The 72,089-nt window shown below is 30.6% G+C and overlaps 2 protein-coding genes across 2 annotated transcripts; both read left to right on the forward strand.

The window, feature by feature from the left end:
- Nucleotides 1-24,460: 24,460 nt before the first annotated feature.
- LOC148299101 (ELAV-like protein 1) lies at nt 24,461-27,893 on the forward strand. Its single transcript, XM_088276376.1, has one exon. It carries the CDS (start codon nt 24,841-24,843, stop codon nt 25,921-25,923), a length of 1,083 nt encoding a protein of 360 aa, XP_088132502.1. The 5' UTR covers nt 24,461-24,840; the 3' UTR covers nt 25,924-27,893.
- A 3,199-nt stretch (nt 27,894-31,092) lies between these two features.
- LOC148299102 (GRIP and coiled-coil domain-containing protein 1-like) lies at nt 31,093-47,592 on the forward strand. The gene is made up of 13 exons (XM_088276375.1): nt 31,093-31,204; nt 31,359-31,458; nt 32,549-32,644; nt 34,594-34,697; nt 36,115-36,260; nt 36,512-36,594; nt 37,103-37,275; nt 37,963-38,215; nt 39,141-39,541; nt 40,518-40,727; nt 41,276-41,385; nt 42,943-43,020; nt 43,951-47,592. Exons 2-13 carry the CDS (start codon nt 31,368-31,370, stop codon nt 44,123-44,125), a joined length of 1,920 nt encoding a protein of 639 aa, XP_088132501.1. The 5' UTR covers nt 31,093-31,204; nt 31,359-31,367; the 3' UTR covers nt 44,126-47,592.
- Nucleotides 47,593-72,089: the final 24,497 nt, after the last annotated feature.

The following is a 72,089-nucleotide window of genomic DNA, read 5'->3' on the forward strand; positions in this document are numbered from 1 at the left end:
TAGGCATTAGGCTGGCTTGAGTGATCACTTTATGCACTTGTATAACTATCTAATAACAATTTACCCACGAAAATATTCCGACAACAGTTCACATGTACATCTTTAAAACAAATGGATTATTTATAATGGGTAGAATAGTGAACGTTACGCAAGTTTATAAAGTGATCGCGTAAGCAAGTCAAATGCCAGGTCGTAAGCCGTGAAACGCTCAGACCTCCATATATTTTCCTTTAAAAATCAGTAAAAAACTTAAAAAAATAAATTATTAAAAAAATATATCATGTTTTACCATGTCTATATTCACATTTTCATGATTTCTCTCAGGATTGCTTTTTATTATTTTTAACAACAAGAAAAATATTTTATCATATGTGAATTGTCGGACACCACCCCTGTTCATGCACGTACAAAGTTACCTAATTTAATAGCACAACAATGGCAAAAATACAAATATATGTATGAGTATATTTCGCATACTATCTGAATCCACAGGGAGCGCGAAGCGTGAATAATTTTACAAAGAGATTTCCCCGTATATTTAATTACGGCACGATTGAAATCTTCAATGTTCGACGATTATACAAAATTACATTAAAAATACTTATTGAATCCCACAACATAGACATCAGATAAGATTTATTTCAATGATATTAAAAATTAACAACAGATTATATTATATATTTTTGATATTTAATTTATTTTATATGAATAAAATAGAATACAACATAAAATATAAATTATTATTACTATATACTAAGCTATTTAATCAATAGTACAATTTTATGTTCATAAAACTGTAAGATCCGAAACGCAGAAGCACGTTAAACAAAACCTAAAACATACATTTCCTGATCAAAATGACTTTGTTAATTATGCAATAAAATTAAACATGCTGTCATGTCATCCATAAAGTTTTGTTTTAAAGAAACTAAATGAAAAATAGCTATTCCTTAGTGGATAAAAGAAGTAATTATATCTGAAATAGATCCCATCATTCGGCCATGGCGTATTTGATTGCATGTCATTATCAATTTTCTTTTTATATAATTTTATAAATAAATATGGTAAAATGTGCTCTCGAAACGGAAAAACGCAGTGAGGGCACATTTTTGTATAATGAAATAAAAATAAATAAATAAATTGAATAATGTAGCACATATTATTATAATGAGTGATACAATACCCGCATATTATGAGGGCGTGCACCTATTACTCTACTATAGAGAATTCAGCCCTTACTAGGTCAATAATTAACATCAGACCAATTTTAAGAAATTATTCTCAAAAGCCGATAATATATGTTACGGATAAGAAATCATCTTTCACCAGTATGAGATAAATGCCAACTTATTGTGAATAATTGAAAATATTTATCGAAAAAAATGTTTTTTATTATTTTTTAATTTATTATTATTTCTTTATATAAATAAAGGGACAATAAATAAAAAATCTAATATAACGACTAAATCAGCTCGGCTACGATTAGTTGCGAGCTACATCTTTTTAAATAACTATGAATGTCAAAAAACACTTAAATATTCGTAATATTTTTTTGGTTTGTAATAGTCTTCACTATGATTATATTTTTTAACTATAAAAATATGTAATATACATTATACTTTGATGCCAATAAATGTATGTAAAGAGACTCGTAGGGTATTTAATATAAGCAATATCCTTATAAAGTAAACAAAGAATACAAATATAAAAAAAATACATAAAAACTGGATCTGTTTCATTTTAACATGATGTTTTTTTGTGTCAATTTTTTATTTGTTTATAGTTGATGCCAATAAATGCATGTAAAGAGATTCGCAGGGTATTTAATGTCAAGATAAGCAATATCCTTATAAATTAAACAAAACACAATTAAAAACATAATATTTAAAAACTGGATTTGTTTCATTTTTAAATTATGTATTATGTGTCAATTTTTTATTTGTTTATAGTTGATGCCAACAATTGTATGTAAAGAGACTCGTAGGATATTTAATGTCAAGATAAGCAATATCCTTATAAATTAAACAAAACACAAATAAAAACATAATACATAAAAACTGGATCTGTTTCATTTTTACATAAATGATGTATTATGTGTCAATTTTTTATTTGTTTACATTTATTTCATTTTCAAACACCAATAAAGCTGTTATTGCATTTTTCACAGGCACCTACCAAACTACATTACCATTTTACGATTGTATTAAAAGTATTTCTCACATTTTGAAATCTCAAATCTAATCAGCACAGTGTCTTCGCCTCGGCAGTTTGTGTTTCTACTGATTAAACTCGTTTAGACTGTGCCTGTCGTATAAAAAACTTTTGAAGGGATAAAAGTAATATGCTGGTAGACATAACTTTTGGTAAAAGTAATGACAAAATACGATAAAAGAACAATACGGATAGCCTTTGGAATATTTATTTGAAGTCAGAAATGAGAAGGGTTTGTTATTTCCCCCAAAATATTTTATTTTAAGAGTTAATGTTATTACATTGGACATGGGAAAATATGGTCCTTTTCACCCTAATCTCAATTTAAGTAATCTAATCTGTATTAATTTCCTCCAAAATTGTTGCAGTGTTAAGAAACCAATTTACGACTAAATGTTTTCCTTTGATATGAAGAGTTTTGTTTATTTGAACCATACATTTTTTTACGATTTTATGTACGATTATCAATATTTTGTAATTTTAAATCTGCAATTCATATAAAAAAAATAATCATATTGACTAGTAATACAATTAATTAGGTAATACAATCAATAAATCCAAATCAGCCAACCCAATCTTTTCTAAATTTTATTATTATACTTTATTTTATTATAACTTTACGATTATAATAAACTATATAGATTAACAAAATCTACATATTTATTATATTTATCCTAGAATTATTTTATATTGTTTGACAATTAATTTTAACGCATAGAAAAAACTATCCTCGCCTCGTGATATTTTCGTGGCGTATTTCTATTTTTATTTTTCATTTTAGTGAGGAATATACAAAAGGGTGATAATTAAAAGTGAATGAATAGTCAAACAATTACAAAAATTATCAATTTTACAAAAATAAACAATTTTTCAATACTTATTTCAAAAGCTGTTTTTGTAGGCACGTATGTAAAAAAACACTAGCGTATAATAATGGAACGATGTGTTAAAAAATAAGATTAGGAAATTTAAGGTTTTGAGTAAACGAATATTAACTTTTTTTTATTAACATAGGTAAGATTTATTTTCTTCTTTGGAAGATTGGGGAAGATGTTTTTTCAAATGTGTGGTTATCCGTTCTGATAAATTGTAAATCATAATAAAATTTCTGGATAATTTATACGACACCATTTTAGAAAAAAAAAACACTACCCGAGAATTGATCTTCCAATAATAATAAATTTCCGACTCTACCAATTCGTGATGACGCATTTACCGATGATGGATTTTTATCGGTTCATTTCAATTTTATCCTCAAATTCGTTCGGTTTCCTAAATTGAACATTTTATAACCGTCTATTTTCTTTGTCCATTAATCAATGCACACAAGTGATTCAATTGTCATTTAAACGACATGGTTAGGCATAACTTCCACCTTTCACCTTCCAGTACATATCTTCATTTGTGTTTATATTACGTAGGTATTGGCTTCTTTTTATATCACTTTGTACTATCCATTCACTATTCACAAATCCGATTTACATATTCATGGACTTAGAAACCAATCTTCCTTCTGTTGTCCCGTTTTTTTTTACACTCGTGTCCATAAAAGTAAAATAGTCTTCCGGTTCTTATAGACGATACGTGCCTATAAAAATAGCTTTTGAAATATTGTATATATATATATATATATATATATATATATATATATATATATATATATATATATATATATATATATATATATATATATATATACATATATATATATAAATATAAATATAAATATATGTATTTATATATGTACATAAAAATCGAATGACAATTTTGTTTTAAGAAGAATGCCTGAAAAATAAATATATTTTTCAAATAAAAGAAAAAACACATTCATAAATTTACATAAATTTACACATATATATATATATATATATATATATATATATATATATATATATATATATATATATATATATATATGTATATATATATATATATATATATATATATATACATATATATATATATATATACATATATATATATATATATATATATATATATATATATATATATATATATATATATATATATATATATATATATATATATATATATATATATATATATATATATATATATATATATATATATATATATATATATATATATATATATATATATATATATATATATATATATATATATATATATTTAAATATATATATATATATATATATTTTATATAGATATCTGTTGACATAATGGCAATGTACGCAACACTATATATTTCTCATGGCAGAAAGCGTGTTTCTTGACAGTTTCATTCACTTAGATATAATGATTCTTAATTGCAAAGTTTTTCATATTTTTTTAAAAAAAAATTTTTTTTTTATATTTTCATCGCTTCATAAGCATTGCGAAATTAAACTTTTAAGAAAATACGGTTTTCTCTTTTCTTTCTTTTTTCATTTAACTAGACTCTGCCGCAACCACGCGTAACTTGCTTTAAATTTATTATTTAAAAAAATACAGAAATCTAACATTATGAAGCTATTTCTATGTTTTATTCGATGAAATTCACTTCCACAAATATTTGAATACAATTATTACAATAATTTGTTGAAAGTAGTCAACAATATTATTTTGCTTTCGATAAGTTTGACCTGCGAATACTTGAAATAAGCTGAAGTGACGTCATGATTATATTATACATATAGTCGGATTCTGATGATCCTGCCGGACGATTAAAGATTAAAGCACAAGTTCCAGCTAAACAGGAATAGCGACTTCGGAGACCATGTGCGAGTAAGTAAAAATGTTTACTTTATTACCTCCTGTCGGTGAGTTGTACTCAAAAGGTGTTAGAAGGAGTATTAAACTATAATTAGACGCTAAACGCAGCAGTTCTCGCAACGGTTGTATGATCTGCGGACTGATGGGTTATTTGAACAGCAAGAACAGACATTTTTCGGATCAATTTGTTTTCCTTAACCGGCTGATGTTGTAAATAATGCGCTCCCTTAATTGACGGAAGATACATCGAGAGCAACATGTGCTCCAATTCTTGGAATTTATGAAAAATTACGAAATTCCGAGTAATTATCCTTCGCTGTTTCGCGCATCTAAAACGCACGCTTGAATCAGGTTAATTAATTTGACACATGTCATTTTATCTGCATTAGAATTCCGAGTATGAATAAAATACACTTTCTTTAAAAATCACATTTTTGTTAAAAAATAATAATAATAATAATTAAAAAATAAAACCAGCCGTACCCACCCACGAATTGCTGTAGCTTAGTCTAATTACATAGAAAAAAGTAAAACAAAAGAATACATTTTTAATATGTTAATTTTACAATATTTTTTCGTATGCAATAGCAGCTGTTAATAAATACGCTCTCCGCCGTGACCAATTTTGAGTATTTTGCTGTAACGTTCAACAGATGGTGCTGCCATTGGGGTTAAAATGTTTTTTAATTATGTTTTTACCTGTCGCAGATGTATAAAAACACACATGTACTAGAATACGACATTGAGTAAAATTTTCAAAGCAATCTTGATTTGTGTAAACAAACATTTAAATTTTTGTTTATACAAATTTCACTTACGGCTTTATTTATTTTGTTTATACAAATTTCACTTACGTCTTTATTTAAGTTGATATGGGAATAATATCCAATAAATGTTACTTGGAATTACGTAGGGAGTCTCCTCTTCTACTTCCTAAATATGTCGACTCGTAATATTATTGAGTTGTGTTTCCAATATAGATATAGAAACGCAGTGACCAATGCCACCCAAGAATATCCATTTCCTAGGTTGGTCTTACATTATTATACTGTGCATTCGTCGACATCCTTCCTGTACATGTTTACAAGTGTATTTATTTAACATTACATAGAGCAAACCTTTTATAAAAAAGTCCAGAAATATGATAAAATTAAACCTTATAAAAGTAGTAAATTAAACACTTACTTTGATTTCAACCACTTTTACTTGTTCAACAAGTTAAATTTTTCTAACAGGTTTCCACAAATACTTTTTCGAGAAGCTGTTTTTTTCTTCTTTTGTTCATCAAGCATTATTTTGGTGCCGCCTATGAAGATACAGCTTAAAAATGTTTATACTTATAAACAGTATAGATTTCACCCTTTTCCTTAAATTTTTAGGTTTTCAAATTCTTGTTGACTTTTCTCCTCTTTCTGGATAATATCGGGTTCATCTGGGGTTGAATCATAGTTTTCTCAATAGAGAAAATAACAAAATGGTCGATTTTTATTTTTTTAAATTTATTTCATAAATACATAGATACATTCATAGATACATATTCATTTCATTTATATATTTACTAAATGTATTACGGCTCTTTAGGCATGGCCTGTGTTGAGCCGAATACTAACATGTTAATACAATTTTTATTTTTTTTTAATTTTTTTTTTTAAAATATTTTTTGTTTTTATTTTTTTATTATTAGATTATATACATTACATACAGGAGATACAATAATAATTTACAGTTTAAAGGTTTAACAATAAAATAATTACACCTGGACTTTAATTAAATCACTTTCTACCTTGTCCCTTCCAATGAGAAGCAACCATCGACGGACACTGTTCTTAAAGACCTGATCTCTCTTGGAAATCTTAATGGTTTCGGGCAGCAAATTAAATATCATTGGCGCAAGGAATGATTTTTTTTTTTAAATGTAATATAATAAATATTTAACTCTTATTATTCAAAACTCTTAATGATTAATATTTATAACAATGAAGATTATATTTACCACTTCCAATATTTCAATGTCATTATCAAAATAAAATCATCACTTACCATCACGATCTATTCAGTGTCGCTTATAGAAAGATGGCGTACTTTTCAAACATAAATATTTAATAATATTCATATAATGTGATACAATGTGTACAGGTACCATTTAAATGTTTTTCTCGAGTCCCGAAGCTAAAAATAGCCCGCTTACGCAAAAAAATATCCGGTCACCTGTGTTCCTCAACGTTTGTTTAAAATATGCACGGATTAAAGTCCTTATACTGGGAAGAAAAATTAAATAATACGGAGAAAAATATGTAAGAACCATGCATATTTCTACGACAATTTGATACGCGAGTCAAAAGCTTGAGGATATGCGTTCAGCAACAATACTCCACCATAAGATATTTTTACTATGCTGTATGTATTAAATTCGCGTTAAAGCTCGCCTAATTTTAATACCGTCGTGAACACCCGAGTAAAAGTTTATGGCCTTCCTTTGGAATGTATATATTTTGGAGTTTGGTAGTCGATGTGTTCCAGTCGCTAAAGTAGACCGTGCCAAATCCTTCCTGGAAGCAAAATATCAATAGGTATCCGGTAAACCTTTGGTCGTAGTTTAATGCATTCGTCGCTTTAAATATATCTCAATTCCTAATATAAAACAATTTCTCCGTATTCCATATCACGCCTTATGTGATTGATCTTTTGTTTACTCGCTAGAGATAAGGAAAAATAACGAGTAAACAACAAAAGAAAGAATGTAAACACGATCTCAAGAGAGCCGATGATTAGTAAATAACTACTGAAGTAACTCCGACGCCCGTAAACTTTTATAAATAAATTTTAAAAGCATTCAAGTCATACGCAAAGGTATGTTTTGTTTTGTTTATGTGTTCCAAGGAATACGAAGAAGAAATTGTGTTGATTGTAAAATATATACAATAACCATGCATGGTAGAATGAAAATAAGTTTGCATTTTACAACGCGTTTAACTTTGTTGTTTACATTTTTAATTCAAGTTTTATTTGTTGAATTATAAAAAATAAAAATAAAAATATCATTTTGACATTTCAACATAGATGAAAATTCCTAGATGAAGAAAATATGGAAGTCTGGGCATTTACAGGGCTTACGACCGTCATAGGCTGGTTTAAGTGATTACTTTACATACGTGTAACATTCGCTAATTCTACCCATTTTCGAGAATAATCAATTTTTGAGATCTCAAAAATAATGTAAAAAATAACTCCTTACTGGAGATAATCCAGATTTGTGAACAAGTATTTGTACACACTCAAAATGCTTTAAATGAATATTTAAATACCTACTAGCTTAAACACCGTATGAGAAGCTATATATTTCATATATAGCTTCTCATACGGTGTTTGAAAATGATGCGAAATGCATCGAAACACGCGTCACAATAGATTTTAAGAAATAGTAGTATTTACCTAGTAAATCTTAATTAAAAATTGATGAATTTTACCACATAGTGAATGCCGAATCAGCCAATAAAATTTGTTAAATACAACTGACGAGTATGTATATGTTTTTTTTTAATCAAATAGGCATTGTCAATAGTAACAATCGTAGTACGGGTAATATTATCTATAAAAATTTAGATGAAAATCTACTCGCATGGAATGAAATAATCTCATCACGTCCGAAAATTCAAATGGATTCGTAGAAACCCGATGCAGTGTATCATCTAATTCGAATGCTGGACTCAGGTAAAAACTACTGTATGATAAAAATGGAGCCTTAACGTCAAACATTCCCAGACTGCAGACCATGGCCAAAATGCTCCCATTGTTTAAAAAATTGGAACGTTCCGCGTCAGTATACATTTTGGCCAGTTGGTATTTTGTTTGTTTTTATTTTTTTTATTTTGTTTCCACAATTTTGGGATGTATTGTGAAGGATATGTTGTGGTGGTTTTGGAATTCTAAATGAGGAAAGCTACCTCTTCTCGCAAAGTTGACAGAAATGTTGATAATGTAGGACAAAAACCGGTTCTGCATATCGCCAGGTCATGTTGTGGGTTTAATTGGTATTATCATTGTCTCTAACTTCATTGATTCAACGTTCGTAATTCTTATTAATAATTAAAATTATTCATAGAACTCAGCGCTCGCTTCAATCACGTTAATTAAATTAATTTGAATCTTCACGTGCATAAATTTGCATCCTTATAGTGACATATAGTTTGCAAAATCCTAGGGTCTAAACTCTTGAAGAGACTACCCTTAGCGTTCTGTCAACAATGGGAAGCTTTCTATATAGGGAGCAATTAGTCGCTCACTTGCACTTAAAATGCGGGCTGTTTGCATCCTTAATGAGGGAAATAAATAGATGGCTTAATTCTTGATACCGAATACGAAACATCGCAATATTACAGTGTAAAGTGATGTAATGTTAAAAAAAAAACAGTTCCAAGTAGTAAAACTTGTCAAATAAAGTTTAAAAAATTACTCAGTTTTTTTTTATTAATATGATTTTTATATCAATTAAAACTGAACATTAAACTTTAATAACGATATATCTGTAGAATTAAGTATCAATGCATTATAAATAAACAAGCTGTAAACGTTATACGTTTGCTCATCAAAGTGAAAGCACGTGATTTCATTTAAATTAGCTATGTATGTAATTACGTATGTACATTATCTTGATAATTCATGCACATCATCAAATTTATTAACGATTCCTTTTGTTCGCATTTGCCGCATCGTCTTGCATCCTTTGTGACTTTAATCCAAAACTAATCAACGGGCTTCTTAGACAAATATTCAATTATTCAAAATGTTCCCCCTCGTATCATAAAATGTACACCGCGTACCTAAATAATACTGACGAGGCAACCGAGTAGCACGCGCCGGGAATTAGGAAAAGAAACGATGGTTGTTAACATCATTTTTTGCTTATAGACAGATACACTAGGGTGGCTTATAAAAAACCTCCCTTTTCGTGCGTCGAGGGGAGTGCATGTAAAAGTAGTTCGCGCATAGCCGGTTGAAGTGTAAAATTTTGCATCGGGATCGTATAGAAAGTGGTGCTATTTTTGAGCCCATTTTCCGGCACTTTTGGGCTCGTGGTTCTAGTTTCTAGTACCTATCATCGACCATTATTTGGCTGGATTCACGCGACAGATGTCACGCGGATAATATGAACATGAGAATATTCAAAAAGGCAAGTCGCTTATGAAATGGATATTGAGCGAGTAAGCGATTCGGAATAAAAGAGAATCTTTCCGTCCTTTTGAAAATAACAATGTATGAAAAATATATTGCGGAATAATGTTTGTCAAATGAACGTCTCGAATTGAAATGAATATTTTATAAAGTACCGCGAATAATCGAATCGTTGTGAATGATATAAATTTAAAATACACATAATAAAGAATTCGTTTCCTTTAATTTCAGAAATACATGGTCAAAAATATCTTTATCTAGATATATTATACCAATAAAAGTAAAAATAATTAACACAAATGCAAAACAACTCGCTTGAATAATTTAGAGCACAACGATATTTAAGTATTTTATGAATACCTAAAAGTAATTTAACATTGTTAAATATCTATTTTAAATAGCCACCTCATAGTGAAAATAAAAATGGTTTTAAAAAATTACAGGTTTTTGGTACAATACATTTTTTTTATAAATAATTCCAGTGCAAATCTGTAGAAAGTAAATTTATTTAAGTATTGCGAATTTAATCGCAACACAAAGGTGTAAAGGTTCCCACTCGGGTTGTTACCGTGAAATCCGCGTATGAGAGGGAACAACCCTTTAAAATTGTTCAATTCAACTGAAATTTCAATTAAATTATTAATTTTCATTTATTTTAAATACACGTATAAATAACAAATATAAATTGTAGGCGTATATATTATGTAAATTCAAAATATACAATAAGAACTCATGTATTGTCGAAATCGTAGAAGAATCATACTTCTGAAAATACCCTTTAGGAAACATGTAGCAGTTTAAAATCCAAAGCGATATTGATCCACATAGCGATAGCTATTGCAATAGTAATAACTATCAGGAAGTTGGTCCCGTATATCGGAATGGGAAACAATGAATCCCGACGCTTTTTTGGGTAACTATCAGGAACATACAAACCAAAAGCTCCACGAAATTTCAGGATTATCAATCATATCACGCAACAATTGAAAAAAATGAGTAATCAAATATTATGTATGGATATTGATACATTTACTACTGAATAATTTTCGCGTTTGAATTATTTACCATGCTATCAATATGAAGATGAGGTAGTAATATTTTCGAGAAAATAATTGATAGGACCTACTCACTTTTTCTTTCCCTTATCCTCGTCTAATGGTGCATATCGCCATAGATGCTTTGTAAAGTATTTAGGTACATGAGAGTGAGGGTGTCTTACGCTTCAAATAACAGACAGAAAAGGGTAGAAAATTCAACTGTATGTAAACTGATCATTATCAGTGTTTAATAAAATGCATAGTAAAGAATGATTAAAGAAAACACTTGTTTCATACCACTTGAGTTTTATTAAAGACTACTAGTTTCGGAAGCTAAACTAGTAGTCTTTAATAAAACTCAAGTGGTATAAAACAAGTGTTTTCTTTAATCATTGTAACATGTCTTACCACAAAGTTAAAGCCGAAACAATAAATAAAACATAATAAAGAACATTCCTAAAATAAATAAAACATATCTTGAACTAAAAACTTTTCATTTTTCGATACAATCTGTATTCAAAATCTCCTTACTGAAAATAAGTTCGCTTAAACATTTTTACGAGTGTTTGCAAATAATATTTCACTAGGGAAAAAAAACTAGCATTCCAGGTGCCTTGTAGGCTCGTGATAGGTAGTTTATAAAATACTCACCTTTGGTACAAAGTAAATCCCCTTTATTGATAAGTTAACTCACCTTATTGTATATTCTTTATTACATCCGCTAGAAATGCTTTTATTTAAAATATTTTACATGCATTCTATGTAAGAGTCCCGTACATCCTCGGCTCATCAGTCAGCGCACACCTAAACCCGACCGCCCTGTTTGGCGACGCTTGTACGACGCGCGCTGTGTATTTTTCAGCACAATGGATCATTCAAACGATTCGACAATGGCAGGCACACGTCCATTCTGCAATTTCTATTATGATTTCTACCCCAGCCACGATAAAAATGTAATAGTGTGTACTGCACATTGGCGACGCGTGATTTCGCTAGATACTCATATAAATTTAGTATCAAATTAATTAATTAACTCCAAAACTTTGAATTAAAAGACATCACAAAAAGAAATCGGTTTGTCACAATCTTTTTCATATCAATATAATCCTCTTAACAACATTTTGAGTGTTTCCAAATACTTGTTCACAAATCCAATCTCCAATTATAGGAGTTTTTTTTGACATCTCAACATAGATGAAGAAGAATAAGGAAGTCTGGTGTAAATTGATCACTTAAACCAGCCTATGACGGACGTAAGCCCCGTAAATGTCCAGACTTCCATATTCATCTATGTTGAGTTGTCAAAAAAATAAAATAATTCTCTTTCATAAAGATACGAGCAGAATGTTTATTTTTTTATTCAAAGTTATGTACATTTAATTTCTGTTGGCATTATACCTAATACAAGTTTGTAAATTAGTTTTTCATTAATTGCCCAAGACACTTCGGTATAATTTTTTACAAAAAAAATGGAAAGTAATATAATTAAAAATTCACGTTTCTCCCAAAGTGTACCGTAGAACGGGGCTACTTGAATTTTGATGTGTTACTTGAGCCCAGTACAAAAAAAACTGTATTTGGTCTACAATAATGAACGTATCGACATGTTTCATTGTTCCCGAGACAGGTGACACTTATTGTCACGATACTTCGATCGATACCACGATCTAAATTTTTTGTTTGTACTGGGCTCAAGTAACACATCAAAGTTCAAGTAGCCCTGTTCTACGGTTCCCAAGAAAAATCATGCAAAAATTTTCATTCACATTAAATTACGAAATATCCGTCTCCTGGGCGAAATTCTTTTCATTTTTCATTCATGATATTTTATGTTATCCTTGTTATCTCACCCTGTCACCGAGTTTCACTCAAGTATTTAAAAAAATGGTTTCGAAATTATTCCAGAATAAAAAAAACACTTATGTTATGTTTTTGAATTCTTGATTTTTTAGCTGATGGCAAAGTAGGAGGCAAAATAATTTTTGCGTGATATCGGGTGGAAATGGTGATAAAATTGTCACGTCATATTCGAATTACTCCTTGTGTAATCTAAAGCGAAAGTCTATAAGTGCTTATTAAGCAGAAACATTATCTAAACTCTGTTAAAATATAAAAATAGCATGCATTTAGTAAGCCCACGCCACTTAATCACTTAACTATTCCTGTCGCATGTTGAACTGGAAAGCGAATTCACAATTCGATATGTTGATAATGTTTTGTTTATTAATATTTAAATGATTACTTTAACACAACAAATATTAAATCAAAATATGCTTTTGTTAAAATCTAGTTACATTTTTTCCTATATTAATACAGTACTAGGTGCAACCCGTATCTAAGAATTCATTTATATATAAAAGCACGCATACATGCATACTTAAATCTACACTTACGAGTACATACTGTGCAGGAATGATATAAGAGTTACTAAGTTAAGAAAAGTGTGTTGAGATAGTTTGGACATATGGAACGAATGAGTGAGAAAAACAAAAACAAATTTATGAGGCGAATGTAGTTAGAAATAGGAGCAGATGAAGACCGAAGAAAACTTGGCATAATCAAGTATCTCAAATTGATCTTGAAAGTATCGGAATAATCGGCGGGTATGTTTGAGGATATGGATGAATGTGGAAGAGGCGGAGATTGTTTTCAAACGGCAAATTGGTGTGACGTTCTAATCTTTTTGCCTACTCTTACGGGAAATTGGCTTGGTGGTATGTAAGTTTGATTTTCTTTATTGTTATTCTGGTAATAGGCAATCAATCCAAAAATTAACAACTCAATATCCGTTATCTTTAGTAGTTTATCTTAACTGATTTTGTTCCGTTATTTATGCATCGCTTTTACAACATAGTTATTAGCCAAAGTTATCACGATGTACAGAATAATCTAGATATTAGCAAGGAGGAGTCACACACTCGTAAATTAATAATACATTTAATATAATGTATCATTACACCTCAAAGATTTAAAATAAATCATTGTGATAAAACATAAATTATTACCGGTTGAGCCATTCATTCACTAAGAAATGCGCGTCTGACAGTTGACCCTCGATAACTCGCACGTACGTACGTAAGAAACTATAACGGATGAATGAAATAATAAATTAAAACTCACTTTATTTATTTATTGATGGAATCAAAAATATTATTTAAACTATAGAAAAATGTTAAAGTCAATCATAATATTTAGCTACCCGCGTATAAGCTACAAATTCACTGTAAAGAACGGAAGATACTATAAACTTTTATCACTTTGTTGGTAAAAATGTATCCATTTTTAATTTAAGATTTAATTAGTAAATACCACTATTTCTTAATTTTTTTAATACCGCACGGTGTTAGAAAATGATGCGGGATGCATCGAAACACGATAGAATTTAAGTAATAGTGGTATTTACTACGTAAAACTTAAATAAAAAAGAGGTAAATTTATCAGGATGATTTCAACGCCTGCCTAAGAAAGGTACGTATTAAGTATTACTCGTATATTTAAGTCTTTGGTAAGTAGCAAGGCGAACAATGAAAACTATGGAATTTTAAGTAATTACGATTTTTAGATGAATATGATCAAATTTATTTGAAAAAAAAAAACAAACAATATAATATTGATTAATAATTTGCAAATTTTGAAGATGATTATGCACTTGAATATATTTATTATTTATACCGCTATAGTTCGTGGTTAGAATTTCCTTTTCTATGCATTCGAAATGTTTTTTTTTGTGTTCTATCCCCAACTTAAGCAATATTTATTTTATAGATCAAACTGATTTGATATTATTAATCCCACTCCTAATCCAGCTAAAAATCTAAAAATCTTGAGTCGCTTGCTCGGTAATTACGTAAATCCAAAGTATGTAAATGACGAAAAAACATTACCATCGAATTCTATTAAATCTTTAAAGAAATGAAGACAAGTCTTTAAGTAGATTATTCCAGTTACTGGCCAGCTACCAACAGAACTAGAAAATATATTATAATCTCAGATCAATGTCGAGGAATCTCATAATTTACTGAGATCATAATTTCCTTTTGTAAATTTCGTGAACGGAATATTAGCATATTGTCTTTGTGCCAAAGTAGCTTAGGTAGGTACTTAAATCTTTCGTCGAGAAATTAGATTCTATTGGAATTCCATGAAAAACTTGAAACTATTTCAGTTGCAACTTTTATTAAATCTATAGATAACACTTGATGGTTTAAAAATCTTATCTCTATTTGTCAAATGTTCTTAACTCTCATTTTTTTCTTAAAGATATCATCTGGTGTTAGACGTTTTCATAAAGTAAACCGATATTATTTCATCTTATATCAATACTCATCAAAAAAAGAAAACTAACAAGACCGATTTAACAAAATTCAACTGTTAGATTGACCGTTCTTCAATGAACGAAGACATGAAGAAAATGATCGATTTTATTTTGACCCTTATCCACACCTAGTAATGCATAAGGCACTGCAATGTTAAGTAAATTGTAGTAATAATGCAATGTTAACAGCACTTCGCTTAAAGTGCCAGTTAAAGATGATATTAAATAGTTATTAGGGTAATAAATGTTTTTTCTGACCCCCCTAAGATTCGAATCTGAAATCTCCAGCGCTAACCACACTACTATCGAGATATCCAATTATCATGTATTTCAGTTTTAAAATATATAAATAAATGCAATTATAATGGTTACTTAGTTATTATTTATGTGACAAATTGTTCAAATAAAATAAATGTTACGTTTTAAAATGTGATCAGTATCAAGTGTTTGTTGTCAGTTTAAAAAAAGCTTTAAAAACTTCTTTACTTTTAAACATTTTATAAGAATTTAATGCAAGAGTGAAATGAATATCGAATTTGAAACTAAAACTATTATGATTTAAAAAAAAAACACGAATGTGTTGCTACTTGCAAAACTTGCTAATCCTTATCTGATAATATTCTATCACAAAAAATAGACAATACTTTCTGTATTATATTTCTTTAGGTACAAATAATAAATAATGCCCCTTGGCTATAAAAAAATATATCAAAACGATTTAATCTTAACTCAGGTTATAGAATACTTGTCCGATTGTGAGTAGCTGTAAGTTGTAATGTGCAAATAATATTATACATTAAAAAAAACCTTACAAGTATTCAATACCAGGTGCTATAACCTCAAATATTAAATAGACAACCAATGATAAAAAAAAACTGATCTAGAATTTTATAACCAGCAGTTTTATTTTAATTTCTTTCTTAACACTAACAAAATGACAATTATTTCACTGTAAATTTGTTGTACATGTTTGCTTTCTTGACCGTACTCGCTATAAACTTTATAAAATAAAACAATTTTGTTTTTAACCACTTTTTTATTGGTAAATTTTTTCTCCAACCAATTTTGACAAGAACCTTGTCATCATAAGGGTTGAACATGTACTTTTTAACCTGATGATGACAAGGTTCTTGTCGAAATCGGTAAGAAAAAAAGTGGTTAAAAATAACGTTGTTTTTTTTATAAAGTTTATAAAATATGCCACAAAATATCTGTGAAAAACATTAAAAAAAGACAATTCTTTGATTTAATTATAAGACAATCAATCTTTTGGTGTTAGAAATTCAAGAAAACCAAACGATTTTTTGTTCGGTAATATTATTTTAAATATGAAATTGTTTTATTTCACGAGCTGCCAATGCTGTGTGGTGTAGTGGCAAAAGTGGGACTGTAATACGCTCGTCGCCTAATGCATCCCTATTGAGTCAGAATGCAGGAAACCAATCTGTCAAATCTGGAAAAAACTGCAATACAAAGACAGATGCAACGCCATCCTCTTAAGCGGGTAATTGTATCATTTTGGGAGATACCAAGAAACTCGCACACATACAAATACATATATACATATTGATGCATATGTGTGGGTACCTACAATAAAGCTGTAAATCAATAATATGCAAGTATAATACTTTAACCAAACCCATACAGGCGTTGTACTGTAATTATACATATTTTAATTAGATACATAATTGCGCCAACATATAAATCAAAGTGTACATTTAGGGATTACACAATATAAATGCATTATTTTTTGTTAATCACTGTTGTTTTTTTTTAAATATTTAATTTCAGTAAAAATCTAGACAAGCATCTTCATAAATTTTCAAGGATTAAGAAAAATCAAGGACTTTTGAATTCTCGGTAAGAGGTATTGGGATGGTATTCGTTACTTAAATCGGTTTGTATTTTTTTCCAGCTTGTGTTTTTTATTCAATTTGTCAAATATATCACAAAGCTCAAAATAAGCAACACACAACCAAATTTGTGCCAGTGCAAAAAACATTTTTTTTTTATTTCGAACAATTTTGTCTACCTCGATGTTGCTAACATACATGCATACATAAATATACATGAGGTTGAAACATGTGTTTCAAATGTTATTTTGTTATTTTTTGACATCTCAACATATATGAAGAAAAATATGGAAGTCTGGGCACTTATAGGGCTTATGATCATCATGGGCTGATTTAGTGATCACTTTATACACACGTGTAACATTCATCAATTCTACCCATGATTGACACTACTTAAATTCTTTATACTTATATATATATATATATATATATATATATATATATATATATATATATATATATATATATATATATATATATATACTACTACTACTACTACTACCATCACGCCGTTTCCCCGCAGGGGTAGGCAGAGAGGATGGAACGCCACACTCTTCTGTCCTGACATACACTCCTAGCCTCCTTCACATCCATACATCTAGTCATACATGCCCTCCGATTACGCAGACTTTTGACACCGCCAGATTTTAGGTTCTGATTGATCTGATCGTGCCAAGTCTTTTTCGGTCGTCCACGTTCTGTTTTCCCTCTCACATTCGCCACATATATTTTCTTAGTCATTCTCTCGCTATCCATTCGCTCCACATGTCCATACCACCGCAAAGACGTATATATATATATATATATATATATATATATATATATATATATATATATATATATATATATATATATATATATACCACCGCAAAGAAGTATATATATATATATATATATATATATATATATATATATATATATATATATATATATATATATATATATATATATATATTGTTCAAATTCGAAACAAAGTGCTTGAGTGACTAAAATTTCACTAGAGACATCTTTGTTGAGATGTTAAATAATAAAAATAAAAAACTTATAATTGGAGATAATCCAGATTTATGAACACACTCAAAATGTTGTAATTTTGTTATTGAAACAATATTTTTTAAATACATACCTACGCATAGGTATCAAAACGTATGTTTTCTAAGACCTCCCCTCTTAAAGTTTGTACCATATTTTAAAACATTTGCCCCACCTACCCACATTTAAAATAATGCACTACACAAAGAATCTGACAGATTCTGATACCATTCCCACGAGACAGATTTTTTTATATAAACACAATTTATTTTAACACGCTGTTTACATAACGCATACCTAGTTATAAGTCAGTATTGTTTATCACTCGGTGACACCCGGGACAAGATCGTAAATATACCATAAATAAGCAAATTTCCTTCAATGGGTACCTAGTGATAGGTGAAAATATGTTGAAGGAACATTTAAGTAGGTAAATTATTTCAGCAGAATAGATAATTCGATAAAAGCCATTAAAATTTCAGAAAAATATAAAAATTTATTTTACAATGTAAGCAATATTATTTTGTATTTAATTCAAATCATGTTTTTTTTGCTGAAACTTATACATATATTTCATACATCGGTTAAATGAAATAATGTATTTCTTAATTAATTTTTTACTTGGTAAATTCCACTTTATGAAATAGTGGTATTTACCAAGAAAAACTTGAATTAAAAATGGATAGATACTATCACAATCCAACTGCTGAATCAATTAATGAAATTAAATAATATTATCACTGTTTTTAAGATTTTTAGACAGGGTTAGAGGCGAGGAAATACCTTTAAGAAAATAATATGTTCAAGTATTCTTATAACGATTTTAAAAAATTAAAAACCACACATGTATTAATTTAATCCTCATTACTTCATAATAATTTAAACAAATGTTGTTTCGAACCAGCATGTGTTTTATTATTTTTTGTGTTAATGCCAAGACTCCATTACTCCTTTCTCAAAAAAAGTTATTTCCTGACCCATTCTAGTCCGTCATAATTAAAATGTTACTTTGTTTTAAAATCACTATAAATTATTCATACAAAGTTACATTTAATTTATAAAATCGAAACTCACGAAGCTAGTGCTTCAAATATAAATTATATTCTAGTCCGGTTTATTTTTTTATAAATTGATTAAAATATTTCGACAACTTCGTTACGTCCCATAAAATGCTCAAAAATGAAGCTGACAAATTCTTTTTTTACCTCGCAAATAAATTATAGTGACTGACGTACATAATATATAATAATTGCAGTTTTTTTTTCAAAGTTATTCACCAAACACAACTAATTGTTTCACCTCTATACAAGTAAATTCAAAAGTAATTAATAGAATGAGTATCATATTTTTTTTAAATACTTTTTTCCCATTTGTCTCTCTCTGGCTACACACTTCTGGAATACCAGTACACTTATATATTTTGATCGCTTATCCAAGATTATAAACATTGACAAATTGTCTTTCTGTGCTGTGGGAGGAAAGTCAAATACAAAATTCGGGTAAATTTTATTTCCTTAAACTTTAACTAAAGTCAGCATCAAAAATATGTAAACACTTGGCGATTGCTTTGCAATATCACATAAAATTAAGTACTTAACGATTAAAATTAACACGTCCAATAAAAAAAAAACACGTACTCACCTGTAAAATAATTTGAACTTATAGCGATAAAAATAACCTATCTACCTCCCAAAGTCTATGTAAAATATATTTAATACAAACAATGTATTTTATAATATTATGTTCAAGAAAATTACATTTGCCTATTTTTTATGAGCTTCAGGGTTTAGTATAAAAATAATTACTATTCGTCGGGTACCAACTCACAAAATATTGTTTTCTTTATAAAAAATTTTTTTTTCTTCTATCTCGTTATTTTTCTGAAGTCGGAAGTTTCCATTTTTTAAAAGAATTTAAATTATTTATATTTTTCTAAATAATTTTTATGCATGTTTAAAATAATATGAAATAACTAATAATTTAAATTCTTACCAGTAATCACCTACTCGCGAGAGAAAACATAATCATATTCTCACTGATCACAAAAGAGGCATTATTAGAATTCGCAGATCGAAAACCTGAATAAATTTCGTAACTTTTCGGACGTAAGATTTCGTTGTTTTCGTTTTCCCGCCGAAATTTTAGCGGAAACGCGACGGAGACGCGGTTCACATGGCGGTCGCATGCAGACTGCAAAACTTTGAGCTTCCTGCAATCATCGAACCTTTCCCAACTGAACTCGGTGCCGTCACATCGGGAAGGTATAAACTTTGCTCGTAAATAAAAACATGAATTTTATTTTTGTAGTATGTATAATATAGGAAAGAAACATTCACAGTGAAAGCTGAAATGAATTTAACAAATAAAGTAATAATTTTTCATTTTATTTTCTTCTGATTAATTATAATGGATCTTTGTCAGACGGGAGGAATATCTAATTTAACATACTCAACCTACAAAGGATTGTATTAAACTCGTTTAGTGTTTATAACAGCCGATATAATTAATATTTTCATTCATCATTTTCTTTTGGAAAATTCGCCTTCGAAAAAACGTTATTTCCGTAAGTTGGCAATGAATGACGTCACAGGAAGGAGTTATTTAAATGTTGGTGTCATTGCTAAATTATTGGCGGCTCTATTTGTTGATATCTATGGTCCACTCTACCACCCCCCCTCCCTAATATTTGTATAACACAAATGGTAGTATAGTGGTAAGCAAACAATCCATACTACTACTATTTTAGCTCTATAAACCATAGACAATAAACCATATGACGTCATAAAACGTTCGAAGACAGAAATTTTATGACGTATGAGAACGCACATTTTTCGTTTAGTAAAAATATCTAAAGCTTAACCTTCATATATCCCTTATTTCTCTACATATTTCAATAAGAATGCTACCGATGGTCTTGTGATTTTTCAAATTAATTTATTAGCTAATAATCACAAATCGTGATATTTATCATTTCATAGGAAATATAAAACGCATTTACGTACAATATACATGTTCACATGTGCAATGGTTCTCAATCGGAGATCTCCTAACGAGGAATATACCTATTAAAAATTCAATTATATTTTTATTTATTTAAACTTCATGTACAGAAAAGAAATAAGTACATTGGGGGGCTTATTGTTAAAAAGCAATATCTTACAACCAACCAAAAGCAGACTAGTGATATTGATCAAAACGTTTGATACCATATATAGCTATTTGCAATCTGAGGGTAGATAGTACTTGAACCTTTAAAAAAACATAAATTACAAATTGATTTTTAAGGATATTTTGTATTTTAAAAGAAGTTTTAACTTTGTGGTATGGTAATATAACACTCTCCTTATCATTCATCGTTCACTTTGCGTAATACCACTTTAATTAACACTACTTCGTGACTACCGGTTTCGGAATAATCATTTCATCACCAGCTCATTTGTACTAAAATAAAATTATTAATGTCTGTCATTTGTGCAAAAAAAATTAAAGAGAGTACAAATAAATCACATTAGGCATATTTTTAAAAGTGGACTTGAAGTTAAATTTAGTTGGTTATTTATTATGAGCAAGTCTTTATTCATTGCTTTATTTATTTATAATTTTTCTAGATCGTCTAAACAATGACCAGTTTTATTAGCATGTAAAATTTCTATTTTTACGAAACTGGTAGTCACGAATCAGTGTCATTAAAGTGTAATGAGTGTAACATGCATTTTATTTTATTAGTATAATATGTAAATTAAACATTTATAGTCAAAGAAGGAGTGAAAAAAATATACTTATCATTTTTCATTTTATTTTATTTTTATCAATTATAATTCATAGGAAACATAAAACCCATTTATGTACTCCTCATTGGGAGATCACTTACTGTGAACTACATACGCACTTGTATATCGTTCGAGTACATAAATGGGTTTTATGTTTCCTATGAATTATAATTGATAAAAATAAAATAAAATGAAAAATGATAAGTATATTTTTTTCACTCCTTCTTTGACTATAAATGTTTGGAATATGTCATATTTAAAATTCAATTATATTTATTACGTAATGCAACAAATAATTTAAAAATATTTCCTAAATTATAGATTAATCACTTGTTTTTTTTACCACTTGAGTATATCTTGTTACGACTAGTTTTGGAAGCTACAGATGCTTCCATCTGTAACTCAAGCAAAATAACCATTATTCATTAATCAAAATAATCAAATTACATTACCTAGGTTGGGCCTTAATTCTCCCACCCTCATCAGTTGATTTATTAAAAAAATATATATAAAAATCGTAAATTGTGACAGTAATTAGTGCTAAGATTAGTGACAGTAATTGTGCTAATTGTGACAGTAATTAGTGCCTTAAGGATACTAAAAATATAAAAAACTAGTGGAAAAAAACCTCCCCCCCTTGCCATATTTTTAAAGCAATTGAAAGTACATAAGTTCTTGATTTTAATAAGTTTTATTAAACTCTTATCTGGATAACTTTAACCTTTTTTATACCTATTTGTTTTGAATATACATTCTGTTTTTGCTTACCTATAATTAAAAAAAATACGTACTGTGTTGAGGCTTTATTGTGAATTTTTCATTAAACACGTTAATTATAACTTTCCAATGAGAAATACTACAGTGAAATGGTATGAAGGATGAGTCAAAATTTCTAGGCTCAAGCTCGCTTTATCATTAAATTATTCCTATTTTAATAACAGTTAGATTAGGCCAACGATCATATAATATAAGTAAATGAAATATTCGTGTACGAAATATTATAAAAACGAAAATATTTTACTATATTGGCTAATAAAAATTATGTTATTAGGGTTACATTAAAGATCATTGTAAATCCTAATAAAATTACAGAAATCTGCGATGCGCTGTATAAGTAGCCCACATTTTTTTTTATCTAAAAAAGCAAGTGTTCCTAGAATTTTCACTCATGAATTATACGATATTATAGTAACTTTAAACATAAATATTAAATCCACTCACAAGTAGGTACAGGCTATAAAACTTATCAAGTTGAAGCCTAAGTACGGTCATGATAAGCGGTGTTGTATTAGCCGTAGCTACATTTCAGAGTCACATGGACGTTGGGAAATTAAAAAAATCCGATCAAAAACAAAATATATGCGACAACAAAACTATGTAAGTACATACAATACATACTAATTCGAAAATCAGATTAAATCTATTATTATTACCAGTGGTTTTGGTAAAGTGCGAGTCATCCAAAAATTGTTCTCATGACATAATGATTTATTTTTAAAATATGTACATGTTGTCTTATTTTTATGAATAACTGAGACTAATGTTATTATTTAATCAATTAAATAATAAATTAATGGAGAGACTACCGTGATCAAAAGTGCCATCTATTATAAAAAACCATAAACAGAATGCATGGATATTTTCTATCTCTAAATTAGTGGTGCTTGTTGTGACAACGCATTAAAATAAAAAATAAAACTTAAAAACATACTCTTAATTTTACAAAATTTAAGAAAAAATATTATTACCTTTTAAAAAACTTTTATTTTTTCAATTTTACACATAAGTACGTCATCAAAAAGGTAGGTATATAATACAATTCAAGTTTTCATAGCTTCGCATTTTAGTTCAGATTTTTTTCAATAGATGTCCCATAAAGAGGTTATAATATATTACTTTTGAATATAGAAAATTTGGCTACATCAAAATATAAAGAATCATGACAGAAAAAGTTAAAATATTTCATGTTTTTTGAGATATCTAGACTCTAATTATTTTCTAAAATACGTTTCCACTTTCACCCCATTCACTAAATTATTATTCTGGATAGGGAGAAAAGGTTCACCAAACAATGCCCCCGCTCCGCCGTACACACAAAATCCATAACTTCAAGGTCATTGACACCAAGCTATAATGTTGCCAATCTATTAAAACTTATATTTTGTTATATCCATTTCCTGGACTTAAAACCGAATTTTTAAGGGTTTAATAAAAGTCAATAATTATTTTAAATACTTTTCGTGGCTCAAAGTCATATATTAATGAAATCCAGACCAAAAATGTATTATTGTTGTATGAATGTAGGCAACTCAAATATAAAATCGATAACAGTTGGCAAGCCTTTTCTACAATGAACTTAGCGAGTGAGTAAGCGTGCCGTGTCTTAACGTTTCCTACATTTTTAGTTATATTTGGTTCAACTTTTGATTTTGTGTTGATAATCACATGAAATTCAACGTTAGTTTCTCATTTTCTAACAAAAAGTGATTTTGAATTTACTATTCTATCGAAAAGACGCTAGTTAATGGGTGTGGCTGCAAGGGAGGGGGATAAGTGCAGCATCTATTGATTTTCTTAGAGCACACGCTTGGCACATGAAATCAGTGATATTACTAAGAAACCTCCAAAGGCAATATTAATAGTGATTATTAGAAGTGAATTATAGTGCATTTATATATTTATTATTAGACCCGTAATTTATAACAAAATCGTGCAAGATGATGGCTAAACCTTTAGACACATTAAACGCCAACCAGCAAAACCAAAATGGTGGCACCATTCAAGCCAACAAACAGGAATCGAAGACGAATTTGATCGTCAATTATCTTCCTCAGACTATGACACAAGAGGAAATAAGATCACTGTTTTCCAGTGTCGGAGAGGTGGAGAGCTGCAAGCTTATCAGAGATAAGGTGACCGTGTTTCCCGATCATATTTTGAACGGTCAAAGTCTCGGATACGCTTTCGTCAACTACCATAGGCCGGAAGATGCGGAGAAGGCTGTGAATACTCTTAATGGACTCCGACTGCAAAACAAGATAATTAAAGTATCCTTCGCCCGTCCTAGTTCCGAAGCTATCAAAGGTGCGAACCTTTATGTGTCGGGCTTGCCCAAGCACATGAACCAACCAGACCTGGAGGGGCTCTTCAGTCCTTTCGGACGCATCATCAGCTCTCGTATCCTGCACGACAACATATCAGTAGGGCACTTGATACCCGGCGGGGGCGATGACAACATCCAGGGGCTGTCGAGGGGCGTTGCCTTCATCCGATTCGATCAGCGCGTGGAGGCCGAGCGAGCCATCCAAGAGCTCAACGGCACCGTGCCTCCCGGAGCTACGGGACCCATCACCGTGAAGTGCGCCAACAACCCGAGCAACAACAAGACGCTGGCTCCGCTCTCCGCGTACCTGGCTCCGGCCGCCGCCCGCAGGTTCGCCGGCCCGGCAGGTAAAGCATTGCTCGCTATAAACAAAGGTCTGCAGCGGTTCTCTCCCCTGGCTGGCGACCCCACTCTCATCCCGGGCAACGCTCTGGGCGGATCCGGCTGGTGCATCTTCGTGTACAACATCGCGGCCGACACGGAAGAGAGCGTCCTCTGGCAGCTGTTCGGGCCCTTCGGAGCTGTCCAGAGTGTGAAGGTGATCAGAGATCCGGCCACCAATAAATGTAAGGGTTACGGGTTTGTGACAATGACAAATTACGAGGAAGCCGTCGTGGCAATCCAATCGCTCAATGGTTATACTTTAGCTGGGCAAGTATTGCAAGTCAGCTTTAAAACAAATAAAAGTAAATCTTAAGCTTGTTGTAATCGACTAATTTTATTAGGTAAACAACAATTTTATAACTAATAAAACAATGCAGATGTTTTTATATACTTATTGGAAACTTTTCTAAGAGGTTAATATAAGAATCCTAATATTGTCATGATTTTTTTAAGTCTATGACGAGAGGATCACAACTGTATTAGAATTCATATTAGATAAAAATGGTGCAATGTAGTTCTCCATTACGATTCTCATCAGTCATACGGAAAGGCAACGAGGAGGAGTTTGTTTCCTGCTCTAGTGAATTCTGAAAGAGTGATTGTAATTTTATACATTTTGAATGTTTGGTTGTGTTTCCGTATGACACACTCCATGTTCTATCTTCCTACATAAGTACGTGACATACTACTCTCTTCGATAAGTACCTATAATATTGATATTACCAACCCTTCTGTTGGTGCCTCTGCATTTTTATATAAACATTGATGTATAAAATAAAGGGGCTTAATAGAAGTCATCAATTTGGTGTATTAAAAGTGGATATTTTTAATTTCACCTACAACAAAATCTCAATATTTTTACGCACATTGTGATAATAGCTAAAAGTAATAATTCCTTATTTGAATATAAGGCGGTACCATACTAATCTGATGAAAAGTCTCTCTAATTTATTTAAGTCAACTTAAATACTATTTATGTCTATCGTATCTACACTACTCATAATATGTTCGTCTATATTTGTTGTAATTTATGTCTCACTTGTGTAATAATATTATAGTAAGGTAAATTGCAAATTCTTTTCTCTATAAATCAATTTGAAGTTGATTCATAATTGATCGCTTGCGAGTATATTATATTAAATTATTTTACATGTATGTATTTTGCAATTGGCCATTTTCCTTATGCAAGTAGCGTAGCTTTGCCTGTATGTATATTTCAGAAGGTAATAGTGAATTATTTGTATAAGTCAACCAAATATATCTGGAATCAGATAACTCGACTCATATTCAGTCATAATAATCGCAATATTAGTATTTCTTGGCCAATGTTGTATTTAACATAATATATAAAGGAAATACTAAGCTTTCCCACTAAGTTTTCCTTTGGGAAGATCCCAGCTGTTGTGAATTTGTGTTTTCACTGTGGAATTATTAAGTTAGGAAATAAGGTTAAATTAAGTATGAGCCTAAGTTTTATGGGCAATCAATTATTGAAAGTACTTACATTTACAAATCGAACTAGTCAGCAATTATTACATTTGCGCAACTCTAGGAAATCTAAGTATATCTAGGATGTATGTAAGTTAAATTAATTTATTGCTTTACACATAATTCTTTCTAATTTCGTGACCATAGTTTAGGAAAACCATGTTTATTTAATGTGCTATTTAACTTTATGAACATCTGCAATTATTTCTAACCTAAGTTTTCATTATATGTATGTCCTAAACTAGTCACACGCCTCCATATATGGGGAACAGATGATTTAGACCTTATAAGTTATCATTGAATATTTTGTGTTGTGCTGTCATATGTTTCATGTATGCTAACTGAATCAAACAGTTATGTCTATGCATCGAAGAAATTTTGGAAAATACCTGTCCGAAATCTAGACCAATTATTGATTATAATATTATTTAGTGTTTTTTTCTTGTTAGCATTGAAAAATATGAAACAATTTTTTTTCTTTTACTTTTATGTAGATTTAAGTTCATTTTTATTTTTATTAACTTGAGTTATTCTGTAGTTTAAATTTAATTGATTTTGTTTATTTCATTTATTTTATTTATTATTAATTTAATTTGTTTTGGGCAGGTATGGGTTTAATATTGGTGTGGCCTAGATTTTAGATAGGGCTTGATTATTCTGTCACTGACTATTTAAACAGAATAAACAAAACCTTCGATGTTTATTTGGTTAAAGTGTAAAAGTCAACGAATGTAATCTTGGTAGATCCAATTTAGATTATTATTGATTCTAGCAATAATAAACACCTCAAAATTATGTTTTTGTTTCATTTTTCCTTATATCTTTATTTCCTCTCCTTGTTTAATTGCAAGCTTTTTTACAACCACAACTTAATGTTTTATATTGTTTCTAATGTTTTGTATTTTCATCCCAGCTATTTTGTCACCTTTCTTATTACTCATTTTATTTACAAACTATACCATCACTACCTTTTTGGAACCACCACTGAGACTGAAACCATTTTCAGTTTTCTCTAGTTCACTTGAGTAATTTGTTCCTAGAATAAAAACATTACTTTTGTGTTGTATAAGGTTGTATGTATCTATGTGTTAATGAATCTTCCTTGCACTTGTAATTCTCAGGTCTGAGGGTCTCCATGGACATCAACATAAAAACTAAGATCTTTATATAACTTAGTTTCAAACATTTCAATGACGACTCAAAATTATGTAACCAGACCTAAGACTTATAATGTTTGCACTCTGAGAGCTGTGATGCACACCCGAATAGTTTTTATGGTGAAAACTAACTTCTTATTTTTGGCATAAAAAATGTGAAATCTTTTCAACGTTGGCTACTAATTAAGTTTTTCTATAACACACTGCCATTGTAACCAAATAATTCTCTTAATTGAATTTAATTTTAATATTTTGAGTATAAAAAAGTCATTTGAGTTGACAATAAAACAGCAACTTGATAGTTTTTTTCCACTTTTATTTTCTTTGAGCAGTAATGGGGTGTCGTCCTTACTGACATCATCAGACTGGTGTCTGATAATGTTGACAATTTTGTCTGTAACGACAAATCCCAGACATAGGTAAAATAAAATAAGAGTGGATAAAACTATATGGTTTAAATATATAAGATGCAGTTCCACCAAGAAATGTCAGTACAAAACTTAAATTTAAGTTCATCTTACTCGATGGTTTATATTATTAATCTGCATTACTTTGCTTAAATATATTGATTCAAGAATTAAATATAAAGTCTTTTACATCTTATTTAATATAGAATAAGTTCAGGCAGCGGTGTGCTGTGGATAACAACATCGATAAATTGTTTATAACTACATAGTAAGTATTTACATAAGAAAAGTGATTGTTTTTACACAATGTAAGCAGTCCCACCTTCCAAATGATTATAAGTATATAAGAGTCCTCAAAAATGTAACTCTCTCTTAAATAATTGCTCAAAAATGAAACACAATGATTGTTGTAATATAGGATAATAATGTTCTATAACTGAGCCTATATCTTAATTAGGTTAGATTATTATCTTTCTCTTCCATAAGAATACGTATTCATCATATATAATCCTCTTATTGTTTAGGTGTTAATAACTGAACAGCTGCAAAAAGAATTTTTAGTGACCTAATCTGAGTTTACAATATCATATTCTCCGGTTTCGTTTTATAACCATACAGATTACTAGTATCTGTGTTTATAGTAATAAAATTCATAATTTAACCATTTTTCAGTCAGGTTTTACTTATGTAGTACTTTTACGAAATTTTCATTAAAGCAATAAACGAAATCATTTTATTTCTAGCACCCATTGATTATACTAGAATAATTTAATACTACTCATTATACCATATACTTATGAATGTGATTTTATAAAATAAATTTTGCTGAAAAAAGGTGTAATATTTTCTGACTCTCCCCTTTTTATTTATTCGTGAACGATTTCACCATGACTCACGTCTCCCTGTACAGTTAAAAGGTAATGTTATGTGTAAATGCGCGTATGACCATCAGGCAATCTTTGATAGTGACAGGTGGGATAGGTCAATGATCCTAACTGGACAAAGCACGTGGACGAGTACTGTTAATATTTAATACATTCATACATGTAACTTATTCATAAAAAAAGGACCAGATTTTAAATTATTTATATTTTTTTGCGCAACTATGAACACAAAATAAAATATATTTGTGTGGCGTGATTTAGGATAAATTGTATTTGCGTAAAGCCTCGACGCGCCGCTTTTTTCAAAATCGAAATCAATACTTTTGGGGAATGCTACCAACTTGAGAAATGCTAACAATTTGGTGTGGCTACTATAGAAAAAATATATTCCCAAGGTACGATGTTAAAATAAGGTAGGTACTCACCAATATAATATCTACTACTACTACTATCACCCTGTTTTTACAGGGTAGTCAGAGAGAATGGAACGCCACGCTCGTCTCTCCTGAAAAACTATTATGTAGATAAGTAGTAATATCATAATCACATTGTTTTGTTCAATCATTTCATTTATTATTTAACATCCACAAATATTAAAAATAGGAATAACTTTTGCTTTTCATAATAGTAGTGATAGTCTTAATCTTATTAAAAGTTATCCATCGAATGTTTTAAAATGATCGCTATCAAAACTATTGTAAAATATAATTGGTGAGTAAAATTCCAATGTCAATAATAACATTAAATTTTAAAGACAATAATTTCAAATATTATTAGTTTATTTCCTTTTGAAACTAACTTCATTTTCAGAACTATAAATATTGTGTTTCTTCTTCTTTTTGTATGGCTTTTTACCCTTCAAGAGTGTTCTAGCGAAGGTAAAGTTTTTTTTTTTTTTTTTTTTAAGTTTAATTTAAAAATATTAATATTCTTGTCGGTGGGGTTAGATTTACTATAAATTTCAGAATGATAAGTTAGCTAGCCACAACAGCGGTGACTCCGCATTTTGCAGAAGGGGTTTGTCTGACATTGAGTGCCAAATGTTTTGCAATACAATTTTATAGATGGACGGTAAAGAATACAAAAATATTATATTATTACCCTAGATCTAAACCGATTGAATGGTTTTACGAACTCATATAAAATATGTATTTGAAGAAAAACCCAATTAAAAATACGTATTCAATAAAAATATTATTTGATTCTCTTTGTTGTATTAAATCAGTGATTTAAATATGAAAATAAAGATAAATAAAAAAGCAGGTTTATTTATAATGCTACAGTTTTTACTAAGGAATAAAAAAGTAATGGAAAAAAAGGTGGAAGTTTTTTTGACAAGCTTTTTTATTGCAGCTGGCATATTGTAGAGAACAGCAGACTAAATAAAACACATCTATCTGTATTGTGTATTTTTATTGTAGGCAAAGAAAAATAAATACATAAGTAGGTTCTCCTAAAAAATGGTTGTACTACCTGCCCCGTAAACTTAGCCTGACTGGCTCTAAAGCCTACAGAAACATACTGCCTTATTGTAAAAAAGTATGCCAATCTGTCAAAAGTTGCATGACATTGGCTGTCACTAATTTCAATTTCCATACTATTTGCTTCAGTATTTTACGAAATTGCAAATAAATATTTAATGCATATAAGTGTCATTTGTACGTTAATAGTAATAATATAATAGCATAAAAAATTGTGTACTCAATGTTTTGAAATTATGAATAAATCACAGTATTTTATCATTTCTCAATATGTTTTCATTTTTTCTTATTGAGTAAATCATTCTAATCAATGCTGTTTCGATTATTTTAGGATACCAAAATGAATACAGAAAAGATGAGTAAGAATGAACTATCGTCGACAATATCCAAACAAAATGAACAAATAAAAAGATATGAGAGCCGATTAAGAGGTAGATTTACTTTTTTTTCTCATCTCTTTACATGCATATACTTTCAAAGGTGTTTTATCACTACATGCTATATATGTCATTCATACTGTTTATTTGATACTTGAGCCGAAATTCAGATTTCAATTAAGACTGATTTTTTAACGAGCAAAGGATTATGATTTTGACAGCACAATTTGAGGGCTGGCACTCTTCCACTCTAGAGTTCAATGGGTAGGTACTCTAATAAAAAAGTGTTATCCCTATCGCATAATGAGTTTTACATTCCCTGTACTACTTCTTGAATATTTAAAAAATATTTCATTAGAGTATCAAACACTTGAGTTCCATATATAGAGCATAACAGACATTAGTTTGAGATTAACTCTTTACCCACAGTTGACACACAGCCTATGACAACATCTCCAATGTTAGCCAACAAGCGTTTGGCACAAGGTTTGTGACAATATGCAATACTTAAATTCAAATTTCAATATCTCAAAATAAGTTATATCCATCCTGCTGAATTTCGGCTTCAAACTTAGTTGATTTTTCATATTACTGACATCTGTGGAAATAATCTGAATGATTAGACTTTTGTTAAGTCAAATGATGAAATGGGGGACGCCTGTGTTGGACTTTTCAAATCTTATCTTGAGTGTCTGTGATATTTTTTGTGGTCCGACATTCCACGAAACAATCAGAGCTTTTTGGAACCCCAGGATTTAAAAATTTTCCAGAAAAATGTGAAAATGTAGAAGGTTTTACTATTACAGATGAATTTTTGAATAAAATTTCTGATGAAACCAACAGATACTATGATCAAAACAAATCGAAATATAAAGAGCCCCAGAAACATCAAAATGGATAAACGTAACAGTGCGCGAATTAAAATCGTTTTTTGGACTAATAATATTGATGCATCAAGTGTAGAAATAAAAAAAAATAAATAAGGATTTTAATAAATTTTTAGAAAAAGTTTAATTTTCACAAAAACGTGTGGCTCTATGCGTATATCCCATACATTGACACGAGGTTGTTAAAGTGTTAACGTCAAATTCTACGACATCTCATGTCACATTTGTATTTAAGCACTGGAATTTTTCATTTACAGATGTTGTGACTGCATACAAAGGACTTGTCAGGGAGAAGAAGGCACTTGAAGCAAGTTTATCTGCTCTCAATAAATCTGATGATTCCACCACAGGAGGTGAATTTTGGTTTTTTAGTTCCATTTTCTTTTTAAAAAATAGCTCTATTTGTTCTCTTAAAGAAAACCGAACAAAAATTTTAATCTCAAAAGGTGCAATCGTAATGTTCTTATTAATCATATTAACACCCCAAGGACGGGTGTTTTTTTGCCTGCGGACCACTGGCAACGGGATTTGATAATCATGTACCCTTTAGTAAGAGTTAAGACCTTAATAAAGAGATTGATGCATAATATTCATGTAAAAACATTGAATATGTAATTCCTTCTTTTCTGACTTTATAATGAGTCCGGCACAGAAGGTAAAAATACCCTTCCCATCTTTAAGCATCAATCGACCGAACAGGTAAGGTGGGGACTGACCGGACCATTTCGTCGTAATTTAACGTCATAATGTCACTCCCAGCGAGCATCCGACTTCGGATGGAGCACTCGGAACGCTGTACTGACTATACGAATGCTCGCATCGTAACATGGTATGTTACGATGAAATGACTCCGGTCAGTCCCCACCTGTAGAAATACCTTTCCCGTCCATAGTATGTTAAATTCACAAATCTACGATCTTAGCATACTTCCACAAAAAAACTTATGTAACTTAAAACTTAGACAAAAACTCAAAATGGGATTTGCAAGTTACAAAAAACTTTCATACATCTTTAAAACCATACGTAACATCCGAAATACAAAAGAGTTAGTAAATTTTATTATGTTCTACAGTACATATAGGATTATTTGTTGGGGTGGTACAAGTTATGCATTTTTTAAAAGTATTATTGTTCCTCAAATATAAATGTTGAAAAAAATATTTTCAAGACGAACCCTCTCAGAGGAAATATTCAACTAATTATGACAGTCAATTAACTATATGCCAAAACAATCCTTATAGATTCATTTAAAAATAACTCTTTGATTGCATGTCAAAAACAATTTTCTTTTGTATAGTTTGATATTTGTCCGCCTCCGTAGTGTAATGGTCAGCATGCTCAGTTACCATTCTGGAGGTCCCGGGTTCGATACCCAGGGAGGGGTCACATAAATATAAGTGATTTTTTCACTCTAATATTTATTCAATATTACCCTGGACTGGACTTAATGCAGAGGGCTGATCACCTTTTCTTTTTGTGTTAATGATCAAGATAACACTGCGTTTATATGATGCAGTGCCGTATGCACCGTTGGGGTGCGGATAAGGGTTGAAGAATAGTTTAATTTAAGTATTGTAAAATGTGCCCTTGGTACAGGAAAACTCAGTGAGGGTTTTTGTAATTTTCTATTTGTGTATGATGAAATATAAGCAGATAAATATCTTTATATGGATGTAGCACTAAATACTATACAGTCTCCTTTGCTTAACTTTATTTTATTTTTAAAATCTTGTCATCATGTTAGTCTATAGTGACCTGCTGCTTTCTCCACTCGACAGCTCTTGTACCATTCAATATTTTATTTATTTATTATTATTATTTTTTCTTTATTTTAAATTCTTTTGCAATACAAAACATAATTTCAAATACAAAAAAATATGAATAAAATAAAATAAAAATGAATACAAAAAAAGATCCCACAAAGGCATGGCCTGTGTGTGGGTATACAATATAATTTAGTCATAGTAAAGGGTATAAGGGTATAGGTTTTATAAGTAGAACTAGAATAAACTGTTAATATCAAATAAAAAAAATACTTGACTCTCAGAAAACATTTTTTTAAATTTTTTAAAAATAAAATAAAAAAACTTAAAAACATAAAAAAGATGAAAAAGTAAAAAGCTAGCTAGCATGTACTTCAAGAAAAAGGAGCTTAAATCTGTCTCTTTTATAAATAATCTAAGCAAATTTTTAAATTTACACAAACTTTTAACATCTAACAAATAGTCTTTGTGGAATAAGTTGAACAGTTTTGGAGCTATGAAAAATGAGTGTCTTTGCACAAGTCTATATTAAATTGCAGAAAATTCCATGGCAACTCTAACATTGTCCCTTGCTACATTGTCGGCTGAAAAGGAGCGAATGGAAGAAGCTTTTCAGAATGATAAAAGAGCTGCTAGAGAACAGGTAAATATTCTCTTAGTCTAATCACAATTTCATTCATAACTTGTCCAGTTATTGCGCTTTTTACTGACATGTACCATTGCTTTGATTTTTAAAAAGTATAAATTTCTTTATAATATTACTTTATTTGTTCCAACCCTAATGTGTGGAAGAGAAGCATGGAGTTACCAAAAAAAGATTATAGCAGACTGAATGCAGTCGAAATTCGATCTCTTAGACGAATGTGTGACAAAAAGATGCATGATAGATGTTCGAATGGTGATGTAAAGAAGGAATGCAAAGCTGAGATAGCATTATCGATAAATTATTTATTTATTTATTTTGATATAAACGGTACTATTGTACCATTTACATAAATATGTATAAAAAACACACCAATTGCGACACATCAATTTAACAAGTTGTTATAAACTACTTACATAGAAAAATGTTATACGAATGTTATATAAAAAATAAAAAAGAAGATTATGAAAGGTATTTTGAAATGGTTTGGGCATGTGAATCAAGAACAGTAAAATAAATTTATGAGGCGAATGTAGTTAGTAAAAGAAACAGAGGAAGACCGGAAAACTTGGCATGATCAAGTATTTCAAATACTTGAAAGTGGTCAGGTTAGGAGTCAGAAAATTTGGCAGTTATGTATGAGGAGATTCATGAAAATGAAAGTGGCAAAGGTTGTTTGCAAAGGCAGATGGGTGTGGCGTTCTTTTCTCTCTTCCTCCCCTGCGGGGAAGCAGCATTGTGGTTATTTAGTTATATTGTTTTATTTTAGTTTTAATTGATAAGGTAAGAGTGACGAAGAATCCTAATCAGGATTGCGTTTAAAAAAATTTTAATGTGAATATTATTCTTTTAAATACAAATGTTGACTTTTACAAAATTGACACTTGTATCTTAAAAAAGCATTCATTATTTTCAATTCAACGCCTTTAAGCATCGAGACTTTCCCGACAACATAAATTTTAAGAGTAATGAGTTGGATTTTCTTATTCCAATAACTTTATCTTTCTATGTTCTACAGAATATTATACATTCTCTATTTTCTTTAGCTTTGCATTTTATTATGAAACTGACGATGTGGGCACATATTGTTTTGCAGAAGTTGTATGTGATATATGTATTTGCTATTTAATTTCTGTCATCAAGAAAAGGTGATTCAATTAGCTTAGCCGTGTACTCCGTATGCCTCCTGAGAGCCTTAATGAAGCTTGCCTCTTTTACAAGGCATCAGGTTCGCGCCGCCCAGGATGACCACTCGTTGGCAGTGCTCGTCAGAGCTTCAGGACGCGGATCTGACTTGGGAGGATGCAAGGGAGCTGGCAGCCGACAGAAAAGCCTGGAGATAGTATATGGACTCCATATCCTCCACCTGGGGAGCGGATATGGTTTAATTAAAACGAATTACTAATTTTAATTTTAGAATGACAAGAGTGTTAGAGATCTACAGGAGCAGTTGGATTCTTTGTCTAAACTGCGTCAAAGTGAGTTGGAAAATCTCAGAGCCAAACTAGCATATGAAATACAGGAAAGAGAAAGGGAACACACTGAACACTCCCTGATGATTAAGTATGTATTCTTCAGTGTTGTACAACATCCTAAATCCACTAATTTAGCTAGAAATATGCTTGTTAAAGTCATTAAATTTTATTTAAATTAAATTTCCTGTCAAGCTATAATTGACCATCCCAAAGATGCAATTAAAGGTAAAATTCCCTCAGATACATATAAAGTAAAACATGTATACAATACATACACATTGTAAATCCTTGTATCTAGAACAAGATGGTTACTACCCTGTAATATTATTTTTATTTCAGGGAATTGCAAATGAAACTCATTTCGGAAAAACGTTCAAAAGAAAAATTAGAGGACAAGTTTGTAATTTCTTCTGATAATGCTGGTAAGAGTTTATTATAAATATATTATATAAGTCTGTGTTCAATCAATACCAAGTATAAAATAAGGTTTGAGTAGTAATATTCATGATATGTACTCAATCTGCATATTACTTTAACAAAATTCTAGTTTTACATTTTCAATTCAAATAATCATAATAGATAACGCTTTATTCACAAATTAGTTTTCCAAATGGTTTTCGAGTTTTAAGGATTAACTTCTAAACTGAATTTTATAATTATTTGAAAAAAAATTATTATACTATGGATAAATTTAATAAAAATAGCTTTTATAAGTACATATTTAATTTTATTTGCCTTAAAGGGTTGGGTGTATTTATTGCATTGTTGGGGGGTGACAAATCATTCATTGATACTTGTAGAGCAGTCGAAAGGTCTCACTGATTCATGCAAACTTCGGATACACATGAATGGTGAAACTGTGTTCTTTGATGTATATTATGTGTCATTATACTCATCGATATTCAACATTATTTCTATTTATGTTTTCAGTCACTAATTTAGACCTAGAAAAACGATTCAGGGATTTGAACAGTGAATTGGAAGCTACACAAAGAAAGCTGAATAGAGCGGAAGCCAGAACACTAGAAACTCCCCAAATGCTTGTCCAACTCCAAGAAGAAATTGCTGTAATGAAGCAGAATCACTCTTTGGCTATTAGAGAGGTGAGTTTTATAGATAGTTGTAATGAGAGAAATCCACTAACATAATTAAATGCAAAATAATTTCAATATTATCAGTATGTATTTTTCTGTAGAGCTCTTTGTGTGCTTTGCCAAATCCCTTTTACATGCCCTTACTGTGTTTACTGTGTATATAATAGGATAAAAGTTACAAGATCAATTTTTGTTGTTGCCATTAATACATATATGGTTTTTTTGTTGTTGATTAATTTGATCAGTTTACAAGTTTATAACTTCTTAATAGCAAATAAGTATGCCTTAATGAAATTTACTAACAGTGATAATAAAGTACTTACGGAATGATATTAAAGTTTTATTGTATATTTTTAAAATGAATATGTTTATGTGTATTTATTAGTTATAACAATGCAGTCTGGTAGAAAGCAGACTACCAGAAATATTTTTTTACTAAAAATATTATTTACATTGAAGCGGAAGCTTGTATGAGTAAAAATTTTTACAAATACATATTGTGTAAAATTATTATTTTAATTTTGTATTCTCATTAATTTTAATGTAAAAAATCTCATTTTCATTATAAGTACATTTTTCTCTTATTCTATTCCATTATTAGTTTTGAAATAAATTTACATTCTACATTACCATCTGAATCTCTAACCATCTTTCAATCATTATTTTTGTTTTTAACGTCTTCACAACTATTTATAGGAGCGCACAAAATCTAAAAGAGCCGAAGAAATGGCCAAGCGAATGAGTGCCAGTCAAGAAGAACGCGTGGCGACACTAGAAGCGAGACTTGCTGAATTATCAGAGACGGTCGGTGAATATGACAGGCAGAGGCGAAAAGACCAAGAAGTTATACAGCAGCTGAGGAATAATGTCACCACGAGTCTTAATGAAAAACCCGACTTAAATACGGATAGACAAAAGCGAAAATCTTTTGTAGAAGAAGTCCTAAGTGGTATGAATACATATTACAAAATGTAGCTATTTAATAGTTTTCTAATATGACACATATTAGATAAGTGTTAAGCATTGATTTACACATAATCACTTGAAGGGCAAAATATAGTATGTATTTAGGAAGGCGTATAATTATTGAATACTTATTTCATAAAACTGGCATATTGTTGAATCAATCTGTAATGTTACCAGCTTCATTTGAATAATCATCTTGTTTTTATTCCCTCCTTTATAGTGAGTTGACCGTTTTATGGACGAAGCCAATAATACGTACGCATAACTCAAACCAAGGCGCATACAGCAAAAAATTCTTGATTCAAAAAGGCCCGAAAAGCATACAGTTTGTACCGCTATCGCAAACTTACATATTTTTAAAAGTATTAATTTTTTCAGGTCTTTCTGAAATTATAAAAACATACATCCATAATGAGACTGTTGAATTAGATAATTTGAAAAAAATATTGATTTATTCTGTTTGTTCCTAAATTTTTCCTCGCCACAGCAGTCGGCTGCAGTATGTTTTATAAATTGGGTATCATCTGTAAAGCTGTATATTCATTAAACTTGAGAACAAGCTCTCCTCATTTCTAGTGCATTTATTCATGTGCTCAGAGTACATTATGGTTTTGCACTTTATCAACAGCTATCCGTTTCAATCTCCAAACTATATTATGCACACTGCAGAGTATGTATTTTCGCTGTTATTGCAAGCATTGGTGCCTTTTGATTAGAGAAATTTCAGATATGCTAATTGCTAAATGTTTGTAAATATCGCGGTTGTTTAGATTAAAAGTTTACTCCTTAGAAGATTTACTTTAGTACTTCACTTTTTTAATTTGTATTTTTGTGTTTCATGTGTATTTTTGATTCATCAAATGATTTTTTTTTTCATTTAGCTTGTTTTCTTTTATTGTTACTTTTAGGTCAGTTAGATACAGAGAAACCGGTTGGTATGCCTTATCTTCAAGAAATAATTGACAAGATTCACTCTTTAAAAAAAGAGCTTATTATTGTCAACGAAAAGATTGGGAGTCCCGTTGATATATGGAATATATTCAACGCAAGTGGATCTAATGTCCAGAATATACATTCCGCGTGTCGTACTGAACTGACCGCATTGAGAACTGAATATGAACTGTACAAAAAACAGCTTTCGCAAAATCATTCGAGCACGGAGATAGCGCAGCAGAGAAATGCAAATAGGAATGATGTGGAGAAGTTGAAATCACATATTAAAACATTACAAGACAAAGTGGAAGTTTTGAACCAGCAAATTGAAGAAACTGAAAAGGAATGCGACTCCAAAATTAATGAACAATTAGAGGTATGAATAATTTTTATATTTTGTAGGTGTTTTAACTTGGTGAGACAAAGCGTCTATCATTTTTTGTACGAAGAAAGATGGATGTCTGATCTGGCATTTGATCATTTTATACACCTGTTCACCACTCAGCCCATTTTTGAACATCCATATTGCATGAATTTTTTATAGATGTAATATTTGCATAGTTGTTGGATTACTTTTGTATGTTAATTGTAATTTTGGCTGACGGTGGCGCACTCAGTTGAGAATTTGTGGAGAAAAAGCGTACTCCAATTGAACATAGGTGATATGTATCCCAAAATTGTGTGCATATATATTTTTTAGAAGAAAGAACCATAAATAACATAAATATTTTTATATACTTCTATTTGACCTATTTACTATCAACATTTTTTCAGACACTGCATTATTCATCTACGGATGATATATTATAGGTGTCTCAATTTAAGGCAAAGCATCTATCATTTTTATACAAATGAAGATAGAAATCTGAGCATCCCAGAGCTTAACACATTGCTTGCGGTAATCACTTAATAGCGTCTTTTACATACTGTTGGTAGAGAGCGAGAGACGCTTTGTATAGATCGGAATTAGGTCTGCGGTTACTTGCGATTAGTATACAGAGGGTCGGGCGACAGACTGAGTATAATTAGGGTCGGGGTTGATGAAAAAACTGCCCGATAACAATGTGTCAATATCACCTGTAGGGATGAATAATCCAGTGTCTGTATTTTTTTTAAGCTTCCACTAGATTATGAGTGATTCTATAATGTTTATTTTGATTTTATAATATTTTTATGTCTGTATTTAGCTAAGAGTTATTCAAGATACCTAAATAAAAATAAAAATATATTTTGTAAGTACAGTAGTTAGCATGCCATATTATAAATTGAAAATGAACACATTATTTCATCTTTTGTGTGCTCAATTCTGTATGAAATAAAAAACATTAAATATAAATTTTTATTACTTCTAGTGCATGAAAAGTGAGCGAGCTACACACAAGGAGGAGTTATCTGAGTATAAAAGTCGAGTTATTTCATTAGAGCAACAATTGCAGAAACAAAGAGAACGATATTCGACATTACTAGGTGAGAGAGAAGGTGAGATTAGGGCGAGACATGTGAAGGAAGAGGAAGGGAAATCAGATGGCACAAAGCATCATGATATTAATGGCTCTTTACAGGTATATCACTTTGTATTTTAAAAAGGATCAACCAATTAAAATATCAATAATCTTATATGTACTGTATAACTTTACATTGAAAAAATTTAAAACAAGTTGTAAATGAAAATATAAATGGAAGTTATGTTCCTTTGATGTGCATGAATGTATGTCGAGATACAGTAAAAAGATAATAAGTACATATTTATGTAAAATTCTCGAATGAAAACACTTAAATTAATTAGTATTGGTTATAAAAATATGAAATAATTATATCTGTAATCATTTCATACATGAAATGTTGAGCATTTTTAACCATTGCTTTTGAAACAACTACCTCCTTAAAATAAATAATGGTAAATCTCACGCACGATTATCGTTCTTGTAACAGGCAAGTCAGAGACATTTATTTACTGACAGTAAATTACCTGAATAAAATTGTGTACTTGATTGTACAACCTTTCCCCATTAGTAACTGAATATCATATATAGGTCGAAAGGAGTCCATCATTCAAGGTGTCAATCTCATGTCAATTAACATCTTTTTCACTTTCCCGTTTACATTACAGGAGATATCTGCCCCGCCCCACATGCTACATTATGCCCATGAATTAGCCAGAAAAGATTTGGAAATATCGGCCCTTCGAAAAGAAAAACATGTTCTGGAGGGACAATACAGGTATTAACATATAAATTAAAAGCCTGTTATCATTTGTCATCGTTTCAGCTCATATAGTACAAATGCAGGAGTAGGCCGACCCTGTCTTCATTCCTTTTCACAATTTCATACCCTTATCCACTATATTCTAATAACTTTCCAATTAGAAATCAGTGGTTAGAAATATGACAGCTGAAAAAAGATACACTAAGTAACTAATTAACTTCAGGCTGCTTCCCCGTATGCAGAGAGAATAGAAGGCCAACCCACTCTGTTTTTGCAAACATTCTTCGCCTCTTCTACATCCATGCATCTTCTCAAAATACCCTGCCGATTATTCCGACTCAAGTATTTAACATACTTTATCGTCTTCCTCTGCTCCTATCTCGTAAATTTATTTTACCATTCTTTTACTCATTTGTTCCTTGCCTAAACCATCTTAACACCTTTCATAATTTTATCAATAATGCATAACTCAGCTTTGCTTTCATTCTTTATTTCACCATTTGAACATCGATCATTCATCGTTTTGTCTGAGAGATTGTATTTCGACTGTATTGAGTCTACTTTCACCCTTTTTTTGCTAACTCCATGCTTCACTTCCATACATTACATTACAAAAAGATTACAAATATGAATATTTGTGACAATAGTGGAAGCAATGTATGTAACTTTTGTACATATGAGGATGTCTTTGAGGCATTATGTTTTTTGATCTCCACTTAAGAAAATATTTGAAAAGAAGTAATTACTCTTCATAAAATGTTATTGTTTAAAGAACTGAATTAATTTTTTGCCAAAAAATAATAGTCAAAACACATATTTATGCTTTATTTATACAACAATGTTTTGCTTTCTTATGACATCTTAACCCTTTCAATACGATTTTTTTATTTTAATAATTCATATAATATTTATAGCAGTCTTTCTCTGACAAAGGTTTATCCATTCTAAAATGAAAATTTTGAATATTTAGGTTGTTAAATACTGATGGGACATAATATCCCGATAATTAACACTGCTGGGACATATAAGTCCCATTTTTATTTTTGGAAATAAAACAAACACTAAATAAGTAAAACAAAATTATAACTAGCTTACTTGGCGATTCCGAGCACAGCACATTTAAAAACACAGTTAGTAATAAGCGTGATATGTGTCCACTGTTTGCTAGCAACACTGACAAAAATTTATAGAAAAGAAAAAAAGCAGACAGCAAACAGCAACGAAGCAAACAGGTTTGGACTTGTTTACGAGCCTATGACCGTACAGTACTAAAATCCCAGATCCCAATGCATTTGTAAGCATTTAAATTATTTAAGTAATTATTAGAAATTCTCTGGGACAATATGTCCCTACAGTTTTGAAAGGGTTCAAACAAATTTGAAGATTTATGGTGACTGATGTTTCTTATGTACATTACAGACCTATCATACGAGGACCTTCTGTTATTTTTTTTTGTCAATAACCTCATTACGTAACACAAAGAGTTATGAGTTTATTTTGAATTGTACAATGCAAACTCCGGATTAAATAATTAAATATTTTTTTCTAAATGTAAATTGTAACTATTTATAGAGATTGTCAACGCGATGCTACTATTGAGAAAGACAGATTTAAAGAAGTGAGGCGAAATCTTAAAGAAGAAATTGACAGGTGAACTATATTATCATTTTATCAAAATACAAGATGACCTTAGAATTATTTTCTTCGGAATTTCATTTAATTGTTAGGTATATATACGTACATAAATACATTTATAGATCCATACATTCATAAATACATATTATTTTTTGCGGAGACCCACCATGCCACCTTACGTGTCTTGTCATTGTCTTGAGTGCTTTGTGCATACTTAATTTTTATCAATTATAACTTATTATACATATTAAAAAGAAAGAAAAATTCGAACTTATAAATTTTTCACAAAATTAACACTCGATCGTTTACCCATTCCTTTATTTTGCCTTTGCTCCATATTTTTGTTTGCCCTCTTACCACCGCTGGCAATAGATTTAAAATAGAAGGAACGGTGTATTGAAGTGTTCTACTTCCATATTTATTGTTCACTCTTGGGACCATCAACCCTTCGTTGTGAGTGAAGCCGCTATCATAGTTGTGCATTAGAAGTTTTTCATACTTTTAACTTGTTTGTTGATCCACTATGATATCCATAACAAATTGTCTTTTTACTAGTTTGTTGGTCCTCTATGATACCCATAACTAATTGTCTTATTACTAGTTTGTTGGTCCACTATGATATCCATAACTTATTATGTCCGCCTCTGTAGTGTAATGGTCAGCACGCTCGGCTACCGTTCCGTAGGTCCCGGGTTCGATTCCCAAGGGGGGGGGGTCAAATATGTAAATAAAAGTGATTTTGTTTACTCTAATATTTATTCAATATTACCCTGGACCTGAAGCGGATGGCTAATCACCTTTCCTTCATGTGTTAACGATCAAGATAACACTGCGATTATATGATGCAGTGCCCTATGCACCATTGGGGTGCGGATAAGGGTTTAAAAAAATAATTATAATTATATCAGAATAAGGGTTCTTATTAATACCTGTTTTCCATTTCAGATTGCTTCGTATTCAGTCAAGAGAAGGAGCCAATCTGGAATACTTGAAAAACGTTGTTCTGTCGTTTTTGCTCTCTACAGATTTATTCAGAAAAAAACACATGCTAAAAGCAATAGCTGCTGTTCTGCATTTTACTGAAGCAGAAAAGAAAAATGCATACAAGGCTGCATTATAGTCAACAAACATGTTATTTGTATATCTTGAGCATACTGCAAAAACTAAGTTGAAAAATAATTAGTTGACATGACAAAATATATAGTTTATTCCCAAAAACCATAGTTGTCGGCCTCCGTAGTGTAGTGGTCAGCATGTTTGGCTACCGCGCTGGAGGTCCCAGGTTGGATTACCAGTGGGGTTAAATAAATGTTAGTGACTTTCCACTTTAATATTTATTTAATGTTACCCTGTACTGATGCCCTTTCCTTCATGTATTTAACGATCCAGATAATACTACTTCTATACAATGCTGTGCCCTATGCACCATTAGGTGCGGATAAGGATTAGAAAAAATTGTAAATTATGTTTTAAATTGATAGTTATGTTTTTATCCTCAAATTAGAATTTTATAGCAATTTGAAAACAATTTTGAACTATTTAAATGAGCTTAAGTCAAAATTAAATCAATTGATTTCGTCACTTATGACATTACACACACGCAGTATGCTAACGATATGTATAAGCAGTAAAAGCTCAAAATGCTTATTTATTATTTGATATTTAAACTTATCGCTCACTCCTTTCAAGAACGTCATAAATAAAAAAACTTCATTTTTCTGGAACGCGTTTTTAAAGTTTAAAAATATAATACATTGTATTAAAAATAAAAATCAAGCCACTTATTAAACTTTTTACTGTGCAACAGATCTTTTTAGGTGAAACCTGAATGAAGGTTTTTTCACCATTTGAAAAATATTTAGTGTGTTTGAAAAAATAGTTAAACAATACCTTTTCTTCAAAATGCAAAAACAACACTTTCTGCCCTGTAGCGGGTAAATATTAAGTTAAAAATATGCCTCTTTTGCTGGGATATAATACATTTTCTGGGCATTCCGAAACCATGCACACTGCATGTTTTCCATGTTATGTATTTTTTCAATAGTTCAAAACTGAAAATTGACGATTTTTGATTTATGACGTTCTTGAAAGGAGTGAGCGATATATTGCACCCAAAATTTTAAACAAAATTAAGATTTAAAATCATTTATGCAAAATTGCAGCTAAAAGTGTCAAAGTACAGATGGATTAGTTAATTATTAAATTGGGACTTTGCCAACAAATTATTAAGTGATGGATTCTGAACAGTTTTGTAAACTACTGCTCTTCTTTTGGATTTCTTTGGTTTTAATTTGGCGTTTTTCATAGAGATAAAAATGATCAATTGTAGCAAAATATTTTCTTAAACAAATCGGCAAGAGAATGCATAGGATTTGAGTGATAAAGTGTTATTTAAAACGTTATTTACCCTAAATTGTATTTACCCTAAACGTTATTTACCCTAAATTGTATTTTTATTTAAATTAAGTTAATTTATCTACTCTATGTCCGCCTCCGTATTGTAATGGTTAGCACGCTCGGCTATCGTTCTGGAGGTCCCGGGTTCGATTCCTGGGGTGGGTCAAATAAATTTAAGCGATTTTTTCACTCTAATATTTATTCAATATTACCCTGGACTGGTACCTGAAGCGGGGGGCTGATCACCTTTCCTCATGTCTTTACGATCAAGATAACACTGCGTTTATATGACGCAGTGCCCTATGCACCATTGGGTGCGATAAGGGTTTGAATGAATGAATTGTTAAGAATAATAAAACAAGCAGTTCTTTATAATATTGCTTCCATTGAAAAACCATGACATGTTTAAACCATACTTTACAAAATCAATAAAAATATTCTTCATAATACCTATCTGTAATCTTATTTTAATATTTTTATATTAATGTGTAATATATAATGTACATATTCTGTCAAATGCTGCATAGGTTAGTAGTAATATCGTCATTTGGTGTTTGATATTGCGAATGAAACAAAATAACTGTTGAATTATTTTTTTATAATCTGTATATATGTAGTTCCAAAAAAATTATCTTGAGGTATCAAAAATGTAGATATGAAGAAGATTGCTCCGAATTCTATGGATGGTGATGATAACCTATACTGATGTTCTTCTGAGGGCTGGTTCCAGTAGAGAATTACTGATCACAGTTAAATGTTAAAAGATTTCAAATATTGACTTTGATATATTGACCGCAGGATAGGGTACCCTTTATCAGGATGATCGCTAATGTTTGAGAGTCTGGATCGAAGCTGCTACTTGAATAAGACGATAAATTTGTGATTGTGTATCAAGAATTTGTAAAATTTTATCACAATATTTTTTTGTCCGCCTCTGTAGTGTAATGATCAGCACGCTCGGCTACCGTTCTGGAGGTCCCGGGTTCGATTTCCAGGGGGGGGTCAAATAATTATAAGTGATTTTTTCACTGTAATATTTATTCAATATTACCCTGGACTGGTACCTGAAGCGGAGGGCTGATCTCCTTTCCTTCGTGTGTAAACGATCAAGATAACACTGTGTTCATATGAAGCAGTGCCCTATGCACCATTGGGGTGCGGATAAGGGTTTTATTCTTTTTATTATTATATATTTTCACAGTTTTGTATAAATAAATATTTTTAGTATCTTTCCAATTTTCAATGCCAAATGATGAGTAGTAATAAATAATTGTAAATTTTTTTGTACATAAATATATTGCATTGATTAAAAAATAACTACTTATGAAATGTATGTTTAATTTGATTTTTTTTTAAACATTCTAATTTACCTTAATTTATTAGGCATGATTTACCGATTTTAAAATACATTTTGTTATATTCTCCATAGATATATACATATGTAAGAATACAATAAAAAGTATTATTAGAACTGTTTTTTTAAATAATTTAATTTTGTTTTATGTTAATTTATTATTTTCTGTACAATTAGTCTAGATGTCAATATAAGTTACACATTTTACACATGATATCCCATATGATGAATATTGTGAATTAGTTTATTTTAATTTCATATGGTATGTGGTTGGGCTGTAATTTTTGGTTTCATAAACCTTTTCTGTAAATTTCTATACTAAATAAATTAAAGGAATGTAATCTTTATTTTGTTTGTAATTTTTAATAAAAAATCTACTTATTCTTTCATAATTATTGTTTAAACTATTTAGATTGGAGAAATTGCAAATTATGTTTGTTATACTTACTCACATTACCAATATGCTTCCTAATTATATTCAATTGTGTATGGACCCCATTTGGGTAGTCGTTTTTTTTAATTCTTCAAAAACTTTCCCATTTCCATTGATAAATTTAGTTCTATCGTAAGTAAAATATATATTTATGCATGAAATAAATATACATGTATTTGAATTTAGCCGAAATTATACCATACAGAATATAATATAAGACATTTTTAAAAATATTAGTTTTTGTAAAATGAAATAACCGATTGAAATGTATTATAATATTGTTATTTTTGTGATATGTTTTATAATATATTTTATTTTAAGGACTTTAAGGAGTTATGAATCAATTGTTATTGATAATGTTTGTATTGGGTAATGTGGAAAATATAAATATATGATATACTTACTGTTTACATTTTTATTTTTACCTTTTTTCCATTTTACTAGTTACAAAATACATAAGTGTACATGTACAAAAGATAAGAAAGCTTTTTAAGCTGTGTTTAAATATTAAATTTAAACTTATTGTTAAAAAAAGTCTTTCCAACAGATGTACCTAAATATTTTAATTCACAATTTTGTAGGCGTTTCGCCAAAAAGTATTCAAACGTGTCAATTATTTCTGGTAAGTAAATGAGTAAGTGGTTGAAGTGGAACTTTTTTAATGATCTTCCTGTTAATGGAGTACTTTATTTGTTTATTTAAACTTCATGTACAGAAAATAAATAGGTACATTGGCGGGCTTACTGCTATAAAGCAATATCTTCCAACCAACCAACCAAGTACTTTAAAAAAAAAATCAATTTTATTTTTATAAACTAGTTTTACTCGGCCAGTGTTTCTGTGGCTCAATTTTGTAAAATGAAAAAAATAGAAAATACAAATTTCTTGCATGTTTAATTTCGCGTTGTTTGTGGGTATACAATATTTTATTCAAAATTTCAATCAAATTTTTAATGCGAATTTTTTGTATATTGTAAGTTGTGCAGTAGCGATTTAAATGTTTTTTTACAACTATGATTACTATACCTAAAATAAATCCCTTCAGCTACTTTGAAACAACCGTCTGAGTGCTTGTTCGTTCAATATACCATTTAGAAAAAAATGTCATGGAACTTTTTCCAATACATGCATCACTATTTGAACCTATTTTATACCTAAAATACTTGCCTATGAATCGAGTAAATATAAAGAAATATTTAAATCTTATACCAATTTTTAAATATTGATTTTTTTAAAAACAGTTTAATGGACAAATGAGTACCTACTCTGGTGACGTAATCGCTAATAGTCTCTAATAATAACTGATTCATTATTATTTCTTAATGTTTATTATTTAAAAAAAAAGTGACTTGTTACAATTACAAAATTCCAAATGTGCTAAAATACCTGGAATAGGGACAAGACAGAGGAAAACGGGAAAGATCAAAGCTCAAGTCAAAGAAAAATTCTACGAAACGAGGGACATGCCAATATAGACAGATAATATTAAATCGACGTGCCCTACGTAAAGTGCTCTAACTACATTTTTGTCAATTTTGAGATATTTGGTGTACCTTATCAACTGACCGTTATCTACAAATGTAAACAAACAAACAAACTAAAATACGCCTAGTTTTCAGGCGTATAAGACGCTATCTACATCGAATTTTCGAAATGAACTGAGATCCTAAAACGCTAACTACGTAATTTTGACAAGGCATAAAGTCTTGAAACGAATTACATACATTATTTTATCGTGTTTTTGAATGTATAATACTAGTTAAGAATTTCAGATAAAACCGTTAATTAATAAATAAAAATACGTTGAAAAAATCTTCTAAGATCTCTCCTGTAAAGTAACAGATTTGCAGATAGAGTACTTTACGTCAATTGAATATATCGAAATCCCCATATTCTTCGTAAACCAATTTTAATGAAAGATAAATTAAGGAGCTTTGTTAATTTCTTTAATTTGTTAAGAGTTTGTTATAATTATAAAAGACAATATGGAATAAAAGCTTACGTTATGATATTATTACCATGGAGGTCATCCGAAATACATTGAAAAATAAAAATCACTTTTAATGTAAATAAGTAAAATAAAATGAACAAGCAAAATAAAAAAGGATTTTTTAAATGCAATTATACGTTGTATATTTTAAGCTTGCAGAAAACGGCGCCTACGTTAATGAGAGTATATTTGAGATTTCGAGGTTTTCAAAAGCAACCCTTTAATTCCTTTCATTAGCCGGCAGGACGGCAAAGCACGAAAAAAGACATTCAGAAAATTCTCTCTCAATTACAGCTCGTTATGACGGAATTACCCGACGGAAAAAAGAATAAAACGTTCCTTAATATTAAGTTATGTAGCCACAATGAAAATGGCCATATTTCATATTTATGTATCACGAGCGACCGCACATCCAATCGGCGTACCAATTCGCAAAACGTTTATTTTTATTTCAATTACCATGGTGCGCACATAAATCGCCTTTGCGAAAATTCGCTACGGCCACGCGCGGGCTAAATTGTAATTTCCCTGGCATCACAATGAAATTCTGCGGTCGCCATACATGAGGAATTGTTCGTGTTTTCCGGACGCACTACACGTGCACTCAGGGCTGCCACGCGCCGCAAGAATTCGCAATAGCTGCAATCCCATTTCCTGAAAAAAAGTAAAATTTTCAGTAAAACCATAATGGACTAATTGGAGGGAGGGGGTGTCCATTTAAGCCGAAGTCCGTTATATAAAAATACGTTTAAAAAAAAAATATTTCAAAAAATTTATATTTGTACACTGTATTAAGATATATTTTATGGAAACACAAAAAAAAAACTTTATTTGTTGTCTTCGGTCACTCGTCATAAAGTGACGTAGCTGTTCAGCAGCCTTCTAAATTGCGAAAATGTGTACATTATTTATTGACCGCATTTTATGTCATTTATATCCGAAGTTGAGGTCCGTTATATCGAGGTTTTACTATAATTAATTTATTTATATTATGACTTGACTGTATTTTAAGTACCTGTACCAAAATCTTGTATAGCAAATATAATCTAATAAATCAACATCAAAATGTACACAACTATTCGATTTCCATTCATTTACATACTATCATTTATTAGCATGATCATTTATTTCCATACTATATAAGGAATAATATTATTTGGTGTGCCAATTTAAATATTTAGGTGATTTTCATTTTCTATGCATTTTCATTGCTGTATGTAGTATGTATTGGGTAAAGAAAATTTAACATTAAAATACCGGCAGTAAAATGGGTATATTAAATATAAAGTGGTTTGATGAAAATTAGCGATAACAAAAAATCGCATCCCTGTTACGTCACTCGTCCGCGATCTATCATTGGGCCATCAATTTCCGCTTTTTTTAGAAAAGGTATCGCATGTGTTTGACGTTTTCAGCTACGACTATAAAAAATCTGATTTTGGTCAGAATCTGGAGAAGGTTAAATAAATATGATTTATTTGCATCAATAAAAAAAAACCAAGGAGTTCATCCAAATTTCCATTTGTCGTTGGAAATAACGTTAAAATCAAACGTGACTGGTTGCGCTTACATTGATTTTAAGCATATGGAATATAAACAAAATATTTCTGTAATTTAATGAAAAAATTATACTTTTAACTGGACTAGGGTTGAATTGGCCTAATCTCTTTTAATTTTTGGTATTGACTTTTCATTACCAGGTTAAATTTTGTGATTTGTGAATACGCCATTTTTACACAATATCTGGAGACATGTGTGATTTTATTTATCTTTATGAAGTATAATGTAATATATGAGAGATAATTATTTGTGAATAACACATTTTTTCTTATGTTACTCGATGGCAGCGCCATCTGCCGAACGTAACAACAACTCATTCAATACTATTGATAGCTGCTATCACTGCTATCACAAGAAGTTTCAATGTTTTCGTATGCATTTTTATTTAATAGATTTTTTACTTCTTCGTTGCTTGACAAGCATTGTGACACAAAAAATATTAGAAATATATGCTTTCTGTATTATTTATTAAACCAGACTATGCCACACACACACGCGGCTAGATAAAACTAGTATTACAATAATAACTACTTGTACGTCTTATTTAAGCAAATTAAATTACAAAAAAATACATGTATGTAAATATTTGTGTTAATTCTTAGTGTGCACCTAATCATAAAAGGCAAAATAGAGGGTGGACGAGGTGTGGACAGAAGACAGATCTCCTGGCTTCGGAATTGGACGGGGATCAGGACCATCGAGGTGCTGTTTAGAGCTGCCTAAGACAAGGACAATCACTCTTAAGTGATAGTCGACGTCAGGGGGACTGATATGATACGAACAGCAAAAGAAGAATTCTTAGTATGAGGTGATGAAAAAAATAATACGTTGTTCCGGGAATTATTTGAGCTTTTAAGTTTATTATAAAATTGGTTGCATAAGTTTAACGGTTGTCGATCCAACATAATGTTTTCAGAGCTTTGAGTCGCAATGAATGGATTCCGTAGGTAGATAGGTATGTTATAATGTATTGTAAACGTGTAAAGATCAGTAGTAGCAATACGCATTACAAGAGCCCTGAGCGCAATGGTTGGCGGGAACGCAAATTAGGATTTTAATGCTGGCCCATTACCACACGCTTTATCGCCGAGCGTTGCCTAATCCTCCACTGCACATGTCCAGTAGTTTAAAACAATAAGCACTAAAGCGCATCCCACGAATACAAAGGGCCAATTTTCCCTCTAGGTTTTTAATCCCCTTAGGGGTAATCAGAAAGGCTACTTTCACTAAGTGCCCCATTTCTTCCGTCTCTGGGCGCGCGTAATCCGGGACTTACAGTTTCATTCGAAGTGAGAAATGATCTCATGCGAATACCGCAGTTTTGATACGAAGTCATAAGCTCTTTGGTATTAAAAAATAATTTCATTTCTTCCCTAATACTTTCACCGCGAGCTGCGAGACGTATAGTGTTGTGTAATTACGCGCGTATTTCAATTCAAATTACACTATTGTAGTTTTATTAGATACTTAGCTGGTTTCTTCCTATCAAAGATTATGATTTTTTTTATTATTTAATAGCTTTGGTTGACCTCTTGATTTCAGAAAATCTCTTTCAAAATCAGATTTTTTTTCCAAACAAACCATCGAAAACCTTCCAAACAAGCTTTAAGTTTTGTACTGGCATTTCTTGGTGGAACTGTATTTTATAAAAAAATAACAAATAAATAATTTTTCACTAGTCTGAGGATGTCGGTAACGACAAAACACGGTCATTCGTCAAATAAAATATTACCATTCGGAGGCTCAATAATTTCGAATAATAATAAATGGTTCAATAATTTCGTAGAGCATTTTGAACTAACCATTACACCACGGAGTCTATAAGTCTTTGTATACTATTTAATTAAACTAATTTAATCCTGGTTTAAGGAGATTGTATTAAAGGTCTCCCCATCGTTACCCGTTCCCCGAGATGTCGGACTTCCACATACCGTCGCCGTATTTTTGTCCATCACAATTTTCATATAACGTAAAGATGGTGCTGAGAACAGTCTGGGGTCTTTGTCCTCGATTGTTCGTACGACACAAGAGTATTATTATATCGCACAAAGCATCGTTTTGAGACTTCCCTTTGAAGTGCCTACTATTGAACCCTCTCTTGTCTCGGGTGAACATCGAGCGCTAGTAAAACAACGGAGCCGAAACGTTAACAAACGGTTCAACAGAAAAGTGATTTGCTCTTTTTGCAACCTGGTAGTGTAATAGAATATTCTATCCGTACAGAGATGGTAATGATACCTTTGAACGAGGTTTGTACGACCTGTTGTTATAACCTGTTTCTATATGAAGACTGAGGTATTTTGAAAGTTTTAACCATATGGTCGATGTCAAGCTCTCTTATAAAAAAAAAACATCTTTTGTAAACGGAGCGAACCAACATTGTACACGATCTAAACTTAAGTATTTATAACAAAAGCTTCATAAAGCAACTTGACGAGAATCCACAACACTAACCCTCAGTATATTTGTAGAGAGATTCTTCATCAAGAATCTTGAAGCACACGTAGAAAGAATTGTTGATGAAAATCTCGGAAAATGCATGTTCCAAGGTTAGCTAGTTAACGTCGCTGCATGATAAATTCTATTTAGATTACAAACTTCAACACTTATGGTTAAGGCATATTTCGCTGTTTTTTGTTGCTGTTGTGTTTTTTTTAAAAACCTAAATATGACATATAATAAATTTAAACATTTTTCACTAATGAATTATAATCATAATTTGAGTTTAAATATATTTTGTACTTCCTATCTAAATAAGAATAATCCATTTCAGACAAACAAACAACATTATAACATTACATAGAGCAACATTTTTATCGCGAGTTACATATGTTCATACAAAAAAAAATCGATAAACCAGTCTTAACCAGGAAAGGAGACAAAGAAAAAAAGTCACATTTAAATGAACACAAAAAGTATAAGAGTAAATTCAACCACTTTTTGATCACCTTCAGAAAAGAATATATCGAAATGAAATACATGAAATGTTATATATGTTACAACTACCCTTTTAATAATTATTTATGAAACCAAATAAATTATATCAATAATTATTTCTTGATTATAATACTTAACATAACTAATGAACTTATTCAATATTTATATTTATTTTCAACTATTTTTCAAAAATTCAAGTGCTTAAATACAACGCGTTAAATAATAGAGTAACATAGGCTTAGATAACTGTGTTTCGGGTTTTGGTCCCGGGTTAGTGTTGCGGACGTGAAGTCAGAGTTTCTCGGTTCGAACCCACTCTACCACAATTTAATACCTATTTCTAATAGTAAGCCACTTAGGCTCACAGAAAAAGTATAAAATTGAAATATTTGGTAAATAATACAAACACAAATATTTCTAAGTTATAAGAATAAATTGTTTTCGATGTAATTTCGTATGTAGTAAAGGTTAGTTTCCAGGCCAACCATCCATCTGGATCTAACAACAAAATGTTTAAAGATATATGAGGGATGTGAAGTAGAGTGAAATTAATGTAGTAAGATGAATTGTTTAAAAGGACAAAAAGGTTCTACTGGAATTGGCATTAAACAGTGAATTTCTGACGAAATTCAAGAATTCGAACGTAACCCAAAGTAGGAATAAGATTACAGAGCTGGCTACAAATAAGATGAATAACAAATCACGAAAGGAAACATGCTATACCCGTAGCATAAAAAATATAATGAAAATTACATAATGTGTTTACATATTCATTATTTGTACCGTTTTTGGAATCGATGCTTTGTAAGTAGCGAGTTTTTTATTTTAATTTTTTATTTTTAACACCTATCAGTGAAATCTAAACTGGCTGTACTCAACGGAGTCCTGGTACCAAACCAAACGTTTAAAAGTGAAGCATAGAGTTGACAAAATAAGGATGAAAGTAGACTGAATGCAGTCAAAAAGAGATCTCTTAGATGAATGTGCAGAAAAACGATGTAACGTAGTTGTTCTAGGAAATAATGCAAGGCTGAGATGAGCATTATCGATACAACTAAGAAAGGTGTGTTGGATCTTTGGACATGTGGAACAAATGAGTAAAGAAAGAGCAGTAATGAAATATATAACAGTAATAAGGTAAAGTAAATTTATGAGGCAAATGCAATTGGAAATTGGAACAGAGGAAGGCCGAGGAAAAATTGGTATGATGAAATATTTCAAATACTTGTAAGTGGTCAGGTGAGTCGTAATGATCGTCGGGTGTTTATGAGGAGATGCATGAATGTGGAAGAGCCGAAGATTGTTTGCAAAGATAGATTGGTGTGACGTTCTATTCTCTCGGCCTACCCCTGAGGGGTGGCGTGATGGTTAGTCAGTCAGTTAGTCTCATTTCAAATTTCATTTCATAATGCATATAAATTGTATATAAATTATAGTTGAAATGCATGTTGGTAATTTTTAAAATCTAAAATTCAAATTGTTTGAATTTTTACTAAAGACTTAGAAGATTATGGAAGTCAAGATATTTACAGGGTTTGCGACCCGTCATAGGTTGGTTATTTATGAGGAGAATCATGAATGTGGAAGTTTCTAAAATTGTTTGCAAAGACATATTGGTATGGCGGTCTATTCTTTCTGCCTACCCCTGCGAGAAGTTGCGTGATGCTTCTTAGTTAGTTAATAATATGAATTCAGTAACAATGTAAAAACTGCGATACATTTTGTGTTTGCAACCATACTGGCCCGCTTGCTCGTACACATTTCATATGCATATCACGCTGATTTTATGTGACGATGCTGAATTAAAACTTTTCTAGGAGTCTATAAAGTTCATGGAACCATTATATTAATTCTCCCTTGCCGCTCTAAAAGTTTACAATTTAAAGTGTATCGATACAAAGTATCGGAATGCATTTCAGCGGTTGTAAAAATGTTGGCAAACGTTCAGAAGGGAAATGCTACTTATTATCATATATGTGGGACGTATTTGTGAACTAGTATCAAAGTTTTCAGATTTAGTGATAAATCTTAGTCTTTAAAGTTTGATTATAACGTGTTGATGTTATGTGCAAATATGTGTATAAATAAATATATACATATAAATATATATATATATATATATATATATATATATATATATATATATATATATATATATATATATATATATATATATATATATATATATATATATATATATATAAATATATATACATAAATATATATACATATATATATATATATATATATATATATATATATATATATATATATATATATATATATATATATATATATATATATATATATATATATATATATATATATATATATATATATATATATATATATATATATATATATATATATATGTATATATATATATATATATATATATATATTTATATATATATATATATATATATATATATATATATATATATATATATATATATATATATATATATATATATATATATATATATATATATATATATATATATATATATATATGTGTGTGTGTACGAGCAAGCGGGCCAGTATGGTTGCAAACAGCAGTTCTTACATTGTGACTGAATTCATATAAAAAAAACCTAACTAAGAACCATCACGCAACTCGTCGCAGGGGTAAGCAAAAAGAATAGAACGCCACACTTATCTGTCTTTGCAAAAAATTTTAGACTTTTCCACATTCATGATTCTCCTCATAAATAACCTACTTATGACGGGTCGTCAACCTTGTAAATATCCCGACTTCCATAATCTTCTTAATCTATATATAAGCATAATTAAAGAGAAATGTTATAAATGCCTTGATACATGTTCAACCTGCTGAGGTATTGTTGTAGAAGAAAAATAAAACATGAAGAAAGATATTAACTTTAAAAACGGCTGAATACTTGATTAATTTCATTAACTGATCGGCAGTCAAGTTGTAGTAATATCTATCCATTTTATATTATTCTTTTACTTGGTAAATACAACTGTTTCTTCAAATCTAATGTGACAAGTGATTCTATGGATTCCGGATCATTTTGGTGCTTAAAATGATGCGGAATGCATCGAAGCAGGTGAGACATTAGATTTTAAGAAAAAGTAATATTTGCTTATTTAATATTTAATTACTTACTTATTCATATTCGCTCCCTGTGTAGATCATATAGAGTCCACAAAGTGCCTCCAGATTCTCATGTCAAGTCCACGTTCCGAAGTTCAGTTGAGATTTGCCAACGGATTATATGCATCGGGTGTCCTGGGTGGCGGAAACCTGATGCCTTGTAAAAGAGGCAAGTTTGATGGCGAAGTACATGAGGAATTATATTATAATAGAAATAGGAATTATAACTAAAAAAAATACTGTACAATGAATGCCTATAATGCCTGTATATTTATTTATTTAGACGATGTATAAAAAATCTTAAAATGGCCATAAAACGTGCATTATAATACGGTTATAAGGGTGGCATATTGATTGGTAACATGGCAACTACATATTATAAACTTCTGAGGAATCAAAATAAGTTAGTAAAATAGTTGAGAGTTTCTACTGACTGAGCAGTTTAAGACTTCATGCATATGTGTGTGTTTCAGTTAAAAGTTATTGTCAATGTAGACTGTAGCCATTCCACTTTACCCCGATATGTACAATGTTTCAACCATTCGAAAACGATTCGTAAAATTTCAGCTACCCATCAAATTTTTCACGATTGAAATTTTATGATATCGCCAGTGATGCACTAGAAGTTTTATTATTCAGGTTGCCACGTTTCATCAACTTTAAAAGAGAATCAGCCGTGTTTTCAAACTACCCTTTTTGCTGACATTGTCTACCGAAATTCTTAATACCATATTTAAATAATATATAATTTTATTAACTTACAAAATTAGGTGGAATGTTTACAAATATTTTCTGGTAAATGAAAGAATAATAATTAGAATACATCATTTTCTAAATATATTATTAATTTGATTTATTTTAAAAATATAAAAACAAACATTTCTGTTTTTATTATACAAGTTTATTCTCAAATGCCTCAAATTTACATATTTTTCGTGAGCCTATGCGCCTCATTACTAAAAATAGGTATCAAATTGTATCTGAGGTGTACAAAATCAGGTGGAATGTTAACTAATATCTTCTGGTGTAAAAATAACGAAAAATACTTATTGTTTCAATAAAATTTTATATTATATATCTACATTTTTTTTGTAAAAAAAGAAACATTTGTGTTTTTTTTATGAACATACATTCTTAAATTAATACATTACAAAAAAGGGTATCAAATTCTAGTAGAAGGGTTTGAACGCGGAAATATTCACTTTCAGTCCGCGAAACAAACCATGGGACCACAATCCGATGTTAAATAACTAAACCATTATGTATGAATATATTTAAATATAAAATTATGATTATAATGACGTTTTATATAAAGATTTTCCCTAAAATTACTTAAACGCTATATTGGTTATTCAATCTTCGGCACAAAACTTTTTAATACGTCCCAATTTTGCTGCAAAGAAGATGACTGTTTGCAAATACTGAATTTTTAAGTGAGAATTTACAATTCAGGGATAGCCAAAAATAGTAAGGGTAATAAAAGATCCTTGTAACGGACGCAGACGTGCATTATTTAGGTTGTGTAAAGATAACAAAACATCCCTCGGCTGAAGTCATAGGCATGAAGAGCCCTACTAATAAATTAATATTGCACACGAAAATTCGTCTGTCGTTTGCTTAGCTCGGTAGTACGAGTATAATTATGAATAAATTTACTAATATCATAAAACGATTTAATTTATTTCAAATCAAAATTGTTTTTAGAACAGCTGATAAGATGCAGAAAAATTAATATTTGTTTCAGGTTTTAACCTCTAAATAGATGTTTAGGAATCATTATATAACTTTATATAAAATTTATAAAATAAATAAATCCCAAACCTTGTTTTTAACCACTTCTACTTTTAGTACTATTTTTCTAACCAATATCGACAAGCACCTTGTGTTCTCCAGGGACGGATCCATCACTGAAAATACCAAGATACTTGTGAAAACTGGTCGAAAAAAATAGTTCCATAAACAAAAGTGATTTGAGAAGTGTTGTTTCTTTGAGAAATAAAAAAACCATCAATTGCTTTCAATACTATTTTCATTAAAACAAAAGGTAAATTTACATTCATCGTACTGTGCTGACAGTTTTTTTAATCACATAAATTGGAGGAAGAAAATATTTTTCTTGACAAATTGAAGACTTGCATAAATTACAGAAACAATAAGTACCCCCTTTTAAAGGTAATCCATTCTCACTTAAGTATTTTCAATTCTTCGTTATATCAGAAGGACACAGAAAAAAATATTACTTCTCCTGGAGATAACTGGGTTACCTCTATCGGATTGTAAACGCGTTCGTTACATTGTTATCTGCCCTAAACACTCTTAAAGCTTTATTCTGATGATACTTTTGTAACACAAGAGTAATATAAAACACAAGTTAAAAAAATGGGTTAAAAACTAAATCAATAAAACCCTTAACATTCCAAGAACCATATTATTTATTGATTTAGCATTAACATTGTAGAATAACACGTAGATACAAAGGTCGAGTCGTGAACAATTTAGAAAATTAAGGAATAAAAAAAATTAAAATTCTAATAATACATTAATTAATAATATGCTTTTCCAAATTACATCACCATTATTATCTATCTCCCCATTAAACAAAGACCCGTCCATTAACCCCCCCCCCCTTAGTTATTACCCCACCCACCTCTTTATCTAAATATTTTTTTTTCTTCTCATTAGTTTTTATATTATTTTTTTTTGTCCGCCTCTGTAGTGTAATGGTCAGCACGCTCGGCTACCGTTCTGGAGGTCCCGGGTTCGATTCCCAGGGGGGGGTAAATAAATATAAGTGATTTTTTCACTGGAATATTTATTCAATATTACCCTGGACTGGTACCTGAAGCGGAGTTTCCTTCATGTGTAAACGATCAAGATAACACTGTGTTTATATGAAGCAGTGCGGATAAGGGTTTTATTATTTTATTGTTTATTAGTTTTTATAATAATATGTTGATGAAAACAACTGTAATTTCGAAACTAGTCTGAGAAACTGTTATGAAATAAAACTCAATAAATGAAATTAAAGAATTATTACATTTTTACAATCTATAGCAACAATGCAAATATACTTTTTACAGTAAATTTAGTAGGAAATAAAGGTAGGTTATATTTTTCTTGTGTACTTTTGGAATTTCCGAACAAAGGACGATTATTAATCGATTATTAATCGATTATTGAATATTTTAGACCTAACGATAACAATATCCTACATCAACTAACGCCTACGCTTAAAAATTAAATGAGATTGTTTATTTTAATAAAATTAAATGAAACTTTAGCAATTAATTTCAGTAGGTACGTAATCGAATAAGTGCCTCGGTTGGAGCGAGCGTTGATGAAATATTTATTAACGGGTGAATTTTTTATGAAAATTATCGAATTATGGAAGCGTTCAGCCAAAAATAACGCGTATCAAATGTATTAACGAATATCGATTTAAAATGGGTTATAAACCTTAAAACATTCAACATGCTTTGATTAAAATAAATGTCATTTGAAAACTGGTTAAGTGACCGCTTTAGATATTAACAAAGATGGCTGTTGTGAACTCATGCGTATATAGGAGTTCCAAGAATTTGCGTTGTGTTGTCAATCATGGGTGGAATTTTGAATGTTGCATGTGCATTAAGTGATCACTCAACCAGCTTTTCATAAGCAAGTCATAAGATCTGTAAATACCCAGATTTTGCCCTTAATTCCACCCTGACGTTTAAGATATTATTCTTAAATTATTACGGTCTGACATTTGTACAAAAATAAAATTTTGAAAGAGAGAAAGAAGACAAATGAATCACAATGGGAATATTTTTAAAAGTGGACTTGCAATAACAATATGTTTAGGTATATTTTTGCCATCAAATTTTGTTATTTTGTGGATTCTTTAAGACGATGTGACTAAAAATGATATCTCAATTGATACAAATGAACAATATGAACGCTACGCTCAGAATAAGGTCGGTAGCGTTGGTTGCCTCACAACGCTTGACGCTTTCGAGCTGAGAAGAGACACTTCTAGTAGAAGGATGCTTTTTCAGTGCACTTTACAACTTGAAGGGCGTTTACTGCTGCCACTGATAAATAACGTCACCCCAAGTTTCGCACATATGTAAATTTAAGATTATGCATACGAGCTTCAAGTGTCATGGCGTGAAACTTGAAATTAAAATTTATACAAGCGGGTGACATCGAACGTTAAAAATGATTTGATTTTTTTATTTATTTTAACCCTTATCCGCACCCAATGGTGCATAGGATACTGCATCTTATTGATGCAGGGTTACCTTGATCGTTACTTACATGAAAGCAAGGTGATCACTCCTACGAGTCCAGGGTAATATAAAATGAATCATAGAGCGTAAAAAAACAAATTCTTATTTTCTCTTCCCCTGGGAATTTTTAGAATTTTTAGTTGAAAACCTTTCTATATTTATATAATGTTAACAATTTTTCTAGATATCATTTTCAAAGTTTTGTTTTGTATGAATGAAAAAAATATAAATAAAAAGACCATATGTCTACGAACGAATTGAATTGAATACCTACTCATTTTTATTAATTAATTAATAAGAATATTAATTTGAATAATATTTTTTATAATGAATAAATACTTTTTCATTATGTTTAGACACATGGTAGAAAGTAGAGAAAAAAGTTGTTCAATCAACGCATGTAAATTCGAACACTTCTATATCGTGTCTTCTACTACGATGCAAGCTACTCTTAGTTGCCTAGTACAGTGGTCCCCAACCTTTTGTTTCGATAATTAAAATAAATGTTTTTTTTTAACATGCCTTCAAAATAAAATACGCTAAAATGAATAAAATGTTATTTAATATTTTAACTCACTAGAAAGCTAAATAAATGAGAGTTCTGAGCATATATCTTTGCGATAAGACGGTTCCATCGCAATAGGAGACCCAAAGTGTGTTACGTATATCTAGTTTATTCTGATTTTTTTATTTTATTTTAATTTAAAGGCATAACCCGCAAAGGTCCTACTTTAATAGGTTTGTATGAAAGTAGGATAGGGAAGGTAAATGTGAAAAATGCATCACAAACACCCAGGCCAATTCAAAATAAATATTTAATGAATTCATTTTCCAATCGATGTTTTGTTTTAATCGCTGTCCCTGCAATAAACCCTGCTTCACACAGATAGGATGTCGGAAAAGGCAATAGGGTAATCTGCAATGACCCTTATCCAGAATATCGGAGAATTGTTGATTAGAACGTAGTTTTAAGGCAGTCATCATTTACAATCTCCAGCAGCTCATTTTCTTTTGCACAAACATGCTAGATTCGTTTGGTTTGGCGATAAATGGGATGCAGATCTATTCCTTACCAGATCGTGGATCATTTGTGGTGTGGGAGTAGCGCTCGAACTCTTTAAAAAGTAAAGACAATTCTTTTTTGACATCTCAACATAGATGAAGAAGAATATGCAATATTTGTATATTTAAAGCATTGTTAACTTTGTGGTATGGTAATATAACACTCTCCTTATCGTTCATCGTTCACATTGTGTAATACCACTTTCGTGAACACTAATTCCTGACAGCCGGTTTCGAAATAATCATTCTATTATCAGGTCATTGAAATAAGTTATTACGGTATGACATTTGGACAAAAATAAAAATAAATTCATATTCCACATTATTAAAATATTATTTCAAAGTCTAACTAACTTCTAAATGGAGATGATCCAAATTTGTGAACAAGAATTTGGACACAATCAAAATTTTGTAAGTAAACAGGTTATATGCACCCAACAGGGCCTTGGACGGCCTGGTACCATTTTATTTTACATTGTTCCGCGACCCGACGGTTGGGTATCACTGGCCTAGTGTATTACGTAGGCCTAGCGGGCTGATTAGGAAAAACAATTTGCCGGTTACGATACTCGCACCATTACTCCTGAAAAATTTCTCTGGATTTTCTGATGTTTTTTAATAATCGTCCCGCAAATGGACACCTCGGGAATTCTACTGAAGAAGAAACTCGTGGTGAATTCACTAATTATGTATAATCCCTTCCAACTTTGTACTACCTCGATGATGATAGCGACCACGTTCTAAGCGCATTAAAACCTTAATAGAAAAGCAACGACTCTATTTTATAAAACTTGTAATTAGACGGAAAAGGCAAATTTAATACTTTATTATTTCAACGAAAGGTTAAATAAGAGGGTACTACTGACCTTTATACCCACCTAGTGGTGCATAGGATACTGAATGAAATTGTTACAATGTTAATTTAATCAGCTTAACTCGCAGTGCATAATGGAGTCCTGGATCCAACCTTAACCGCCGGAAATTGTAAATAACATAATAAAAGATAATTAAATGACAACTGAAAGGTTTAAATATTAGAGCTAAAATGAATAATTTGACTGTCTGTTGTCTTTTGTATAACGACGATGATGCTGTGTTTCTTGACACGGACCAAATTATCTCCGATATGCGTTGTAGCGGTTATGCGGAGTTGAAAAGATGAGCGGAGGATAGAGCCGGGTTGAGACTGACCATGGAAGAAGCAAGCCAATCATCATAAAGAGTGTAACCCACGAAGTAAAACTCCGCTGGGAATTGAACCCGGGACCTCAAGTAAGGCAGCCAAACGCCCTTACCATTACACTATAGAGCTGGAAAACTTGAGGCTAAGAAAGAATTTTGTGGATATTTAAAATATTATCTAAAAAGGAATGTTACACAATGTTGATAAAATATTTCGCCGGTCGTAACTTTGTGGAAAATGAATATTAGGGTAGAAATATTTGTTAAATACGTAATAAATATCGTAAGCAAGGGAGAGAAATATTTTCGTGCGGAGGCATTTATTATGTGATCTCGGCCCATAATCCATAAATTAGGAACGTGATACCACGTCGAACGAGCGCACATTCTTCTGAATGATGGAGCTTGGCGTCTAATAGTGGGTCGGAAGGTCGTGTTTATCCAAAATTTAATGCCTCCAGGAACAAACGAGCCAGCTCCTCTGATAATCATCACTGCAGCCAATGTTCCGGAATAATCAGCTATCAGGATGGTGATACGAGCGTGAAGGTTGTTAGCACTTTTCTGTCGCGCGTTTGTGATTGTGCACAGCGCTTAATGAGCGGCGAACAAAGCGACTGGGGTATTAGGCCGTAGAGCTGTCGCATCGTTTGGATCGTAATATCGATGATCTCAAACGGAAATGATTTACGAAACCCATTTCTTCTTACGACACAATAAAAAAGATCAAAACCGTAATTTGTATGTAAATTTTCTTGTTTTTTTTTGCAGTGGCTTTCTTTGTAGCGCATTTTGTAAACAATATAAAATAAAGCTCAAATTTTGTTTTTAATGACTTTTATTTTTAATACTTTTTGCCAACTTGTTTCGACATCCTTGTCATCTTCAAGGATGGATATGTAAACATCTATCCCTGAAGATGATAGGGTGCTTGATAAAACCGATTTAAAAAAAAATAAAAAAATAAAAGTGGTTAAAATTTTGAGTTTTATTTTATAAAATAAAATGTAAATTATTCAAAATATGATAATGACCTACAAATTTATTATGTGTAAATATATTTTTTTAATTTCACTTATTTGAAAATATGGTAACTGGAATGAAATAGTCAATAATAATGAAATAATAAAATAACACAATTGCCAAAAAAAAGAAAAATGAATTTTTGACTAACTAAATAACTAACCATCACGCCGCTTCTCCACAGGGGTAGGCAGAGAGAATAGAACGCCACACCACTCTGTCCTTGGAAACATTCTTCGCCTCTTCCACGTTCATGCATCTCCTCATACATACCCGGCGATTGTTTCGACTCCTAATCTGACCACTTTCAAGTATTTGGCATACTTGATCGTGCGTGAATTTTTGGTTTTTCGTATAATTAATTACTTATTTAATATATTAAACTTCTAATGTTTATTTATTCAAACCATAAAATTGACCACAGTAAATTTCATTTAATTGAAAATAAATAGTGAAATAAAATAAAATAATAATAAATAATGAATAGAAATCTTCTAAAATATTTCATACGATAAATCAAAATTGTTTATTAATTACAGTTCGGTTGCTTAAATCAATTTTATAATTTAAATAAAAATAATAAAACACTGAAATATATACTCGTAAGATCACATTTGAACTTATAAATGCTAACATTATTAGTTTTGTGAAACTTAGTTTACAGGTGAAAATACAAACTGTGCATTTTCACCTATTGATGGGAACATCTATAGTTCTCGAAACTAGTCGTGTTTATGTGCATTAATAAACTCTGAAGTGGTCTAATATGAGTGTTTTATTAATATTTATAAATCATCATGGTATTTCACAAAGTTGATGCCAAATCAATATTTTTGTTTGTTTTTTTTCTTGTATTCACCAGAAACAAAAAATTGGGCCAAAAAACATGCAGACACCTTCACCATTTTCTCCATTTATTCATCAACACTTGAGTTTTTTCGAGAACTGAATAAAATAAAAGTAATTGGATACGTTTATTTTCTGATTTAGGTAACCGTTAACGTAACATGGATATCTACTTTCACGTTATTGCTCATATACTGGCACGTAGGAAACTATTTATCGCACATTTGTGAGAATAACATCATAACTCACAAATCGTATTTTTTCTGGAGACGCTTTTAAAGCTTAATAACGTAATCAGATAGTTATGGCGATATACTATTTTAGATAAATTTGATGTATTGAAGTCTTGGCAGTGCATACGTATGCACAGTAGTAGTTTAATGCGTGGCTGTAATTTTCTCACCACTTAAAATTCCAAAACATTCCAAACTTGAACTGTGACGTTGTTGTCGCAAATGAGCGCCATGTTTGTTTTATTTTCAGCAGCCAGGTCTGGCGCTGTACGCGGTCTAATGGGGATGTTCACCATTCCATCGCGCGACATCTGCAGGTCAGCTAATTGTGTCTGTGGTGAACATTTGGGGTGTGGACTTTGGCTAGTGTCTTTATTATTTTAGCAACACCATGCGATACAGGCACATCCTAGTAAACACGGCCTCGCACAGCGTCACACAGACACAAAGTAATATAAAATGGTCGGGTGGGTGTGGAAATACCGGGACGGATATGCGTCACCCTTTTGTTTTCGCTCAGGAATGTTATTGTAAAAGGGTAAATGTTTGCTTTATACATTTGCTCAGCGTAATTGATGAAAAGCGATCCGAATGTATATAATTTAATTAGCGTGCTTTTAATAACGGCATATTAATATAGGCGTGTCTTCACTCGAGGGAGATAGAAAACATTTTAAACAAATTAGATGTAGCTAAGTATTAAGGTAGGGAAGCGAGTTCGACCGTTCTTATTAACTTACGCGTAATACCGCAGTTGAAATCGCGGAATTTCTCATTGCAAAGAGGAGAATGACTATGAGAAAAGTAGAAAGAGTGGAAAGACACATGGCGAGTAAGCGGGGAGATGAGCACCTCCTTCATATTTATGCCTCATCTTATAAGTTATTCTCTCGGCTTCCCTATAGATTTGTAACTCGACGTCTGCTATGCAAACGGTAGGTTGTAAGTAATACATTTTCCGCCGGGGGAACTGCCTTTCCTTAATACGTAACGTGGGTTTTCCTCTTACGCACTTTTTGCTGGGAAATATTCACATCTCGGAATAATGTAAGCGCGCCCAAAGTGTGCTGTAAATAAATAAGTTAATATACATCAAACCGGTTTAAGATTTGGGAAACGGCAGCCTGGAGGCACATCAACAATGTGATGTATCTTTCCAAATTACGGCTGATACATTTTTAAACGCACTTGTTCCTTTTAATCCCGGTTACAAATTTAACCATTGAACGAACGCTTTCTTGGAGCTTAGACAGGGGCCATTACTTTTCTAGAACTACTTTAATTATCCACGAGGTTTTTCTTTCGGGGAGCCTAGATCACTTATTTATTGAAATACTACATCTATATAAATAGAAATGTAATTGTTCGTTTTTCGAAACTTTAAACATCCTTAAGTTATTAACATATTGCTTTAAATTTTAACAGAACGTTGCATGTGAATAAGCGCCTGTTTTTATTTAACTGTATTAATGAAAAAATGTAACAGATGACAGGTGAAAAAAAAAATCCAGCCTCATATGTAAATGTAATAGCGGCATACGAAATACATAAAAAATTCTCTTGGAGCATTTCAGTAAGCATTATAGATGCTTTCAATTGCATTGTTGTTTCATAGATTTTTAATATTTTCATTGCTCCTCAAACAATTTAAAATCAAACATACCATAATCATGTACCATTATATATATATATATTGTATGTATTAGTAATGTGTGCTTTCTTCTTTGTTTCTTTTTCATTTAACGAGACCGAGCTACAACAAAGTCTGGTCAGGTACAGCTAGCCTTAAAATAAATACGTCGGTTTATTGTACAATCAATATAAATTTTAAGTCGTCCGGATTATAATTTTTAAATGATACTTTGTTACTAAATGCTACTGACAAAATACTTATTTACTTTGCAAAGCATAAACCAAATTCACACTTTTGATCCATTCAAAATATCCTCCCAAAGTAAACAAATTGATGTTATATTTGCCCTGGCAATGCATTATAACCGGAAATACTTATTATTGTTGTACGTGGTGCGTTACAGATATAAATAAAACGGAAGTCGTTCAAATACGGCCTCCCGCTGAGTACTTGCAACTTGTTGCTAAAACATTGAAATTTATGCCAAATAAAATATCGCATGCATTTTGATGCCTTGTAAATGGAAATTTCACACTGAATATTGTTGAATTTCAAACTAGAAATGGACACTTTTTGTCGTATTTGGTTTACAATGTGTTAATACCTTCGTGGAAACTAAATTTTAGTGATTTAAATGTTCTACAAAAGTGGTGACTTTGAAACACAGCAGGATACTTTAATTCTATTATACATAGAAGTACGTAAGTATACAATATTTATTAATTTATGTAAATTTTTCATTTAATTGAATTAAAAGGATTCTGAGCATTTGTTATAAAAATTTCTCTTTTTGAAAAAGGTGGACTTAATACTTGCAGCATGGACTTAATTGAATTATTAATGTTTTTATCAAATATAAGTAATAATAATTGGTATAATACAAAAATATATAAATAATAATTTTATTCGAGACGAATAAAAATTTAGTAGTTAAATCATAATCGTTGCCATTTCTTGAAACGCATATAAAATATAACAACAAAAAACATATCTTTTCCTTCTTTTTGGTGTAGGCCTTGTAGCCTGTTTTTAAGAGGAATTACATCAATTGTACCATCCTGTGATTTCGATTACTAGCTGTCAATCCAGCTCTTTGGTGTTCTGCTCAGAAGTCGTTTACTTTGGAGTTGGCCGTGCAGTACAATGTGGGGAAGTCTGGATGGCTCCATCCTCCTCACATGCGCACACCATTGTCATATATGTGGATATTAAACTCAACAATGTCAGATTTTGTATTGTAACGGTTAGCGCATTTAGTTGCCATAATGGAAGCCCCGAGTTTGATTCCTAAGTGAGTCAAAATAAAAATAAGGGATTTTCATTTTTATATTTATTTTATGTCACCCTGGGCTGCTATCTAAAGCGAACGTCTGATCACCCTACGTTCTTGTTATTAACTGTCAAGATATCACTGTTTCAATGCTATGTAGTACTCTATGCACTATTGTGTACGGGGAAAGGTTAAGAAAGAAGAAGGTCTTTTAAATATTTAAATTTTATCTACAAGATTTTGCTTACAATTTCTTTTTAAACTTCCTCGTTACTGAGTCTCTAACGGGGGTCGAAATTGTATTCTGTTTAGAAAACTTTTGGAGTTTCTAACTTTTAATAGACCTTTCTAATGCCTATAGATAATTTGAAAACAGATTAAACTATTAAGGAAACAATGGGATTCAAACTTTTATTTATCAAGATAAGCTTAATTAAAACTTATTCTATAGAGAACATCGTCACCCGGCAATGATTTTCAAATATATTATGTGTTATAATTAAATATACGTTTAAATAAGAAATACATAATGATCTATCATTATGTTTGAAAATATAAAATTATGCTAAATATTCAAATAAAAATCATTATTAATAATTTATTTCCAGCATTTGTCCAAATATTTACAAATCTGGGTTTCTCCTAATATTATTACATTTTGACATTATTATTTATTGAGTTATTTTTACATTTCGACATCTTAACATAGATGAAGAAAAATATATGTAGTAGTCTGGGTTTTTACAGTAAATGTACAGTGAGATTAATGATACAAATACAAATGCAGGAGTTTCAACAATTTGAGGAGTGTGGTTGTCAATCATGCGTAGAATGGTGAATGTTGTACTATGTAAAGTCATCACTTAACCAGCCTAGGCAAGTCAAAAGTCCTGTAAATACCCGGGCTTCCAGATTCTTCAAGGATATTAAGATTTGTAATTTAATTCCATTATAAAAAACAAAACAATTATAAAATTATTTAAATATAAAATCACTTTTATATTTAAATAATGGTATTATTTTAAAGTTTTCCATTTCAATATAATTTTATCACATTTACCTTCCCTATCCTTAAAATCCTACCTGCAGACAAGCTTTTAATAGAGGCTTCGCAGGTTATTCCATTGAAAATAAATTTAATACAGATTCTTGCAAACGGGAATCACAATAACCTAAATATTTGCATTAATTTTCAGTGTGATACAAACTTTTTACTGAGACCAAATTAAAAAATTAAGTAGGTATTCAAATATTGAAAACTAAATACCACAAAACTGGTTACACTTTTCTCTTTACTGCGCAAAGTTATGAATACTACATTTTTCTCACAAATCAAAAGAATAAATATGATGAAGCCGCTGAGTTGCAATCAGATACAATAGAGCAACCAAATCAAATTCACTCGCTGGCTTTAAGGAGCGGTGCATTTTCATTTGAATACAAGGCTCTATGAAATATTCTCCGCCTTACTTTAATAAAAGTTTCAGTTGCCACCCCAAGAATATGATTCGTTAGACACAATGTAAATGTAACTTCAGGTTTCCTTTAAAATTGTTACTTGTTTTACGAAGATTATTATAATCTCATATTTTGGACAGTAAATTATATCAGTAATGTGAAGTATGTATATCCAATTTGTACCAAACTATTCGTTTGATTAATTGCTTATCTCTGTATGTGTACATATAAAAATGTGTTTTTTCTAATGCCACAAGTAATAGTTTCTTTTCTTATACAGTGATGCCTCGCATGACGTTCTTAATTCGTTCTAGGAGTTGGTTCATTATGCGAAAAGCTCGTTATGTAAAACGCGTTTCCCCACCACAATACAAGATAATTTTTTTAATCCGTTTTATAAAACGAACATATTTTATGCTTTAGCAAAAAATATGAAAATGTAAAATAAAAAATACTCAAGTTTAAAAAAAAAAGTAAAACATTTCTACATTTTTACCGTCATTTTCTCTCTTCTAACCTTCATTTGTTTTAAATGGTGTATAGAGCACTGTATCGTATCTAAATAGTGTTATATTGTGTATTTCATGTACTAGTCAAGGGTAAAAAAAGTTGTATTGAAAAATCATTTTTATTCTATATTTACTTTAACCCTTCTGGGATTGGAACCCTTGATCTCTCGTATGGTAGACAAACAAATTAATTTTGGATGTAGATACGATATGTATAATAAATGCATTGAAAACGCTAATCGGCAAAAAACGTCAAGTTTTATCGTATAATTGCATTGGCTGCGTGCGACCTTGAAGCATTCGAGTGGCAAGATGAAATACTATGCAGTTCGTTGTGTGAAACGAGGTTCGTTGCATGAATCGTGAAAGTTTGCATAAGCGAGGCGTTCGTTGTGTGAGGCATCACTGTACTTTTTTCTTCATCTGAATAGTTGAAATTGACACAGCATAAAAGAAAACCCACACAATACATTTCTAGTATAAAGTATTTATGAAGAAATACGGAATGTAGATATTTTAATGCAGAACTTTGCTGTAAGGTGAAGTGTAAAATTTGCATAAACAATCGTGGATTTTGTTTGTTTCTTGGAAAGCATTTCGGTACTTCCACGTTATACGCTTAAAGTCTTTATTAAATTTTTGTATGAAAGAATAGGATTTGAATACATTAAGCATAACAATGATGTTAAACCTGCTTTTGAGTGGTGTATTCGAAATACTTCGGCCGTATTTCAAGAGTCGTGTTTTATGGCTCCTAATTGGGCGACTACACGCAACATTCTTTTTTCGTGTCTTTGTAATATTTAATGAATTCCTCAATTATGACTATTTTGTCTGGGGTAGTTTTAGTACAAAATACGATACCATTTCGTTCAAGTGTAAAGGGGTGTCTCGTATTTACATACATACAATGCAAAAAGGTCAAATTTATTATTTTGAGTGAATGGTTTTATTCAAAACTCACCTAATTTTCCCTAGTAGTAAACATTGCATAGTTTCAAAAGGATAAAATATGTGAATAAAATAAAGTGAAAAATACAATAGAATTAGCTTTATTATACTACTAAAATATGATTTATTTAAAGAAAGAAGTGTTTTTAAAAAAAATAGTTTAAATTTATAATTGACAAACTGTCTCTAAAATTGACATTATGAAGAAAGATAATTTTTTATTAGCTTAAAATTTAAGTAGCACTTTACACACGTTAATTTTCTCACAATAAACTCTGAACTTTTAAAAAAAAAAATTGTGTTATTATAATATATTTATATATATAATATTAAAATATTTTAATTTTATACTATTTCCGTAGAACTAAGCGGCCTTTTATTAAAAATAGGTATCAAGTTGTGGAAGAGTGGGTTCTAACAAAAACTCTGCCATAGAGTCCTCAACACTAATCGATGGACCATAATATGACTGACAATAATTTGTCACCAAACATTTTTTTTTCAAATTTATACACATCTTCATTTTACTGATTAAGTAAACTCAAGTTTAATACAAAATTTAAAAACATTTTAAGTGTGTGCAAATACTTGTTAAAAATCTGGATATTCTACAATTAGGAGTTATTTTTTTACATTATTTTTTTGACATCTCAATAAAGATGAAGAAGAATATGGAAGTCTGAGCATTTACAGGGCTTACGATCACCATGGGATTGGTTAAGTGATCACTTTACACAAGTGTAATTATGGCGGGTCGTAATCCTTGTAAATTTCCAGACTTCCATATTCTTTTTCATCTATGTTTAGATGGCAAAAAAACATCATTTAATTTTTAAAAATATTTTAATTTTATTTCT

This window comes from Brachycentrus maculatus, unplaced genomic scaffold, assembly GCF_059751285.1.
Source record: "Brachycentrus maculatus isolate JH-2025_06_01 unplaced genomic scaffold, ASM5975128v1 h1tg001338l, whole genome shotgun sequence".
Taxonomy (NCBI): domain Eukaryota; kingdom Metazoa; phylum Arthropoda; class Insecta; order Trichoptera; family Brachycentridae; genus Brachycentrus; species Brachycentrus maculatus.

What these genes read in the sequence shown, in the direction of transcription:
- LOC148299102 (XM_088276375.1), top strand. Translation starts at nt 31,368, where the DNA reads ATGAATACAGAAAAGATGAGTAAGAATGAACTATCGTCGACAATATCC. An exon ending in TGATGATTCCACCACAGGAG is followed by an intron (nt 32,645 to 34,593) that starts GTGAATTTTGGT and finishes ATTAAATTGCAG; the next exon opens with AAAATTCCATGGCAACTCTA. An exon ending in AAAGAGCTGCTAGAGAACAG is followed by an intron (nt 34,698 to 36,114) that starts GTAAATATTCTC and finishes TTTTAATTTTAG; the next exon opens with AATGACAAGAGTGTTAGAGA.
- LOC148299101 (XM_088276376.1), top strand. Translation starts at nt 24,841, where the DNA reads ATGATGGCTAAACCTTTAGACACATTAAACGCCAACCAGCAAAACCAA.